At 41.4% G+C, this 72,089-nt stretch overlaps 3 protein-coding genes across 5 annotated transcripts in view; 2 read left to right on the plus strand and 1 right to left on the minus strand.

Moving 5' to 3' along the window:
• Positions 1-816: 816 nt before the first annotated feature.
• gpc2 (glypican 2) lies at positions 817-14,464 on the minus strand. The gene is made up of 11 exons (XM_052089125.1): positions 14,233-14,464; positions 13,738-13,896; positions 12,964-13,098; positions 12,374-12,549; positions 12,051-12,131; positions 7,943-8,108; positions 7,036-7,166; positions 5,958-6,101; positions 5,398-5,534; positions 5,147-5,319; positions 817-1,524 (listed from the first exon to the last, which is right to left on the minus strand). Exons 1-11 carry the CDS (start codon positions 14,387-14,389, stop codon positions 1,226-1,228), a joined length of 1,758 nt encoding a protein of 585 aa, XP_051945085.1. The 5' UTR covers positions 14,390-14,464; the 3' UTR covers positions 817-1,225.
• An 18,146-nt stretch (positions 14,465-32,610) lies between these two features.
• LOC127663201 (cohesin subunit SA-2) lies at positions 32,611-60,253 on the plus strand. Its single transcript, XM_052154705.1, has 32 exons — positions 32,611-32,642; positions 32,733-32,829; positions 35,579-35,716; positions 35,791-35,887; positions 35,963-36,039; positions 36,119-36,323; positions 36,449-36,600; positions 39,732-39,929; positions 40,371-40,469; positions 41,216-41,295; positions 41,435-41,542; positions 42,240-42,324; positions 42,555-42,657; positions 44,783-44,883; positions 45,622-45,714; positions 45,818-45,910; positions 46,202-46,402; positions 46,847-46,914; positions 48,038-48,125; positions 49,474-49,557; positions 50,892-50,959; positions 51,005-51,149; positions 51,326-51,479; positions 51,770-51,906; positions 51,990-52,091; positions 52,652-52,782; positions 52,873-52,974; positions 54,778-54,941; positions 55,189-55,276; positions 55,369-55,443; positions 59,721-59,808; positions 59,880-60,253. Exons 1-32 carry the CDS (start codon positions 32,611-32,613, stop codon positions 59,925-59,927), a joined length of 3,501 nt encoding a protein of 1,166 aa, XP_052010665.1. The 3' UTR covers positions 59,928-60,253.
• Positions 60,254-61,923: 1,670 nt separating this feature from the next.
• mcm7 (minichromosome maintenance complex component 7) overlaps positions 61,924-72,089 on the plus strand; it is a 46,833-nt gene continuing 36,667 nt past the window's right edge. The window contains exons 1-7 of one of the 3 annotated variants that reach the window (XM_052154388.1): positions 61,924-62,069; positions 70,253-70,332; positions 70,403-70,567; positions 70,789-70,913; positions 71,020-71,200; positions 71,284-71,421; positions 71,501-71,650. In XM_052154388.1, coding sequence (XP_052010348.1) covers positions 62,039-62,069; positions 70,253-70,332; positions 70,403-70,567; positions 70,789-70,913; positions 71,020-71,200; positions 71,284-71,421; positions 71,501-71,650 — 870 coding nt within the window. In that variant the 5' untranslated portion in view covers positions 61,924-62,038. Of the gene's footprint in view, positions 62,070-62,625; positions 62,922-70,252; positions 70,333-70,402; positions 70,568-70,788; positions 70,914-71,019; positions 71,201-71,283; positions 71,422-71,500; positions 71,651-72,089 lie in introns of those variants that run through there. The other 2 variants (XM_052154387.1, XM_052154389.1) reach the window with 2 other exon arrangements.

The raw sequence follows: 72,089 nt of genomic DNA on the forward strand, positions 1-72,089 counted from the left end.
GAGAGAGAGCATTCCCATCCAAGACCCAAAACCTTTTAATGTAAAATAACGCAGGAGAAACCAGTGACCACTCTGTCCAAATGTTCTACTTGACACATTGGTATACACATTTCCTTTTTTAACACTGGTCATGCACAACGATCCTGGTTGACCGAGGACTCGAGACAAGAACTTAAAGGACCTTTATCCCTCTCCGGGTTCTGGAACATTTGTTCGACAGCAGATAATGGGACTGAATGGGAGAGAGAGCGCTGATTCAGACAGTAAAGTGGGAGAAGATTTAAGAGTAGTCTGTGCAGAAGGTCTGTTCCTCTCTTACATTTACCCGACACAATCACATTAAATCCTCCAGTAATAGATTCATGTCAATATTCTAGTGCGGTGATTTTATTTGTACATTTTAATTTAGTTTTATTTTTAATTGGTCAGCTTTCAATAAATTTAGTTGATATTTTTTCCCAGTTTTTCTAGTTTTAGTGTAGTTTAATTGTATTTATCATGGCTAAATCGTTGATATAAATATGCTGAATGTTATTGTTCTTGTGTTGGGCATCTCTAATGAAGGTCAATGTTTTATCATAAGTTATGAAAGTATTTTAGTTTAGTTTCAGTTTTATTTCTGTTTCAGTTAATTAAATGTTTTTAGTTTTCATTAACAACACTGAACCCTAGGACAAATAATATTTAAAGACTGTATTTGATCTTTTTTATTATATTTTATGTATGTTTCCAAATAGCTACAGAAGAGCAAAACGTTTGTTAATATTTCCATATTTAGAATGAATAGAAAAGACGAATGAGTTCTGTTCACCGCTCTCTCCAGATTTATTTAATTAATAAAACTTAATGAATTGTTTTCTGAACAGATTACTTGAAATATCACTGGAACATTCTGTGTGCTCCTACATGTACAAATACACTGTATAAACGCCGTACACACCGTAAAAAAGCCATGAAGTTCTCAACATTCAATCATATAAATATCACATATAAATTAAAATAAGATTATGCATCAAATAATGAAATCATTCAGAATGAGTTGATTGCTAAAGATCAGCTGATCAAAAACACAATCGGCACAGTAATACTGTGTTAAAATAGCTTGCATTACAACTGTAAAGATCTTTATAAAAGAAGATCACTTGAGGTGCTGGACACAGTGAAGCGCTTTGACCTGTTGTGAAGTGTGCAGCTGCTGGTTTCTGGTTTGTTGTGGGTTTGAACTTTAACAAACGTTGAGAGATGAAGAGAGACAGAGAGAAACACAGAACAACATGAAGAGAGAGAACAACAGGAGGAGAGGAGGAGACAGTCGCTGAGCGTCCGAGCCCATTCGTCTATTTATCCTGTTCCTTTTATTGTTGGGCGTGTTACGTGGGCGGGGTCTGTCATGGGGGCGGGGCGTCTTATCAATATGGAGTGTGTTGTGAGGTGGCGAGAACGAGCCGTAACCCGGCCAATCGTCACTGAACCGCTCACCTGCTTCAGCACCAACACCAGAACCGCTGCCACCCTCGGCCTCACCTGCACACACACACACACACACACACACACACACACACGACTTCTATTGTTTTATACTATAACTATACTTATAATGATAAGTAATGAGCTCCATCAAAAATGAGTTACAAATCACAATGGACCATTTTTGGAAAAATGTCAAATTTGATCAGAAACTGACTGAAAACAAAAGTATCAGCTTTCAATTGAAGTCATTGTAATAAACGATATATATATATAAACTATATTGGCCATCTGGTCACCCTCTGGCTATTTCCATGCTAGATCAAGTGTTGGGAATGCCGGAGTTTATTTGGACACTCTACGATCATTGCAATATTCACCCAAAATACCCAGCATTAATTACAGACTCTCCAGTCAAGATGCTTGAATAAATGATCACATTCAACAAATCTCATGTTTTCAATGACTTCTTATTTAGTCTTATCATTTGGTTTCAGTTACTAACCTTGACAGATGTTATATTGGTATTTCAGTTCACTGTTGCCTACACAGTTACCCATGAGCCCCACAGATGCCCTCTCCTCCTGATATTATCCTGATGGGATGTCAGTCTTTTTAATACTGCATATATTGATACTCTGGACTCCAAAGAAGACTCAAAGCGAAAGACAAAGTCCAACCTTTCTTAACAGGTCCACTCGTACGTGCAGGTGCACACATGGATATAGAAATATCAGGCAATAAAGTTATGTCAAGGATGCTATAATATTTGAATGAATTGCTCATAATGCTCCTTACTTTTAGTGCAATATATGCTTTTCTGAATCCCATTGCCAGTTCTGTTAACAGTACTTCTGCCGTGAGCAATTCTTAAAAACAGTTTGTGGGTATAATTGAGAATATCAGGTCCACATTTCATTTTCTTTCTCTGATTTTACAGAGACAACATCCCTGTGTCACTTTCACAGCTTTCTGATCTTGTTTCTCATATGAAGTCCTCGATTGTCCCTCAGATGTGTTACGACTTTATAAAGACTTTATATAAAAGCTTTTCCTTTTGTCTATTAGCTATAACTCTTGCAGATTAAGCCGTCCCGAGGTCTTTATCAAAGTTGTTTTCTCTCAGCGTTCATCCTAACTCTTTTAATATCTTTGATATTGTCTGGATTCAGAGCATTGCATATTACAGCATCTGCTTTGTTGATATTTTCCTTTCCCTGTACTCAGGATCATGTCAGCGTGATCACACGAGAGTTCTGTACACTACGATCGGTGATATCATGGTGACTCATGGACCGCAGTCATCTATCAAATATCTGTCGGCTCCAGTGCGATTGCTTTCTCCTATGGCACACACAGAAGCACGTTGCGTCAGCAGCGGGGGAGACCAAGGTTCGATCCCGCGTCGTGACCAGGGAGTAATCACGATTGCATCATCAATGACAAGTGTGATTCGGACGTTGCCGTGGTAGACTTTATAAAACAGGCATTTCTCCACACTGTAATAATGCCTGTACAGCTGAAAACAACTCTCTGCACATCTCGCTTTTGGCGTCCCTATGTGGGCATTACACCCATAGTATGGAGTTCACATGTGCCCATATGCCCAACATCACTTACCGCTTTGGCTACGGGGATTTCAGTAAGTATACACCGATGTTAGCTAAAGAAAAGTCGGCCTACTCTTTATTTCTGGATTGAGTATTTCAATTCAGTTTTTAAAGAGTGTCTCCAAAAACATGATATTATTGCACTACATTTCCTCGGATTCTGATTTACATTTATTTATTTAGAACGGCAGAATTCCTGATCTACCAGCCTGTAGAAAAAGTTAACCGTTATTGTTATTCATCCAGTCAAAATTAGCATTGTAAAAATCAATAACTGTTGTAACTAATCAATGCTAGCAAAAGACCATGATATAAGCTAAATAATCCACGGCTATGTGCGTGATTAATAATGTAATGCACGACGTGGAGGTGAAGAATCATCTGACACAGAGTCTTATCTGTCTATCACACCTAGCTGTGGATTAACCCTTTCATTAATAGTTCAGGGTTTTAGGGTTTATGGCATTAATTCATCATGACAACAAAGTTGTGATTTTACACACATATTGTTTATGTCTTGTGTTTATACTTTTGAAACAGTATTTGAATGTGTACAGATTAAACCCCATTGACTTGCATTGGAAGTGTCTCACTGGAACACACATTTGTGCTTTTATTAAAGAAAAGGAGGAACGAGTCTAATTTCATTTTTGTGGAGATCAACATTATGACACAAATGCTGAACCCGGAATATTCCTTTAACGATGTGGTTGGTATTTAGAGACCTGTGTTAAAGGGGTTTGAGAACATTTTCTGTTATATTAGGTAATTGTCCCCATCTCATGCACCCATCCTGTATGGTGTTCCCCAGGGTTCAGTTCTAGGGCCTTTTTATTTTCCTTGAATATGCTTCCCCTTGGTCTTTCATAGTTAATCTGATGATACACACTTTTATCTGGCAGTAAAATCAGATAGTATTTGCTCGCTGGTAAATCTGTTAAACTACCTGGATGATATAAAATGCTGTCTGAAATGCTTAATGATGTAAAACTGAAGTAATTATTGTTGGTGCTCCTGCTTCCACCAAAGATATTGTAAGCAGTTTGTGTCTCTGTCTGCCGATCTACATAGTAATGTCAAAACTCTCTGTGCCATTTTGGATTCTTTGCACTTTGACAAGCAGATCAGTGCTGTCATAAAGGGCAGCTTGTGTTTTGTAAGATTATTGTAACTCTTTATATATGGGCCGTCCTCAAGCTTCTCAAAATCATTTGCAGATGGTTCAGAATGGGCGGCTAGATTCTAGACTGGGTTTAGAATGTGGGTTTGGGCCAGGGATGGGATGATATATCACATTTTGGTATACCGCAAACCCCCCAAAAATTACAAACTATATCGAGTCAACTTTATATTTCAAAATGTGAAACATTGTTTTGTTTTAAAATACTTGAGATGAAAAAACGGACCATTTCATGAAATCCCACCCACCACTTTCATTGAATAATGGGTCTTTTAATATCCTCTCTGTTCCTTACAGTCAGTTAAAAAAGTGAAAATAAGCATTAATTGTAATCACAAATGATATGGATGTGATAAAAAAGAGATTTCTCTCTCATTAATAAATGAACCCCAACCCCAGTGAGTCTGTGAGATTAAACTCTTAAAGGGACAGTACCATTATAGCACTTGTTATACAAATGAATGTAAACTCAATGTTATTACTTGTAAATTATACACATTATTTCAAACACTGACAGCTCATTCAATCATTTCTCCCTCAGGTAAGTCAAAGTTTGATATTGTGTCTGTGGGTGCGAGACATGCAGCTGTGGCTTTAACAGCAGATTCATGTTGAGCTTTCACTGACAGCATTAGCATAGCTAATCTTAGCATTTCTAAGGTAATGATGGTGAGATGTCAGCTGAATGTACTGAATGTGCTTCCTGCGATCGATCATGTAATTGTAGGTTGGCATGAAACAAGAAGATCAGCAGAGCTTGTTGTCATGTTCTGTAACACACTATCATGGTGCACTATCATTAATAAAGTTTATTTTTTAATTTATAGAGAAACACTTTCTCACACGCGCACACACACGCGCGCGCGCGCACACACACACACACACTTACTGTCTATGAAGTCAGCGTCTCGTCCGCTCTGTGCAAGTTTCAGTCTGTTTACAGTCACTCGCAGCTCCATGATTAACTGCCGTGTTTTTATATCTGGTCGAGAGACGTCCACCTCCAACTCTGGATTATTAACCTGATTCACTAAACCATCAGCCGTAACCGTCGGGAGGTATCTGCAACATACACACAAGTCTGAATTTAACTTGTCACACACACAAATGTTTCCATTAGTTAGAATGACGGTTGCACACCTGCCGCGCGTCTGTCCATTCCAGCAGCGATCTTCATTGGTGACGTCAGCAGCCATTTTGTCATCGTTACAGATGGTGTGTGGCAGAGCGACCCAGAACCCCCTCATGGGCCTCAACCGCTCCTGTAACTCCTCCACCTGATCACAGTGATCAATCACATATCAATTCACACAGCAGTACAAATATAACAAACACACACTAACCCTTAATATTACTAATCTACAAGCACATCAGTGAACGATCATATCGGTCAGTTACTTTGTACAAGAATGTGTGCACTTCTCAATATTCAAAGACTGTATGAAAGAGATCCATAACATTATCAGAGCCTTCACTCTTAAATGAACAGTTCACACAAAAATGAAAATCTGTCATCTTTTACTCACTCTCATACTGTTCCAAACCCATAGAACTTTTCCATTCGTGGAACACAACAGGAGACGTTGAAATGAAAAGACACAATGAAAGTGGATGGTGACTGAGAACAATATTTACACAAGAATGTCAAGGGTTTGGAACAACGTAAAGGTGAGTAAACGATATCCATCTCTGTGTCTCACCAGTCTATCCAGGTTGGTTCCTGCAGCGGTGGTTGGTTTCTCATGAGCACTGAAGCTTTTGAAAGCTCTTTTACTGTCTCCCTCTCTGAGCGAACGTTTGTTTCGGGCCGGAGCCGGTCGAGGATTACCACAACCCTGAAACATCTGAAACACACACACACACACAGAGTGATGCCAATATGATTTGCAGTTTGTGTGTTGATTAGTCATTATTCTTTGTGATGTGATTAAATTTATCTCTCATTAAAGCAACAAGAAGTGAGCAAACAACAGATCAAATGATAACTGTGCACCAATCCACACACTTCTGCTCTATTCTAACCCATTTTGCAGTGTAAATACTGTGAGTAGTGTGTGTTTACACTGGAAAAATCTAGAAGAGTACTATGAGTCCCCTGATGATGTACTTTTTAAACTGAAATATTAGTGTGTAATGTGGGACACTTTCTTCTGCAGAACACAAATGAAGATTTTTAGAAGAATATTTCAGCTCTGTAGGTTCATACAATGCAAGTGAATGGTGACCAGAAATTTGAAGCTACAAAAAGCACATAAATGCAGCATAAAAGTAATCCATAAGACTCTGGTGGTTTAATCCATGTCTTCAGAAGTGATGTGATAGCTATGGGTGAGAAACAGATCAATATTAAAGTCCTTTTATTCTATTAATCTTTAACTTTCACATTCTTCTTCTTTTGTCTTTTTGGCGATTTGCATTCTTCATGCATATCGCCACCTACTGGTCGGGCCTGGTCAAAGATGGAGATTTATAGAATAAAAGTACTTGAATATTGATCTGTTTCTCACCCACAGCTATCACATCACTTCTGAAGACATGGATTAAACCACATGGGTTACTTTTATGCTACCTTTTTGTGCTTTTTGGAGCTCACATGTGAGTGAGTAAATGATGCCCCTAAGGTATCATGATATCCTTACTGTGTAGTAGACATAATTACTAAATCACTCCTTTTTGACAATTGTGATTGTAAGAACCAGTATCACTCTACAGTACTGTGATATGTTTAGACACTTGGGTGTCATGCATGTTGGTGTGAGTGTGTTGTGTATATTGTACCTTTGCAGAGATGCTAATGCTGTTCTCTTGCATGTTCATGATGCCTTCTGACACTTTCACTGCGATTGAATCTGCAGCCAATTCAAAATTAAATGGCCCACCAAGTTTCTCCACCACCGCCATCAGAGCGTCTGCAGGTTATCAACATCATCATGTTTAAAGGGGCAGTACACCCATAAATGTAAATGATCATCATTTACTCACCCTCATGCCATCCCAGATGTGTGTGACTCTTTCTTCTGCAGAACAGATTTCTAGAAGAATATTTCAGCTCTGTAGGTCCATACAATGCAAGTGAATGGTGACCAGAACTTTGAAGCTCCAAAAAGCACATAAATGCAGCATAAAAGTAATCCATAAGACTCTGGTGGTTTAATCCATGTCTTCTGAAGTGATATGATAGGTGTGGGTGAGAAACAGATCAATATTTAAGTTCTCCTTTGCGATCATGATTTCAAGCTCGATGACTCTTCCTATAGCAACATCTAACACTCTGTGCATTCATCAAGCACTGGGAAATGTAACAGAGCTTGAAATAATGATAGCCAGTCAAGATTAATAGAATAAAAGGACTTGAATATTGATCTGTTTCTCACCCACACCTATCATATCACTTCTGACGACATGGATTAAACCACGGGAGTCGTATGTGCTTATGTGCACCTTTATGTGCTTTTTGGAGCATCAAAGTTCTGGTCACCATTCACTTGCATTCTATGGACCTACAGAGCTGAAATATTCTTCTAGAAATCTTCATTCGTGTTCTGCAGAAGAAAGTAAGTCACACACATTTGGGATGGCATGAGGGTGAGTAAATTATGAGATAATTTACATTTATGGGTGTACTGTCCCTTTAATGACCAAACGCTTCACATTCACACTTTAAGAGATAAGAGTTGCTCCTCACCGACAAAATTGTTCCATTCAGAGTCTAAGTCAGCCTGATTGGCCAGACAGCCCTTCATGACATTTAGGCACAGCGAATGACAAGGCTTGAGGGCGGGAACTCCACGACACAGCGGACAATACCACTGACGCATTAAAGCTCGAACACACTCCGATCCTACACTCAACTAGAGAGAGAGAGAGAGAGTTATACATTTCACATAGACACTATTTAAAGTAGTTTGAAATGAATGATATGTCCTCAGTCTCTGGTATGTGAGCTCCAAAGTGAATTATGAAGAATATCTTCAGTTCTGTTTTTCATTCATACAGGCTTGGGAAGTAACGGAATACTTGTAATGCCATTACATAGTCAGGATACAACAATTGTGTAACTGTAATCCATTAGTTACCTTAAAAAAAAGAATCAGATTCCAAGCAGGATTTTATCATTTATAAACAAAAGATCCTTCTGACATTAAGTGATGTGACCGCTGCTTGCTTTAGTGGTACAGATGGTCAGATGTGTGCTCAACATCTCTTCTGCTTCTCTCTCATGACTCCCGTGAGTCAGATGCGCCACTTCCTGTTGCAAAACCTGTCTCACATCATCAATCAGCTCTCGAGGCAAACTTTAAACCATTGGACAAAAGGCATTATTATTAAGGAAATTAGACTTTATTATTTAAAGGAGAGAAGGGAAACAGCATCACAGTTCAGTGTGAAGATGCCGTCCTTCTCAAAGGATCTGACGTATCATATAAAGAAGCATTTGGAGGTAAGAAACACAGAAATCACTGACTGGGTAAGTCCGTGGAATAGCTACTGTGATACGAACTGCACATCATTGACGGTACGGCAGAAGAATATGTTCCGTATTGAAGCATTACATTGAAATATATCATGTTTTTATTTTTGTTGAATCGATATTTTACATAAATAATAACACATATACACTGATCAGCCACAACATTAAAACATCTGCCTAATACTGTGTACAATCATCCATGTGATTATCTAATCAGCCAATCGTGTGGCAGCACTGCATACAATCATGCAGATACGGGTCAGGAGCTTCAGTTAATGTTCACATCAACCATCAGAAAAAAATGTGCTGTCAGTGATTTGGAGTGTGGCATGATTGTTGGTGTCAGACGGGCTGGTTTGAGTATTTCTGGGATTTTCACACACAACAGTCTCTAGAATTTACTCAGAATGATGTTAAAAACACAAACACATCCAGTGATGGTCAGTTCTGTGTATGAAACACATCCAGTGATGGTCAGTTCTGTGTATGAAACACATCCAGTGATGGTCAGTTCTGTGTATGAAACACATCCAGTGATGGTCAGTTCTGTGTATGAAACACTTCCAGTGAGGGGCAGTTCTGTGTATGAAACACATCCAGTGATGGTCAGTTCTGTGTATGAAACACATCCAGTGATGATCAGTTCTGTGTATGAAACACATCCAGTGATGATCAGTTCTGTGTATGAAACACATCCAGTGAGGGTCAGTTCTGTGTATGAAACACATCCAGTGATGGTCAGTTCTGTGTATGAAACACTTCCAGTGAGGGGCAGTTCTGTGTATGAAACACATCCAGTGAGGGTCAGTTCTGTGTATGAAACACATCCAGTGATGGTCAGTTCTGTGTATGAAACACATCCAGTGATGGTCAGTTCTGTGTATGAAACACATCCAGTGATGGTCAGTTCTGTGTATGAAACACATCCAGTGAGGGTCAGTTCTGTGTATGAAACACTTCCAGTGATGGTCAGTTCTGTGTATGAAACACATCCAGTGATGGTCAGTTCTGTGTATGAAACACATCCAGTGATGGTCAGTTCTGTGTATGAAACACATCCAGTGAGGGTCAGTTCTGTGTATGAAACACATCCAGTGATGGTCAGTTCTGTGTATGAAACACTTCCAGTGATGGTCAGTTCTGTGTATGAAACACATCCAGTGATGGTCAGTTCTGTGTATGAAACACATCCAGTGAGGGGCAGTTCTGTGTATGAAACACATCCAGTGATGGTCAGTTCTGTGTATGAAACACATCCAGTGAGGGTCAGTTCTGTGTATGAAACACTTCCAGTGAGGGTCAGTTCTGTGTATGAAACACTTCCAGTGATGGTCAGTTCTGTGTATGAAACACATCCAGTGAGGGGCAGTTCTGTGTATGAAACACATCCAGTGATGGTCAGTTCTGTGTATGAAACACATCCAGTGAGGGTCAGTTCTGTGTATGAAACACTTCCAGTGATGGTCAGTTCTGTGTATGAAACACTTCCAGTGAGGGTCAGTTCTGTGTATGAAACACATCCAGTGATGGTCAGTTCTGTGTATGAAACACATCCAGTGAGGGTCAGTTCTGTGTATGAAACACTTCCAGTGATGGTCAGTTCTGTGTATGAAACACTTCCAGTGATGGTCAGTTCTGTGTATGAAACACATCCAGTGATGGTCAGTTCTGTGTATGAAACACTTCCAGTGAGGGTCAGTTCTGTGTATGAAACACATCCAGTGATGGTCAGTTCTGTGTATGAAACACTTCCAGTGATGGTCAGTTCTGTGTATGAAACTCATCCAGTGATGGTCAGTTCTGTGTATGAAACTCATCCAGTGATGGTCAGTTCTGTGTATGAGACACATCCAGTGATGGTCAGTTCTGTGTATGAAACACATCCAGTGATGGTCAGTTCTGTGTATGAAACACATCCAGTGATGGTCAGTTCTGTGTATGAAACACATCCAGTGATGGTCAGTTCTGTGTATAAAACACATCCAGTGATGGTCAGTTCTGTGTATGAAACACATCCAGTGAGGGGCAGTTCTGTGTATGAAACACATCCAGTGATGGTCAGTTCTGTGTATAAAACACATCCAGTGATGGTCAGTTCTGTGTATGAAACACTTGTTGATGAGAGAGAGAGATCAACAGAGAATGGTCAGATTGGTTTGGACCAAGCGTGCCGCACAAGCCCTCAAAAGTGAAGCCAAAACGTCTCGATCGCCCCCCGGTGGCCGGTCCTAGTATAGGTCATAAGCCCCGCCTCCCCATGTTATTCAACGGGACGTAAGACCAACTAAACAATTAAATTACACTTCACATATCTTTTTTCCAAAGATAGTTTCTGTCATTTACTGTCGTTTCTATCACGTTGATGTCATTTCAAGTGTTTGTTTTCAAAATAAGTTTGTTTTTAGTTATTTGATGCTATAAAAACGCTGCTGTGACATCATGATTGACAGCTGTGATTGACAGGTTCTCTGAGTGAAGTAGTCACTGATGCACCAACGGACTTTTTTTCGGGATCTTCGGAGGACTGAGGAGATTGGAGCTTTAAATTTAATATCTAAATTTCTACAATTAATTATTTCACACCGTCATAAGTCAAAAGTGCAGGGGCGTGTGCTTGCGATTGATTCAGCGAGAGTGAGGGCGGGGCCTTGATTTCGCGGCTTTACTTCCTGCTCACTCCTGCACAGGTCTGGTCCCGAAATCGCAACTGCGCAGACTCAAGTCCCAAGATGTCAGCGCCATATCGGGACACTAGCGGCTTCAGTTCTCACCAATGGAAAAGAGCGACGGGGCGTCGTCCATCTTTTTTTACAGTCTATGGGCTGAACTGGTAAAGTCTACAGTAACTCAGATAACCACTCTGTATAATTGTGCTGAAGAATATAATCTCTGAATGCTGTACATGCGGGTTGGTGCTGTTTTGGTGGCACGAGGGGCACATACACAATATTAATGCATTTAAAAGCATCAGAAATTCTCACAATTGCGTAACAAAATGCATCCGTATATTATACCCTTCTTTATAAGCTCACAATACATTCAAAAGAAACACACTGTATACTCCACTTATATCTGGAGGAATGATATTTCCCTTCATCCTTTGAGATAAGAGTTCATTGTACTTTGTACAACTTAAAACTTCCTTTTTACTCCAGAAACAGTATGTATTGAACCTAAACTGCAAAACCTCTCGTTCTGAACCTCAGCATCTTTCTGATATCAGAGAAGAATACATGAACACACGAGTGACTACATTCACAAATGCCATCTGTTGGGTTATCAGAAACTCAACCCGTCCAGTCACTTCCTGTCATTTACTCACCTTTGTTGCTTTGTTCACAATGTCTCTGCCTGCAGCCAAACCTTGAACCAGAGCACGGGCTGCGATCAGTGCTCTCGACACCTGCAAATCAACAGAACACAATAATGTGATAATGTGTCCTTATTACACGTCTTGCTATAAAACAATGAAGAGAAACAATCAAAAATAAAGAGATTCTCTGAGGTTCAACCCTAACCCTAATTTTCATCTTCATACAATTTGATGAACAATCAACACTATCATCACATTAGTGGGTCACTAGTTAGAAGCAACTTGAAATTACTAACATACATATCAGCATGTGTGTGTGTGATAGTTGTTACCTGTATGTGCAGTTTAAGTGGTAAGTCTCCAAAAGGCTGCAGTTGTTCAGCATGTTTGCCAACACACTCTAGATAATCCTCAGAGAACTGATACTGAGGGTTAACCAGAGAAAACACACGCTCAACTAATCCTCCCCAGAAATCAGCCAGCACCTCCGCCAGACTCACTCTGCCCCCTACAGGCAGAGAGGAGAACAACACATCAGAGACAATCATGGCAACACACACACACACACACACACACACACACACACACACACACACACTCAAACAGACTCACTCTGCCCCCTACAGGCAGACAGGAGAACAACACATCAAAGACAATCATGGCAACACACACACACACACACACACACACACACACACACACACACACTCAAACAGACTCACTCTGCCCCCTACAGGCAGACAGGAGAACAACACATCAAAGACAATCATGGCAACACACACACACAGAATCACACACAGACACATACACACACACGGACACACACACACACACTCAGACTCACACACACACTCAGACTCACACACACACACGGACACACGCACACACTCAGACTCACACACACACACACACACTCACAGACCTGTGTAGTATTGTCGGAGGTCTGTGAAGAGCTGGTGGAAGAGTTGGGCATTCTGAGTGTACATGTGACCGTATGTCTGTGTGAACATCTCATTCATGGACTTCTCCGCCACATCCATCAACTCCCGGAAAAACTCTGACATCACAGTGTGCGAGGGCAAGCCAGAAGAAAGAGAGAGAGAAAAAAATAACATTTTACTTGCAAACCTTGAAACCATATACTGTTCCTTCATTATAACTTAATTATGCTGTTTCCTAAAATATCTCATTTTGACCCAATTCTAAGGCAGTAAGACAGTATGCAGAATCCCAGAATGCACTGTGATGAGCTTTGGTGAAAAATAAGTACAAGATGGCAGACAAAGTGAGAGCAATTTTGAGAATAAATACACTCTTAATCCATTTAATATGAAGAAGTATCTATAAAAAATATTTTTGGTGCAAACTGATAGTGGTGCAACAGTACTGTGTCCCACAAGTCCCTCTAAACTAGCATAACCATCATAAAACTGCCATATTGTAATCTGACTTTGATGTTCTCATGATCTACCTTTCTGTTATTAAACTGTTTAGCCTTTTGATCAATTATGCCACCTTTTTGCATCTATCATAATATTAAAAATTGGCTCAATTTACCCAAACACAGTTTCTCTTCCTTTGTCATAGCACAAGCAAATGTGTTGTTTTGTAACACTGCAGAACTGATTAGGAAAGACACTAATCACCATAACTCAACACATGCATGATCTGTTACACTGTGTCCGGTCGTCCTCACCGTCAAACCGGCGCTGTCTCTGGGTGAATGTGGTGAGCAGGAACTGACTGGTGTCCTGGACCGCAGACAGGAAGTCAGCTTCACTCTGATGTGTGAGTGTGTCCTCCATCAGACTGGAACAGCAGGTGTAATCCTGAGAGCAAACACGCAAGTGTTCACCTGCCAATGACAGCACATCTTACTGACAATCACAAAACACACCCCAACACAAAAACCAAGGACGAATGATTGTGTGAACGCTGTTCAACAGGTGAAATGCTGTTTCTCATAAACTGTGAATCATATCAACACAGCACATATACTTAAACAAAGCTCCACTTTCTGTGTCTGTATATTCTATTCTGTGCTAGACCACAGATCATGATCAGACAGACACACACACCTGGGAGGAGATCCCAGTGATTTCTAAAAACTTAAATGACTGCATTAATACGCGCGCGCGTGTGTGTGCTTTTTGTGTGTGTGTGTGTGTGTGTGTGTGCGTGCGTGTCTTACCGTTGATGTGTGTGTGTGGGGCGGTGTTCAGGGTGTGTTTCTCTCCGTACACCCGGCGTGACTCTACGCAGTTCCGCGCTCCGCCCGCTGGACCCCACAGCACGATCACGAACACACTCACACACAACAGCATCTTCAGCTTCATCAACATCATCATTTTAAATCATCCGTGTTGACACAATAAATCCGTGATCACAGACGAACAACACGAGACACATTCAACCCATCAATGGTTTGCTGCATCTGAGCGGAGAAGCGCCTGCCTTTGTCCCGGGATGACACACACACACATGCGCGCGCGCGCACACACACTCACGCGCGCACATACACACACACACACCTCCCTAAAGAGCGTATCTGAACAATAGACACGCACACACTCTCTCTTTGTCCGTCTGCTGTATTATAACAGCACGAGTCTATTTTATTCATTCGTTTCTATAGTCAGTTCAGTATAAATCTAAGAGTCTTAAGAATACAACATATATAAAGAGCTGTAAACGATCTGCTTACATGATTTATAATTTGATTTGCTTATGTTCTTCTGATGACAATCCTAAACGAGAAGACTGGTTCATCACAATGTACACAAAAGCACCTGCTACACAATGACAGACACTTACAACTTAATGACAAACATACTTAAACACTCCTTTCACCCAAACTCATTTTTATTATTGACATTATTAATCATTTCAGTTTAAGCATTAATATTTCATTTTGTTTTAGACTTCATCCTGAGAAGAGAGCTGAAGATGAATCATTACATCGCCAGTACTCTTTGTGTGTCTCTATGTGTCTGATGTGTGTGTCTGTTGTGTGTGTGTGTTGTGTCTCTATGTGTCTGGGGTGTGTGTCAGTTGTGCGTGTGTGTGTTGTGTCTCTATGTGTCTGGGGTGTGTGTGTCAGTTGTGTGTGCATGTGTGTGTTGTGTCTGTGTGTCTGTGGTGCGTATGTCTGTTGTGTGTGTATTGTGTCTCTGTTGTGTGTGTGTGTGTTGTGTCTCTATGCGTCTGGGGTGTGTGTCAGTTGTGCGTGTGTGTGTTGTGTCTCTGTGTGTCAGTTGTGTGTGTTGTGTCTGTGTGTCTGTGGTGCGTATGTCTGTTGTGTGTGTATTGTGTCTCTGTTGTGTGTGTGTGTGTTGTATAGGTTGTGTGTCAGTGTGTGATGTGCAGGTTGTGTGTGTCAGTGTGTGATGTGCAGGTTGCGTGTCAGTGTGTGATGTGCAGGTTGCGTGTCAGTGTGTGTTGTGTAGGTTGCGTGTCAGTGTGTGTTGTGTGCGTTGTGTGTTAGTGTGTAATTGTGTGAGTGTGTGTAGGTTGCGTGTCAGTGTGTGTTGTGTAGGTTGTGTGTTAGTGTGTAATTGTGTGAGTGTGTGTAGGTTGCGTGTCAGTGTGTGTTGTGTGCGTTGTGTGTTAGTGTGTAATTGTGTGTGTGTAGGTTGCGTGTCAGTGTGTGTTGTGCAGGTTGTGTGTCAGTGTGTGTTGTGTAGGTTGTGTGTTAGTGTGTGTAGGTTGCGTGTCAGTTTGTGTTGTGTAGGTTGCGTGTCAGTGTGTGTTGTGTGCGTTGTGTAGGTTGTGTGTCAGTGTGTGTTGTGCAGGTTGCGTGTCAGTGTGTGTTGTGTAGGTTGTGTGTTAGTGTGTAATTGTGAGTGTGTGTAGGTTGCGTGTCAGTGTGTGTTGTGTAGGTTGCGTGTCAGTGTGTGTTGTGTGCGTTGTGTGTCAGTGTGTAATTGTGTATAGGTTGTGTGTTGTGTATGTGTGTTGTGTAGGTTGTATGTCAGTGTGTGATGTGCAGGTTGTGTGTCAGTGTGTGATGTGCAGGTTGCGTGTCAGTGTGTGATGTGCAGGTTGCGTGTCAGTGTGTGTTGTGCAGGTTGCGTGTCAGTGTGTGTTGTGTGTTAGTGTGTAATTGTGTGTAGGTTGCGTGTCAGTGTGTGTTGTGTGCGTTGTGTGTCAGTGTGTAATTGTGTGAGTGTGTATAGGTTGTGTGTTGTGTATGTGAGTGTGTGTTGTGTAGGTTGTGTGTCAGTGTGTGATGTGCAGGTTGCGTGTCAGTGTGTGTTGTGTGCTGCGTATGTGAGTGTTTGCTGTGTAGGTTGTGTTGTGTGTAGAATGTAATTGTGTGTAGGTTGCGTGTCAGTGTGTGTTGTGTGCGTTGTGTGTCAGTGTGTAATTGTGTGAGTGTGTATAGGTTGTGTGTTGTGTATGTGAGTGTGTGTTGTGTAGGTTGCGTGTCAGTGTGTGATGTGCAGGTTGCGTGTCAGTGTGTGTTGTGCAGGTTGCGTGTCAGTGTGTGTTGTGTGTTAGTGTGTAATTGTGTGAGTGTGTATAGGTTGTGTGTTGTGTATGTGAGTGTGTGTTGTGTAGGTTGTGTGTCAGTGTGTGATGTGCAGGTTGCGTGTCAGTGTGTGTTGTGTGCTGCGTATGTGAGTGTTTGCTGTGTAGGTTGTGTTGTGTGTAGAATGTAATTGTGTGTAGGTTGCGTGTCAGTGTGTGTTGTGTGCGTTGTGTGTCAGTGTGTAATTGTGTGAGTGTGTATAGGTTGTGTGTTGTGTATGTGAGTGTGTGTTGTGTAGGTTGCGTGTCAGTGTGTGATGTGCAGGTTGCGTGTCAGTGTGTGTTGTGCAGGTTGCGTGTCAGTGTGTGTTGTGTGTTAGTGTGTAATTGTGTGAGTGTGTATAGGTTGTGTGTTGTGTATGTGAGTGTGTGTTGTGTAGGTTGTGTGTCAGTGTGTGATGTGCAGGTTGTGTGTGTGTGTGTGTTGTGTGTCAGTGTGTAATTGTGTGAGTGTGTATAGGTTGTGTGTTGTGTATGTGAGTGTGTGTTGTGTAGGTTGCGTGTCAGTGTGTGATGTGCAGGTTGCGTGTCAGTGTGTGTTGTGCAGGTTGCGTGTCAGTGTGTGTTGTGTGTTAGTGTGTAATTGTGTGTAGGTTGCGTGTCAGTGTGTGTTGTGTGCGTTGTGTGTCAGTGTGTAATTGTGTGAGTGTGTATAGGTTGTGTGTTGTGTATGTGAGTGTGTGTTGTGTAGGTTGTGTGTCAGTGTGTGATGTGCAGGTTGTGTGTGTGTGTGTGTTGTGTGTCAGTGCATGTATGGGAGTGTGTGACAGAGCAGATGTGTGTAAGTGTGTGTTGTGTAAGTTGTGTGTATGAGTGTGTGTCCGAGCAGTTGTGTGTAAGTGTGTGTTGTGTAAGTTGTGTGTAAGTGTGTGTTGTGTAAGTTGTGTGTAAGTGTGTGTGCGTCAGTGCATGTGTGTGTTGTGTGAGTGTGTGTTGTATAGGTTGTGTGTCAGTGTGTGTGTGAGTGTGTCAGTGCATGTATGGGAGTGTGTGACAGAGCAGATGTGTGTAAGTGTGTGTTGTGTAAGTTGTGTGTAAGTGTGTGAGTTGTGTGTAAGTGTGTGTCAATGTGTGTGTGTGTGTCAGTGCATGTGTGTGTTGTGTGTCAGTGTGTGTTGTGTGAGTGTTGTATAGGTTGTGTGTCAGTGTGTGTGTGTTGTGTGTCAGTGTGTGTGTGAGTGTGTCAGTGCATGTATGTGAGTGTGTGACAGATGTTGCTGATTTTCATGTATTGAAGTCAGTATTGATCTTCCCCAGCTGCTCAGTTAAAGCACTGAGGTCAGATTACTCCGAACACAATGTGTGAAGATCAGGTCAGAAATGAGGGGCCATTTTTCCACAGTCACTGAACAGACACGGCAAGACTACGACTTTTAACCATCAGCAGAAATCGGTGCCATCATTAACATGTTAACAATGATTTAACAATGAATAGCTGATGTCAACATTAATGCCCTGATATTATAGATATCCAGTAAATGATGTTTCTAAGTGTTTCCTTTCATCTTTATGAGTACAGCCCTGCGTTTACAACTTCTACTTGGGTATCAGCAAATATGCACATTTTGTAGTATAATTCTGTATTTATTCTCCCTATATAGGACATATTTTCTTAAAAGTATTAAAAGTTGTTTGTCAGTAGGCGAAGACTCCATATCATCCCTACTGATTTAGTTCAGCAAACAACTTGATAACTAAAAGTGAATATTTGTAGAACTATCAGTATTAAAGTGTCTAATAAACATCTTGTCATTGAGTATAACTCTACTGATGTCTAAATCAGCTGTTTAACTACTAATCCAGTTATTATTATGAGTTTTTAATTAGATTGAGATGGCACACTTTCATTTCTTATCATTTAAATACATTATTTGTCTAAAATGTTTAAAACGTAAAAGAAAAACACCTTTTCGAAATGAAAAAGGCACAGATTTCACGTAAATAGTGGTTAGGGTAGATATTCAGCACCTATCTTATAAATCAAATATCTGCTGGCATATATATAAATAATATTAACATATGATCAGTTTTGCTACCTTATATTGGGTTTAGAAGATCTATCTGTTATAACTCGAAGTTTTCGGAGATAAATTACCGATCATATCATCAGAAGTCATTAACAATTAACGCTCCACAGATAACAAACACATCGCTTCCACCTGTAACCGGTAACGGCTGCGCTTCCGTTATTCTTCCGTTTCACCGGTTTTAATTCAAGTTTCCCGCCTCAAACTGCTTTTAAAGCACTAAACTCAGGCTCACAGTCTGTCTCTCAAACTCTTTTAACTTTAACTCCACTTACCTTTCGAAGCAGCAACCGATTATGAACTTGAATTTCATTTTACGAGCATATTTTCATAAATCTAAATACAGATTTGAAGTTATAAAACTAACATGTAATCTTAATAACCCGTTGCTATGCGCCTACTAATCAGAAATAATCCAATCAGACTATACGTTGATCATCCATCATCCAATCAGACTTTACGCTGATCGGCCATCGTCCAATCACTTTTTAGACTGCCGCAGGCTTTGCACCAATAAGCAGCCAGTACATTTGTGGTGCGAGCGGTTGTTATTTTCCCGCTCTCACAGACAGTGCTCAATCCCCGCTGGCGCACACAACAGTTAATGATCAATAACTGATAATTACCTGAAGCGGCTCATTAACTGATGAAATCATTCTGAGGTGAGAGACTTTATTCAAATTGATGTTTAAGTTTACCTCAGTTTAATTCAAGAAAACAACGGTGTTTAATGTTTAAAACAGATGTGTATTTCTGATTGTTTGTTCTGATAGTTAAAGTGACTTGACTACTTTTGAACTTATTATTATTAGTATAATTCAGTATTATCGAGTTGACTGATTTACAGAAAATGAGGAAATATGAATACATTAATTAGTGTTCACGTGAAGTCTGATCTCATGCGCATTAATTAGTGTTCACCTGCAGTCTGATCTCATGCGCATTAATTAGTGTTCACCTGCAGTCTGATCTCATGGACATTAATTAGTGTTCACCTGCAGTCTGATCTCATGCGCATTAATTAGTGTTCACCTGCAGTCTGATCTCATGCGCATTAATTAGTGTTCACCTGCAGTCTGATCTCATGGACATTAATTAGTGTTCACCTGCAGTCTGATCTCATGCGCATTAATTAGTGTTCACCTGCAGTCTGATCTCATGCGCATTAATTAGTGTTCACCTGCAGTCTGATCTCATGCGCATTAATTAGTGTTCACCTGCAGTCTGATCTCATGCGCATTAATTAGTGTTCACCTGCAGTCTGATCTCATGCATAATTAGTGTTCAGTGCAGTCTGATCTCATGCATTAATTAGTGTTCACCTGCAGTCTGATCTCATGCGCATTAATTAGTGTTCACCTGCAGTCTGATCTCATGCGCATTAATTAGTGTTCACCTGCAGTCTGATCTCATGGGCATTAATTAGTGTTCACCTGCAGTCTGATCTCATGCGCATTAATTAGTGTTCACCTGCAGTCTGATCTCATGCGCATTAATTAGTGTTCACCTGCAGTCTGATCTCATGCACATTAATTAGTGTTCACCTGCAGTCTGATCTCATGCGCATTAATTAGTGTTCACCTGCAGTCTGATCTCATGCGCATTAATTAGTGTTCACCTGCAGTCTGATCTCATGCGCATTAATTAGTGTTCACCTGCAGTCTGATCTCATGGACATTAATTAGTGATCACCTGCAGTCTGATCTCATGCGCATTAATTAGTGTTCACCTGCAGTCTGATCTCATGCGCATTAATTAGTGTTCACCTGCAGTCTGATCTCATGGACATTAATTAGTGTTCGCCTGCAGTCTGATCTCATGCGCATTAATTAGTGTTCACCTGCAGTCTGATCTCATGCGCATTAATTAGTGTTCACCTGCAGTCTGATCTCATGCGCATTAATTAGTGTTCACCTGCAGTCTGATCTCATGCGCATTAATTAGTGTCCACCTACAGTCTGATCTCATGCGCATTAATTAGTGTCCACCTACAGTCTGATCTCATGCGCATTAATTAGTGTTCACCTACAGTCTGATCTCATGCGCATTAATTAGTGTTCACCTGCAGTCTGATCTCATGCGCATTAATTAGTGTTCACCTGCAGTCTGATCTCATGCGCATTAATTAGTGTTCACCTGGAGTCTGATCTCATGCACATTAATTAGTGTTCACCTGCAGTCTGATCTCATGCGCATTAATTAGTGTTCACCTGGAGTCTGATCTCATGCGCATTAATTAGTGTTCACCTGGAGTCTGATCTCATGCACATTAATTAGTGTTCAGTGCAGTCTGACCTCATGCGCATTAATTAGTGTTCAGTGCAGTCTGATCTCATGCGCATTATTTAGTGTTCAGTGCAGTCTGATCTCATGCGAAATAATTAGTGTTCGCCTGCAGTCTGATCTCATGCGCATTAATTAGTGTTCGCCTGCAGTCTGATCTCATGCGCATTAATTAGTGTTCGCCTGCAGTCTGATCTCATGCGCATTAATTAGTGTTCACCTGCAGTCTGATCTCATGCGCAATAATTAGTGTTCGCCTGCAGTCTGATCTCATGCGCATTAATTGGTGTTCAGTGCAGTCTGATCTCATGCGCAATAATTAGTGTTCGCCCATGCGCATTAATTAGTGTTCAGTGCAGTCTGATCTCATGCGCATTAATTAGTGTTCAGTGCAGTCTGATCTCATGCGAAATAATTAGTGTTCGCCTGCAGTCTGATCTCATGCGCATTAATTAGTGTTCGCCTGCAGTCTGATCTCATGCGCATTAATTAGTGTTCGCCTGCAGTCTGATCTCATGCGCATTAATTAGTGTTCACCTGCAGTCTGATCTCATGCGCATTAATTAGTGTTCACCTGCAGTCTGATCTCATGGACATTAATTAGTGTTCACCTGCAGTCTGATCTCATGCGCATTAATTAGTGTTCACCTGCAGTCTGATCTCATGCGCATTAATTAGTGTTCACCTGCAGTCTGATCTCATGCGCATTAATTAGTGTTCACCTGCAGTCTGATCTCATGCACATTAATTAGTATTCACCTGCAGTCTGATCTCATGCGCATTAATTAGTGTTCACCTGCAGTCTGATCTCATGCGCATTAATTAGTGTTCAGTGCAGTCTGATCTCATGCGCATTAATTAGTGTTCACCTGCAGTCTGATCTCATGCGCATTAATTAGTGTTCACCTGCAGTCTGATCTCATGCGCATTAATTAGTGTTCACCTGCAGTCTGATCTCATGGGCATTAATTAGTGATCACCTGCAGTCTGATCTCATGCGCATTAATTAGTGTTCACCTGCAGTCTGATCTCATGCACATTAATTAGTGTTCACCTGCAGTCTGATCTCATGCGCATTAATTAGTGTTCACCTGCAGTCTGATCTCATGCGCATTAATTAGTGTTCACCTGCAGTCTGATCTCATGCGCATTAATTAGTGTTCACCTGCAGTCTGATCTCATGTGCATTAATTAGTGTTCACCTGCAGTCTGATCTCATGCGCATTAATTAGTGTTCACCTGCAGTCTGATCTCATGGACATTAATTAGTGATCACCTGCAGTCTGATCTCATGCGCATTAATTAGTGTTCACCTGCAGTCTGATCTCATGCGCATTAATTAGTGTTCACCTGCAGTCTGATCTCATGGACATTAATTAGTGTTCACCTGCAGTCTGATCTCATGCGCATTAATTAGTGTTCACCTGCAGTCTGATCTCATGCGCATTAATTAGTGTTCACCTGCAGTCTGATCTCATGCGCATTAATTAGTGTTCACCTGCAGTCTGATCTCATGCGCATTAATTAGTGTCCACCTACAGTCTGATCTCATGCGCATTAATTAGTGTCCACCTACAGTCTGATCTCATGCGCATTAATTAGTGTTCACCTGCAGTCTGATCTCATGCGCATTAATTAGTGTTCACCTGCAGTCTGATCTCATGCGCATTAATTAGTGTTCACCTGCAGTCTGATCTCATGCGCATTAATTAGTGTTCACCTGGAGTCTGATCTCATGCGCATTAATTAGTGTTCACCTGCAGTCTGATCTCATGCGCATTAATTAGTGTTCAGTGCAGTCTGACCTCATGCGCATTAATTAGTGTTCAGTGCAGTCTGATCTCATGCGCATTATTTAGTGTTCAGTGCAGTCTGATCTCATGCGAAATAATTAGTGTTCGCCTGCAGTCTGATCTCATGCGCATTAATTAGTGTTCGCCTGCAGTCTGATCTCATGCGCATTAATTAGTGTTCGCCTGCAGTCTGATCTCATGCGCATTAATTAGTGTTCACCTGCAGTCTGATCTCATGCGCAATAATTAGTGTTCGCCTGCAGTCTGATCTCATGCGCATTAATTGGTGTTCAGTGCAGTCTGATCTCATGCGCAATAATTAGTGTTCGCCCATGCGCATTAATTAGTGTTCAGTGCAGTCTGATCTCATGCGCATTAATTAGTGTTCAGTGCAGTCTGATCTCATGCGAAATAATTAGTGTTCGCCTGCAGTCTGATCTCATGCGCATTAATTAGTGTTCGCCTGCAGTCTGATCTCATGCGCATTAATTAGTGTTCGCCTGCAGTCTGATCTCATGCGCATTAATTAGTGTTCACCTGCAGTCTGATCTCATGCACAATAATTAGTGTTCACCTGCAGTCTGATCTCATGCGCATTAATTGGTGTTCAGTGCAGTCTGATCTCATGCGCAATAATTAGTGTTCGCCTGCAGTCTGATCTCATGCACATTAATTAGTGTTCACCTGCAGTCTGGTCTCATGCGCATTAATTAGTGTTCACCTGCAGTCTGATCTCATGCGCATTTATTAGTGTTCACCTGCAGTCTGATCTCATGCGCAATAATTAGTGTTCACCTGCAGTCTGATCTCATGCGCATTAATTGGTGTTCAGTGCAGTCTGATCTCATGCGCAATAATTAGTGTTCACCTGCAGTCTGATCTCATGCGCATTAATTAGTGTTCACCTGCAGTCTGATCTCATGCGCATTAATTGGTGTTCAGTGCAGTCTGATCTCATGCGCAATAATTAGTGTTCGCCTGCAGTCTGATCTCATGCACATTAATTAGTGTTCGCCTGCAGTCTGATCTCATGTGCATTAATTAGTGTTCACCTGCAGTCTGATCTCATGCGCATTAATTAGTGTTCACCTGCAGTCTGATCTCATGCGCAATAATTAGTGTTCGCCTGCAGTCTGATCTCATGCGCATTAATTAGTGTTCACCTGCAGTCTGATCTCATGCGCATTAATTAGTGTTCACCTGCAGTCTGATCTCATGCGCATTAATTAGTGTTCACCTGCAGTCTGATCTCATGCGCATTAATTAGTGTTCAGTGCAGTCTGATCTCATGCGCATTAATTAGTGTTCACCTGCAGTCTGATCTCATGGACATTAATTAGTGTTCAGTGCAGTCTGATCTCATGCGCATTAATTAGTGTTCACCTGCAGTCTGATCTCATGCGCAATAATTAGTGTTCGCCTGCAGTCTGATCTCATGCGCATTAATTAGTGTTCACCTGCAGTCTGATCTCATGCGCATTAATTAGTGTTCACCTGCAGTCTGATTTCATGCGCATTAATTAGTGTTCACCTGCAGTCTGATCTCATGCGCATTAATTAGTGTTCACCTGCAGTCTGATCTCATGCGCATTAATTAGTGTTCACCTGCAGTCTGATCTCATGGACATTAATTAGTGTTCAGTGCAGTCTGATCTCATGCACATTAATTAGTGTTCACCTGCAGTCTGATCTCATGCGCATTAATTAGTGTTCACCTGCAGTGTGATCTCATGCGCATTAATTAGTGTTCAGTGCAGTCTGATCTCATGCGCATTAATTAGTGTTCACCTGCAGTGTGATCTCATGCGCATTAATTAGTGTTCAGTGCAGTCTGATCTCATGCACATTAATTAGTGTTCACCTGCAGTCTGATCTCATGCACATTAATTAGTGTTCAGTGCAGTCTGATCTCATGCGCATTAATTAGTGTTCACCCGTTTTCTGATCTCATGCGCATTAATTAGTGTTCAGTGCAGTCTGATCTCTTGCGCATTAATTAGTGTTCAGTGCAGTCTGATCTCATGCGCATTAATTAGTGTTCAGTGCAGTCTGATCTCATGCGCATTAATTAGTGTTCAGTGCAGTCTGATCTCATGCGCATTAATTAGTGTTCAGTGCAGTCTGATCTCATGCGCATTAATTACTGTTCACCTGCAGTCTGATCTCATGCGCATGAATTAGTGTTCACCTGCAGTCTGATCTCATGCGCATAAATTAGTGTTCACCTGCAGTCTGATCTCATGCGCATTAATTAGTGTTCAGTGCAGTCTGATCTCATGCGCATTAATTAGTGTTCAGTGCAGTCTGATCTCATGCGCATTAATTAGTGTTCAATTGCAGTCTGATCTCATGCGCATTAATTAGTGTTCGCCTGCAGTCTGATCTCATGCGCATTAATTAGTGTTCACCTTAGTCTGATCTCATGCGCATTAATTAGTGTTCACCTGCAGTCTGATCTCATGCGCATTAATTAGTGTTCAGTGCAGTCTGATCTCATGCGCAATAATTAGTGTTCACCTGCTGTCTGATCTCATGCGCATTAATTAGTGTTCACCTGCAGTCTGATCTCATGCGCATTAATTAGTGTTCGCCTGCAGTCTGATCTCATGCGCATTAATTAGTGTTCGCCTGCAGTCTGATCTCATGCGCATTAATTAGTGTTCACCTGCACTCTGATCTCATGCGCAATAATTAGTGTTCACCTGCTGTCTGATCTCATGCGCATTAATTAGTGTTCAGTGCAGTCTGATCTCATGCGCAATAATTAGTGTTCACCTGCTGTCTGATCTCCTGTTCACCTGCAGTCTGATCTCATGCGCATTAATTAGTGTTCACCTGCAGTCTGATCTCATGCGCATTAATTAGTGTTCACCTGCAGTCTGATCTCATGCGCATTAATTAGTGTTCGCCTGCAGTCTGATCTCATGCGCATTAATTAGTGTTCACCTGCAGTCTGATCTCATGCGCATTAATTAGTGTTCACCTGCAGTCTGATCTCATGCGCATTAATTAGTGTTCAGTGCAGTCTGATCTCATGCGCATTAATTAGTGTTCACCTGCAGTCTGATCTCATGCGCACTAATTAGTGTTCACCTGCAGTCTGATCTCATGCACATTAATTAGTGTTCACCTGCAGTCTGATCTCATGGACATTAATTAGTGTTCAGTGCAGTCTGATCTCATGCGCATTAATTAGTGTTCAGTGCAGTCTGATCTCATGCGCATTAATTAGTGTTCACCTGCAGTCTGATCTCATGCGCACTAATTAGTGTTCACCTGCAGTCTGATCTCATGCACATTAATTAGTGTTCACCTGCAGTCTGATCTCATGGACATTAATTAGTGTTCAGTGCAGTCTGATCTCATGCGCATTAATTAGTGTTCACCTGCAGTCTGATCTCATGCGCATTAATTAGTGTTCACCTGCAGTCTGATCTCATGCGCATTAATTAGTGTTCAGTGCAGTCTGATCTCATGCGCATTAATTAGTGTTCACCTGCAGTGTGATCTCATGCGCATTAATTAGTGTTCAGTGCAGTCTGATCTCATGCGCATTAATTAGTGTTCACCCGCTGTCTGATCTCATGCGCATTAATTAGTGTTCAGTGCAGTCTGATCTCATGCGCATTAATTAGTGTTCAGCGCAGTCTGATCTCATGCGCATTAATTAGTGTTCAGTGCAGTCTGATCTCATGCGCATTAATTAGTGTTCAGTGCAGTCTGATCTCATGCGCATTAATTAGTGTTCACCTGCAGTCTGATCTCATGCGCATGAATTAGTGTTCACCTGCAGTCTGATCTCATGTGCATTAATTAGTGTTCACCTGCAGTCTGATCTCATGCGCATTAATTAGTGTTCAGTGCAGTCTGATCTCATGCGCAATAATTAGTGTTCACCTGCTGTCTGATCTCCTGTTCACCTGCAGTCTGATCTCATGCGCATTAATTAGTGTTCACCTGCAGTCTGATCTCATGCGCATTAATTAGTGTTCACCTGCAGTCTGATCTCATGCGATTAATTAGTGTTCACCTGCAGTCTGATCTCATGCGCATTAATTAGTGTTCACCTGCAGTCTGATCTCATGCGCATTAATTAGTGTTCACCTGCAGTCTGATCTCATGCGCATTAATTAGTGTTCAGTGCAGTCTGATCTCATGCGCATTAATTAGTGTTCACCTGCAGTCTGATCTCATGCGCACTAATTAGTGTTCACCTGCAGTCTGATCTCATGCACATTAATTAGTGTTCACCTGCAGTCTGATCTCATGGACATTAATTAGTGTTCAGTGCAGTCTGATCTCATGCGCATTAATTAGTGTTCAGTGCAGTCTGATCTCATGCGCATTAATTAGTGTTCACCTGCAGTCTGATCTCATGCGCACTAATTAGTGTTCACCTGCAGTCTGATCTCATGCACATTAATTAGTGTTCACCTGCAGTCTGATCTCATGGACATTAATTAGTGTTCAGTGCAGTCTGATCTCATGCGCATTAATTAGTGTTCAGTGCAGTCTGATCTCATGCGCATTAATTAGTGTTCACCTGCAGTCTGATCTCATGGACATTAATTAGTGTTCAGTGCAGTCTGATCTCATGCGCATTAATTAGTGTTCACCTGCAGTCTGATCTCATGCGCATTAATTAGTGTTCACCTGCAGTGTGATCTCATGCGCATTAATTAGTGTTCAGTGCAGTCTGATCTCATGCGCATTAATTAGTGTTCACCTGCAGTGTGATCTCATGCGCATTAATTAGTGTTCAGTGCAGTCTGATCTCATGCGCATTAATTAGTGTTCACCGCTGTCTGATCTCATGCGCATTAATTAGTGTTCAGTGCAGTCTGATCTCATGCGCATTAATTAGTGTTCAGCGCAGTCTGATCTCATGCGCATTAATTAGTGTTCAGTGCAGTCTGATCTCATGCGCATTAATTAGTGTTCAGTGCAGTCTGATCTCATGCGCATTAATTAGTGTTCACCTGCAGTCTGATCTCATGCGCATGAATTAGTGTTCACCTGCAGTCTGATCTCATGTGCATTAATTAGTGTTCACCTGCAGTCTGATCTCATGCGCATTAATTAGTGTTCAGTGCAGTCTGATCTCATGCGCATTAATTAGTGTTCACCTGCAGTCTGATCTCATGCGCATTAATTAGTGTTCACCTGCAGTCTGATCTCATGCGCATTAATTAGTGTTCACCTGCAGTCTGATCTCATGCGCATTAATTAGTGTTCAGTGCAGTCTGATCTCATGCGCAATAATTAGTGTTCACCTGCACTCTGATCTCATGTGCATTAATTAGTGTTCAGTGCAGTCTGATCTCATGCGCAATAATTAGTGTTCACCTGCAGTCTGATCTAATGCGCATTAAGTAGTGTTCACCTGCAGTCTGATCTCATGCGCATTAATTAGTGTTCACCTGCAGTCTGATCTCGCGCGCATTAATTAGTGTTCACCTGCAGTCTGATCTCATGCGCATTAATTAGTGTTCGCCTGCAGTCTGATCTCATGCGCATTAATTAGTGTTCAGCCTGCAGTCTGATCTCATGCGCATTAATTAGTGTTCACCTGCACTCTGATCTCATGCGCAATAATTAGTGTTCACCTGCTGTCTGATCTCATGCGCATTAATTAGTGTTCACCTGCAGTCTGATTTCATGCGCATTAAGTAGTGTTCAGTGCAGTCTGATCTCATGCACATTAATTAGTGTTCGCCTGCAGTCTGATCCCATGCGCATTAATTAGTGTTCAGTGCAGTCTGATCTCATGCACATTAATTAGTGTTCACCTGCGGTCTGATCTCATGCGCATTAATTAGTGTTCACCTGCAGTCTGATCTCATGCGCATTAATTAGTGTTCACCTGCAGTCTGATCCCATGCGCATTAATTAGTGTTCAGTGCAGTCTGATCTCATGCACATTAATTAGTGTTCACCTGCAGTCTGATCTCATGCGCATTAATTAGTGTTCACCTGCAGTCTGATTTCATGCGCATTAAGTAGTGTTCAGTGCAGTCTGATCTCATGCGCATTAATTAGTGTTCGCCTGCAGTCTGATCCCATGCGCATTAATTAGTGTTCAATGCAGTCTGATCTCATGCACATTAATTAGTGTTCACCTGGAGTCTGATCTCATGCGCATTAATTAGTGTTCGCCTGCAGTCTGATCTCATGTGCATTAATTAGTGTTCACCTGCAGTCTGATCTCATGCGCATTAATTAGTGTTCACCTGCAGTCTGATCTCATGCGCAATAATTAGTGTTCGCCTGCAGTCTGATCTCATGCACATTAATTAGTGTTCGCCTGCAGTCTGATCTCATGTGCATTAATTAGTGTTCACCTGCAGTCTGATCTCATGCGCATTAATTAGTGTTCACCTGCAGTGTGATCTCATGCGCATTAATTAGTGTTCAGTGCAGTCTGATCTCATGCACATTAATTAGTGTTCACCTGCAGTCTGATCTCATGCACATTAATTAGTGTTCAGTGCAGTCTGATCTCATGCGCATTAATTAGTGTTCACCTGCTTTCTGATCTCATGCGCATTAATTAGTGTTCAGTGCAGTCTGATCTCTTGCGCATTAATTAGTGTTCAGTGCAGTCTGATCTCATGCGCATTAATTAGTGTTCAGTGCAGTCTGATCTCATGCGCATTAATTAGTGTTCAGTGCAGTCTGATCTCATGCGCATTAATTAGTGTTCAGTGCAGTCTGATCTCATGCGCATTAATTACTGTTCACCTGCAGTCTGATCTCATGCGCATGAATTAGTGTTCACCTGCAGTCTGATCTCATGCGCATAAATTAGTGTTCACCTGCAGTCTGATCTCATGCGCATTAATTAGTGTTCAGTGCAGTCTGATCTCATGCGCATTAATTAGTGTTCAGTGCAGTCTGATCTCATGCGCATTAATTAGTGTTCAATTGCAGTCTGATCTCATGCGCATTAATTAGTGTTCGCCTGCAGTCTGATCTCATGCGCATTAATTAGTGTTCACCTGTAGTCTGATCTCATGCGCATTAATTAGTGTTCACCTGCAGTCTGATCTCATGCGCATTAATTAGTGTTCAGTGCAGTCTGATCTCATGCGCAATAATTAGTGTTCACCTGCTGTCTGATCTCATGCGCATTAATTAGTGTTCACCTGCAGTCTGATCTCATGCGCATTAATTAGTGTTCGCCTGCAGTCTGATCTCATGCGCATTAATTAGTGTTCGCCTGCAGTCTGATCTCATGCGCATTAATTAGTGTTCACCTGCACTCTGATCTCATGCGCAATAATTAGTGTTCACCTGCTGTCTGATCTCATGCGCATTAATTAGTGTTCAGTGCAGTCTGATCTCATGCGCAATAATTAGTGTTCACCTGCTGTCTGATCTCCTGTTCACCTGCAGTCTGATCTCATGCGCATTAATTAGTGTTCACCTGCAGTCTGATCTCATGCGCATTAATTAGTGTTCACCTGCAGTCTGATCTCATGCGCATTAATTAGTGTTCACCTGCAGTCTGATCTCATGCGCATTAATTAGTGTTCACCTGCAGTCTGATCTCATGCGCATTAATTAGTGTTCAGTGCAGTCTGATCTCATGCGCATTAATTAGTGTTCACCTGCAGTCTGATCTCATGCGCACTAATTAGTGTTCACCTGCAGTCTGATCTCATGCACATTAATTAGTGTTCACCTGCAGTCTGATCTCATGGACATTAATTAGTGTTCAGTGCAGTCTGATCTCATGCGCATTAATTAGTGTTCAGTGCAGTCTGATCTCATGCGCATTAATTAGTGTTCACCTGCAGTCTGATCTCATGGACATTAATTAGTGTTCAGTGCAGTCTGATCTCATGCGCATTAATTAGTGTTCACCTGCAGTCTGATCTCATGCGCATTAATTAGTGTTCACCTGCAGTGTGATCTCATGCGCATTAATTAGTGTTCAGTGCAGTCTGATCTCATGCGCATTAATTAGTGTTCACCTGCAGTGTGATCTCATGCGCATTAATTAGTGTTCAGTGCAGTCTGATCTCATGCGCATTAATTAGTGTTCACCCGCTGTCTGATCTCATGCGCATTAATTAGTGTTCAGTGCAGTCTGATCTCATGCGCATTAATTAGTGTTCAGCGCAGTCTGATCTCATGCGCATTAATTAGTGTTCAGTGCAGTCTGATCTCATGCGCATTAATTAGTGTTCAGTGCAGTCTGATCTCATGCACATTAATTAGTGTTCACCTGCAGTCTGATCTCATGCGCATGAATTAGTGTTCACCTGCAGTCTGATCTCATGTGCATTAATTAGTGTTCACCTGCAGTCTGATCTCATGCGCATTAATTAGTGTTCAGTGCAGTCTGATCTCATGCGCATTAATTAGTGTTCACCTGCAGTCTGATCTCATGCGCATTAATTAGTGTTCACCTGCAGTCTGATCTCATGCGCATTAATTAGTGTTCACCTGCAGTCTGATCTCATGCGCATTAATTAGTGTTCAGTGCAGTCTGATCTCATGCGCAATAATTAGTGTTCACCTGCACTCTGATCTCATGTGCATTAATTAGTGTTCAGTGCAGTCTGATCTCATGCGCAATAATTAGTGTTCACCTGCAGTCTGATCTAATGCGCATTAAGTAGTGTTCACCTGCAGTCTGATCTCATGCGCATTAATTAGTGTTCACCTGCAGTCTGATCTCGTGCGCATTAATTAGTGTTCACCTGCAGTCTGATCTCATGCGCATTAATTAGTGTTCGCCTGCAGTCTGATCTCATGCGCATTAATTAGTGTTCGCCTGCAGTCTGATCTCATGCGCATTAATTAGTGTTCACCTGCACTCTGATCTCATGCGCAATAATTAGTGTTCACCTGCTGTCTGATCTCATGCGCATTAATTAGTGTTCACCTGCAGTCTGATTTCATGCGCATTAAGTAGTGTTCAGTGCAGTCTGATCTCATGCACATTAATTAGTGTTCGCCTGCAGTCTGATCCCATGCGCATTAATTAGTGTTCAGTGCAGTCTGATCTCATGCACATTAATTAGTGTTCACCTGCGGTCTGATCTCATGCGCATTAATTAGTGTTCACCTGCAGTCTGATCTCATGCGCATTAATTAGTGTTCACCTGCAGTCTGATCCCATGCGCATTAATTAGTGTTCAGTGCAGTCTGATCTCATGCACATTAATTAGTGTTCACCTGCAGTCTGATCTCATGCGCATTAATTAGTGTTCACCTGCAGTCTGATTTCATGCGCATTAAGTAGTGTTCAGTGCAGTCTGATCTCATGCGCATTAATTAGTGTTCGCCTGCAGTCTGATCCCATGCGCATTAATTAGTGTTCAATGCAGTCTGATCTCATGCACATTAATTAGTGTTCACCTGCAGTCTGATCTCATGCGCATTAATTAGTGTTCACCTGCAGTCTGATCTCATGGGCATTAATTAGTGTTCACCTGCAGTCTGATCTCATGGGCATTAATTAGTGTTCACCTGCAGTCTGATCTCATGGGCATTAATTAGTGTTCACCTGCAGTCTGATCTCGTGCGCATTAATTAGTGATCACCTGCAGTCTGATCTCATGCGCATTAATTAGTGTTCACCTGCAGTCTGATCTCATGCGCATTAATTAGTGATCACCTGCAGTCTGATCTCATGCGCATTAATTAGTGTTCACCTGCAGTCTGATCTCATGCGCATTAATTAGTGTTCACCTGCAGTCTGATCTCATGCACATTAATTAGTGTTCACTTGCAGTCTGATCTCATGTGCATTAATTAGTGTTCACCTGCAGTCTGATCTCATGCGCATTAATTAGTGATCACCTGCAGTCTGATCTCATGCGCATTAATTAGTGTTCACTTGCAGTCTGATCTCATGTGCATTAATCTTTTTGTTTACTTTGAGTTGCTGATCAATAAATTATGTGTTTGTTTATTTGAAGATCGATGGAGCACACAGACGCTTCTGAGCTGTACAGGTGAATACAGTGACCTTAAAAATTAGCCCCTCAGTGAGGATTAATGTCATCATGATAATGGTGTGTGTGTGTGTGTGTGTGTGTGTGTAGCTCTGAGGATGAGAGTGTCTCTTTGTCTGGAAGTGACTTTGAGTTCCAGTTGAAAACCTCCAAGAGAAAACTGTCCACAACAGGACAGGCAACAACGGTGTGTGTATACACTCACACTCTCACACACACACTCACACTCTCACACACACACTCACACTCTCACACACACACTCTCACACACACACTCACACTCTCACACACACACACTCTCACACACACAGTTGTGTTTCCATGTTTTATGGGGACTTTCCATAGACTTAATGGTTTTTATACTGTACAAACTTTATATTCTATCCCCTAAACCTAACCCTACCCCTAAACCTAACCCTCACAGAAAACTTTCTGCATTTTTACATTTTCAAAAAACATAATTTAGTATGATTTATAAGCTGTTTTCCTCATGGGGACCGACAAAATGTCCCCACAAGGTCAAACATTTCGGGTTTTACTATCCTTATGGGGACATTTGGTCCCCACAAAGTGATAAATACACGCTCACTCTCACTTTCACACACACACACACTCTCTCACACACACACACACCAGGGTACCCGCGGGTCTTAAAAACATTGAAAAAAGTCTAAAATTTGATAATCTCAAATAAAGGCCTTAATAGCCTTGAATTTGGTATACAAAGTCTTAAGGTGCGTACACACTGCCAGCGACATCGCGCGCGACAGCGACTCAATACCATTCATTTTCAATGCGAGCACAGCGACTTCCGGCGACACGAGCTGTCGCGACCGTTGGCGCTAGATGTGGGCGTGTCCAGCGACGCGACAAAGTTGAGAAAAGTTCAACTTTGGAGCGACTAACGGAAGCGACAGCCAATAGGAGAGAAGACGGGAGAGCTCACGTGATCCTTCTCTCTCTCTCTCTCTCTCTCTCTCTCTCTCTCTCTCCCTCTCTCAGCTCCTGCAGTAACGGAAAGATGGATGAAAAGCTAATTCTTGCTTTTAGAAATGTTCCAGTGCTCTATGATATGTCTCTTCCCACGTACAAGGACATTTTTAAGAAAAATACTGTGTGGAAAGGTGTATCTGAGATCGCTGGAATTTTATGGACCCAGACAGACCGGCATTTGCATTTTCGCCGCAGATAAACAGCCGCTATGGCAAACAGCACGCCTTGTTTCTCATTCATCTTTGATATAAAGCATTTTATGTACTGATTCCATTTATATTTAGTCTTTTCCCTCCAAAATGTTTGTTTTTAGTGGCAAGAAAAGAGATTCGCTGTCAACAGCAATGGAATGGCATCCGTGAATGTCATTTATAAACGTTACTAGGCAACCAGTAGTGGGACCGCCCACTAGCGACTTCACCGCCAGCCACTGGCGACCTGCAGCGATAAAGTCGCTGGCAGTGTGTACGCAGCTTTAGATTTCGTTACAAAGGTCTTATTTTTTTTTTTGCCTTTCCTAGGATTGTTCATACCGTAACAAAATTAACTGTTAATGTAGGCTAATTAAAAAATCATGCAGCGTAACGTTGAGTGCACCTCGCGCTCCACATCATAGCAGAAAGCGTGCGCACCCGTTACTATGGTTACTAGGCAAGTGAGGTACAGACCGTACAGACCAAGATAGTAGCTAGCCTAGTTTGTCTGTTAAAATGGAAAGTGTCGGTTTAATCCGCTGTGGCCAAGGAATCCGAATTACGTTTGGGTCAAGTCTGTGCCAGGAAATGACAATAACATATGATATAGTTAAGTAACATAACACGACCAAGTGAGCTGTTCTATAATATCACGATTGCAAATGTTACATTGAATGTATAGTTTAATAAACAAGTAGCCTAGTTAATATGTAGTCACTTACAATTTAGACGCATTATAGTTTTGTTCTATTTTACAGACGAAAATAGTTACAAAAGAAAAGCAACACTAAGCGCTGTCTTTTGTTATTGAATGATTCAGCATTTTGAACGAATTGGTTTAATGAACGACTCAATGATTCATTTATTAAGACGGTCACTTGCCGCCACCTTTTGGTTTATTGTTTAAAGGCATCATTGATTTTTTTTTATATTATTTGTTTAAACATTATAAAATTATTTATTACAATTGATTGATAACAGCCCTTATTATTAAAACTGAATTTGATCAAATGTAAGAATTTGACAGGAAAGAGAGTGCATATATATAGTAAGGTTTAAAAATTGTCCTTATAAAAGTAAATAACGCCCTGGTGTAAAAATCACAATTATGCAGATTTAAGTAGGCTATGTAAAAGCTGATGAGAATATTGCTTCAAAATAAATTTTTATTTATTTATGACAGACATTATTTAAAAAGTAGAAACATAATTATGTCATTAAAAATGTATTAACCTACAACATTATTATAAAAACTCCCTTATGTGTGATTTAAATGGAAGTAGCTTACAAATAAATAATTTTTAACCTTTAATATTAGAATGATGTACCATCTGGGGTTCCTTATGGTTTACAGCCTTAGTTGAGAGAGATTTTTTTCTTGTTATACCGTAGGCCCCAACTTAATTAATATGATGTCAAATTGTTTCGATTACTTTTTTATTTTTTACTTGAAGCAGATGTCTTGAATCTCCTGATTTAAAATCACTTATGTCATTTCTGAGCTAATTCACAATCATCAAGATATATATATATATATATATATAAAGTTAATAAGCTGAAAAATATAGAGATAATCAAAAACATTTGTCAGCTTGTTTTATGTGCAGCTTACATGAAGACTAGCATCCAGTTCCTCCACACAAATGATCATTTTATTGTTGATTGTGTTAATCAAGGAAAATAATTGTCAGTCACCATTTTGTCATGATCGTGCCACTCTAGCTGGTGTAATTGTGTCTCTCTCTACAGTTTTCTAAGAGGGTTCATCAGTCGGTCAGCGGTTCGAGCTGCAGTGAGCCACAGACACCAGAGAACACACGGCGCAACAGACACGTAGCTGCAGGTCATCTGTACGAGGCCGTGAGTTCGGGCCGCAGTGCTCTGCCGGTGAGACATGCACAGATGCTGATGAATAAAGGTGATGTCATATGTGCAGTCCTCTGATTGGCTGTTTCTCATAGACGGTGGTTGATGATTGGCTGGATGATTACAGAAGAGACAGAGAGGCGGGGCTTCTGGAGCTCATCAACTTTGTTGTTCAGTGCAGCGGCTGTAAAGGTGAAGTGAGAATCAAGCGTGCTGTGGTGTGACTAACATCACTGTGTGTTGCAGTAATATTGTGTTGTTGTGTAGGTGTTGTAAGCAGAGAAATGTTCAACCGTCTACAGAACGCTGATATAATCAGTCAACTGACAAACGAATTTAACGAGGTGAGGGGATCATGTTCAAATGATAAACACACTCACACATACACACTCACTCTCTCTCTCTCTGTGTGTGTGTGTGCAGGACTCTGTCAGTTATCCTCTGGTGTCGGCGGGGTCACAGTCACGTATCTTTCGTGAGAGTTTGTGTGAGTTTGTGTCTCTGTTGATACGCGGCTGTCGCAACAGTCTGCTGTACGATGATTTTCTCTTCGCATCGCTCATCGCGCTGCTCACGGGTCTAGCAGATTCACAGGTCCGTGCGTTCAGACACACCAGCACGCTCATCGGTGAGTTGAACTTGAGCATTGCTGAAGGATGCAGGTTCAAATCCTGTGAGAATTGACTCATGAACTGTCAGTGAAGCTCGGATACAATAACTGATCTGAACTAGTGTGTGTGTCTGTGTTTATAGCCATGCGATTGATGTCATCTATAGTGACAGTCGCTGCAGAAGTGAATGCTCAAGCCCTGATGACTCAGAGACGCTGTGACCTGGAGAAGAACAAACGAGCCGAACACCGAGCCATAGAGAGAGTAGAAGAACTAGAGAACACTTACAGACAGGTTACACACGCACAAATACATTGTGTGTGTGTGTGTGTGTGTGTGTGTGTGTGTGTGTGTGTACAGATGCACATGCACACACTCATGTTTATCAAGTTGTCTGTCTTATGGCTTCATTAGGATTTGGATTGTGTTTTTGCAAATCAATAAATAGCAAAAGTATATTCCATATTCACTCTAGCGCTGGGAGATAAAACGATATCGATATATATCGCAATAAAGAAAATCCACGATAAGCTTTTGATTAATTTTCGATATTTATTGCATGTCACTAAAACACAAGCAGTTTCGCTTTCTCAGGCTGTGTTTCCACTGGGGCGGACGAAATCCGCTCAAAGGCACTCACAGCGCTAGGAGAGAGTCGCTCCGCACCGCTGCCAATCCTACGATCCACCTTGCGAGCGTGACGCTCGGCTTTCATAGGAACGAATTGAAAACGCTCTCAGTTTCGTTCACAACGCGTCAGTGGTAACGTAGGGTCAGACTGGATAAACTTGCTAATGCTAGCTGCCTTGCTAACGATTAGGCTTCGTCGGACACCGGATTTATTCCATCCACTCCGCAAGACTTCATGACAGCGGTTGCGTCCTCTCATCATCTCTAGTGAAGTGACAGAACAACAGTGATGTGGACGACAGCTCTGATCTTTCTGCGCTGTAATCTTCAATATTGTTCTCTAGCACCAAACATGCATAATGTCTGCCCTGTCCCGCTCCGCACGCGTCGCCTCTTTTCCCTGCATGTGTGTAGACATGAAGCGCCGCATGAGTTAAGGTGTTTCAAAGCAGCTTTTACACCAAAACGTTTTTCCCTTCTAAATGTATCTTTATTAATCAGCATGTTACGAGCCTTTAATAATAAACCAATCCAATAAACTAATCGATTTCTGTTCTAATTTCGTGAATATTAATGAGATGTCTGGAATGGAAAAGGAAAGACTCAAATCACTAGTTGTTCGACGAGTCTCTCACTTTAATGAAAATATACAAATGTTTTGTAAATGTTCTCTCAGGACACCCCTGAACCCACATTCAGCATCAGTGCACAGTCACACGGGCGTCTGCGCCCCATACTTGAGTATCTGAATCTAAAGAAATATACAAAATATTTCATTTTAATGTAAAAATATCCCAACAAATACTGGACTGCTGTCACTCTGAACAAACAGATGATCTTTAAACATTCATGTTCAATTGATAAACGGTAAAAGATGGTAAAATTGGTGAAAGATCCCGCAGACCCCACTGGCTGTCTCTGGACCCCTGTGCAGTTAGTTGAGATTATTTTGACGGTTTAGAATAAATTTTTTCTTCTTTTCTTCTGTCAACTTTGAAATAAAAAAAGAAAGTGCAATGTGTATCGTGATAAATATCAATATCGAACAATATAAAAAAGATTATCGTGGTAACAATTTTGGCCATATGGCCCAGCCCTATTTCACCCCTAGGTTACAGACAAGTTCTGAACAGACATCAAAAAGAGAATATGCATAACCCAACACTAGTGATCGTAACAGAAGATGAAAATGACTAATCAAGTGTCAAGATGTCTCTAGCCCAATACATTGTTATAAATGATAATGTATTTTGATTTAATGATATCTTGGTTATCACCTTTAGGATTCGGTATTTCATGTTGTTGTTTTTTATAGTGGAAGTCACAGTTCATGAAAATATGAAACTAATTAATATTAAACCACTATCCTCAAATCCTTCAGTGATTTCCTGTCTGTAATAATCATCACATTTATAATAGAAACACTTGAACCCCATCAAATGTGTTATAGGCCTACACTATCTTTAAAATACCTTTTATGGTGCTGTAACCGATTTGAGCCGTTCTGGAACTTCCACTAGTATAGCCAGAGGTGAATTAGCCACGCCCCTTCTTTCCAGAACCCTGCACTCCAAGGACACGTGCAAACACACTAGAGACTCTTGTGCTGGAGCAGATGGGGTAAAAATCACTTACGGCACCTTTCATCTTTTTTTCTTCTTATTTTTTTATTTCGCTTTTTGGGGGAAAAGGTTTTCCAAAAACATTTGAATGTATATGTGTATATATTGTTATCCAGGGACTAAAAACGAATAATGTTTTTCATTTCAGTTTGTTCCGAGTAAAATCTGTATTTTTCCGTTCCGGTTCAGAAGATCCGCAGTCTCCTTTTCAAATGATTACCGGTTACAACAAAACACAAGAAGGGTTAATAACGTTCTCTTAAAGTGACAGTACTCTGTGTTAATGGTGGGTGAAATACCAACTGCAGTGTTGGCAGATCTCAAGAGAAACAAGCACAACATAAGCCAAAATAAACAATCAATGTTTTCCTGTTTCTATATCTGTGCATGTATATGTAATAATTATACATAATGTGCGACATCCACAAGAGCAATTCATCAAAAAAAGTGATGCAACAGTTTCTTCAGCATCAAAGCACATGTTTCAGTTTTACAGGCAGCATGAAGAGCTGTAGTCCCAGAAATATACTGCTATTAACCCTTTAGCATGTTTAACTGTGTGTTACCAGCATTTAAAAATAGTGTTTTCTCTCCAGAACAACTCAAAATCACTTTGTTCCTGTTTTCAGTTACATTCTGCAAAACAGTTGTTCGCTTTCAGATTTCGGTTCCTTGAACAGTTTTTAGTACCTGTTGTTAACATCCAATATTTTCAGAATTTGGTCATAGATTTTTTTGCTTACTGTTATATCACCCACCACCACTCACACGTGTATGTGTAACAGATATTAAAGACCACATGCATTGGTCTAACCTGAGCGGGTCTCTTCCTGTGTGGTTGTGTTTCATATTGAAACAGGAAGTTGAGGTGGGGCACATAAATGGGCACAGGTTTACATCACATCCATTAACTTGATTTGCTATTGCCACTCAGAGGGAGGTGGTACTAGACAGAGTGGCAATCTTATTCTACAGAACATTTGATTGGATAAACATTTGTATGTACCTGTGAGCGCAAGATGATGTCATCAATAATTTTGGTCCGGATTCCCAAAGAGAAAGACTAAAATTAATATGCAAATAATCTGTTTAAGTAGATTTTATGAGTGCACTAGCATGTAGATATTAGTCAGTAAAGCTAATAGACGTGTGTGTGTGTGCATGTGTGTGTAGCTGTTGGAGCATCAGGAGGACTTGCGCTCTCTAATGAACGGAGTCTTTAAGGGGGTTTTTGTTCATCGATACCGTGACAGAGTTCCAGAAATCCGTGCAGTGTGCATGGAGGAGATGGGGGTGTGGCTCCGAGAAAATCCCGCCTGTTTCCTCAACGACGAACATCTCAAATATGTAGGCTGGATGCTGCATGACAAGGTGTGATGTCACACGTTACTATGAATGTTATTGATTTTTGAAGCATACACATGATGAGCAACTCTTTTAATTGGTTAATTATTACTGTGAACATGATTTTATATATTCAGTATATTTATAACTGCCATTAATACTGAAGTAGATATTTCAGTTGAGACTTTATTGACATTAATATATATGTGTGGTATAATATCATATACTTCTGAGACACTGTACTGATACATGAACTGATATTAATATACACGAGACGGCCTATACAGTTCACGAGTACTGTCCTCTTGACCAATATTAATCGTTCTGATTTATTAACTGATATTAATACATTCCACTATTAAATATTGGGTTGTAAATTCAGAATCTGAGAACGTAAAGATGAAATGTTATTATTTGAAATGTTTCGTGAAAGTCCTGCAGAATGTGTGTGTTGTTTGTTCTCTTTAGCAGGCCGCTGTGCGTTTGCAGTGTGTGTTAACAATGCAGAAACTATATGAGGAGAAGGATTTTATTGGCCGATTAGAGCTCTTCACCAACCGCTTTAAGGTGAGATGCAACATTCATAAAGTGTGCTAAACCCTTTACTTACTGCATGTACGGTAAATAATACAACATTATATAAAATACTGTATAGAGACCTTCAGTTAGCATATTCAGATGAGTCTGTTTCTTATATGTTAATCTGTGGTTCAGTACCTGACACATCTAGACATAAATCATCTTCCACAGTCTATAAATATCAGCTTGTGTGGTCTGGCTGAACATTGTCAGGTTTTGGTTTGTCAGCCCCGTCTCTTATCTCTGATTGTGTGTTTCGGCACATATAACACACTGAACATGACTTTATGATATCTACAGAAATGGATCTGAACTAATGTCTTTGGTGAATCTATTTAAAAGATTTGAGTAAGTGGGAAGAATATTAAAACTCTGTAATCTCACTTAAAGGAATCGTTCACCCAAAAATGCAAATTCTCCCAGAGGTTAGGGTTAGGGGTCACTAGATGTGTTTTTGACACCATTTGGAGTAAATTCTAGAGACTGTTGTGTGTGAAATTCTCAGAAATGGTTGAGCCTACAAGGCCGTGTGTAATGCATTTATGTCCATTTTGAGATGAGAGGTCACCCCATTACCCCACTGCTTACCAGTCCCACTTTTTACCACTTTATCCAAAACCTCTAAACGTGACCTTTACATGACTGAGCTGATTTCCTCTTGAGTATCGTCTACATTGACATCAATCTACAGGATGAAGCTACAGATGATTATGTGCCTTTTTATTTGTGTTCAGCAACGGATCCTCAGCATGATTCTGGATAAAGACTCGGATGTTGCTGTAGAGACGGTGAAGCTGTTATTGTTCATTCAACAGTGAGTTTCCAAAAACTTCAGCAATTCATTAACGTGAAAGAGGTCGCCGTTTACTTCTGTATCAGTGTGAGACAGGATATCCAGTCCGAAACATCGTTTTTTTAATCACCGCTTGATGGGAATGTTGTTGTGTGTTCAGGAAGACGGATGATGGTCTGACTGAGGAGGAGTGTGCTGGCGTGTTTCCGCTGGTGTTTGCCACACACAGAGGACTCGCCTGTGCAGCCGGACACTTTCTCTACCACATGTATGTTCACTGCTTTATCATGACATGTGTTATTAGAGATGCACTGATTCTAATGGATAGTTCTTTATCAGGCAGACACGGGGATATTTGTACATTAATGTAATGTCATGGTTGCACATGCTGTGTGTGGCACTTCTGAGACCGGTTTGAAAACACGATGAACATTGTGTTATTTCAAATGTTTTAAAGTAATCCACCATAGCTGATATACAGGTACATGCGGCTTCTCTCTCCACACGCTTGTGTTTGAGGCAAACGATTGTTGCCCAAACATCCTGTGTTGTGTGTACAGAAGATGCTGGAAAAGGGATGGGAGTTATTGTCTGTTCTGTGTTGTTGTTGACTAAATGTGACAAAGAAATCAAACCAATGTTGAACGTTTTCAAGCTCAACGCAACAAACCCAGAACAATAAATCAATCCTAAAGCCGCATGAACTCCACGAATGTCCAGAAAAATATACATAAAATAACACCAATAAATCATGAATAACGTATCATACGTGTTCACTGTTACTTTTAATGATCAGCTACACCCTGGAAAAGGGTTGTGAAATGTCATTTTTAATTAGCGATATCAAATACAAACAGAATGATATAAGTATACAAACACAAAACTACTCGTATGTCTTCGGTACTATGTATCAGCCAATACCTAAAACTGAGTGTGTGTGTGCGCATGTGTGTGTGTGTGTGTAGGCTGTGCAGTGTGTTAGACGGGGAGTCAGACAAACACAGTGTTTCCTTCCTCAGTTTACTCGCACGCTTCTTCATTGAGAGCAAGGTGAACTGCACACATCACATGGTTTACACTTTATAGCGGTGTACACATTATACTTGATAAACCAATCAATTTAGCTCTCATTAGATGTTCATTGTAAGACAATACTTATTAAATGTTGGGATTAGTCAAAGCAAATTCTTAATGTTGGTTAATTAGTTAATCACCTACATCTGTAGTGCTCATAAAAACTGCAGATGATCCACCTGTGACTTTAAGTGTGTGTGTGTCAGTATCATGAACATGCAGCGTATCTGGTCGACAGTCTGTGGGATGTTGCCGGGGCGGAGCTAAAAGACTGGGAGGTGATGACATCACTGTTGCTGCTGGAAGGGGGTGAGTGAGACAGTATAGACTGCTGTGTGTTTCTGTGAACAGGTTTGTGTGTGCTTCTGAAACATTGAGGCCTTTAAGGACGTGTTTAAATCATGACAGTGCTGTGAATCAGCTGCTTGGAGGTGGAGGAGCTGTCTGAGATGTGTGAACAGCCAATCACAGTTTGTTTCATAACATCCCATCATGTTCTCACAATAACAGACTGGCGTGCAGTTATTAGTTGTTTAAAGTGCCTCGACCATTTCCTCTAATATTCACGTGATAAGATGCTGACGCTTTCAGATGCGGAGGCAACTGAGATTCGTCCTCCATCACCCGCTTGAGGCGAGTCACTACACCACCACGAGGAGTTAGAAAAAGTGGAGAATAAGAAAAGTGCAAACGTTGCCCATTAATGCAGCATTATACGTAGAATTAAGATTGAATTGTGATGTAGCGTTGCGTGTCGTATCGGTGTTAAACACAGTTTCAGTCAGTACTGCAGAAGCTAATGGTGCCATATATCCGTGTGCGGGACACACTGACACATCAGCATCATTATAAGATGATCCAATGCTTATATAATACAATCCTGAAGCCCGTCTAATGATCCCTTCTCAAATGTCTCCTGACTTCTGCACTCTGTTTGAGTGGTTTTGTGCTGATCAACTATCTGTCAACATCAGTTATCATGAACTAACAATGAACATTGTTTAATCTTTGTTAATGTTGGTTAATAAATACATTTTTCAGTGTTGCTTCACGTTAGTTCCTGGTGAATTAAGTTATGCTAACACATATATGAAACATTACTCAAGATGAATAAATACTGTAGAAGTTAGTTTAAATGTTAGTTCATGTTAACTAATGTTTACTGACGACTTGTCAGCCCCCACTTTACTTTAAACTGCTTTTGTGTGCTTAGCTGAACACATGTCTGAATATTAAAGCAGACCGAACACTTGAATATCTTCAGTGTTGTTCTCTTGGTGATCACTCCCGTGTTCCTCTGAATCATGGATGTTGCGTGAAGGTTAATCCAGCAGTGGATTGATGTAGTGTAAAATGGAAACGTTCAGGAGATTCAGCAATAATGTAAAAGTCTGGTGCGCTATATTTAATCATCACTATTAATGTCATTTACTGTGTGGTCTTGTGAGAATGTGCTGATAATGTGAACATACTGACTGTGGGTACGTGTACAATGTTATTATTTACTCATTTTCTATAAAGCTTTTTAACTATTTGTGTGAGAACAGATGACTAAAACAGGCGGAAACAGAAGAAGCGACTTTCAATCGAAAATGAAAAAACTTATTTTATGTTTTTACAAACTAATAATTTTTTTCATAAATGTTATGTTTTAAAAAAAGATATAGCATTTTTCTTTAGCACTTTTATGTGAATGTGATTTACTATCATATTAAATAGTGTGATATTAAATCATTTGTGTGATATCATGTGATTCTGCATCATTCTCATGAACCCTGTCAAGAAAATGTCCTGGTCATCAAAAACAGTAAATAAAATGACCCACACATTAATACTATTAAGATATTTTACATTGTGATGTTTTTTACAAAACTTCTCCTATTAGTGTAATACATCTGGACGTTGTTTTCAGTGATTATTTATTTATTGTTTTTTTTTTTTGTAAAAAACAAAAATATACTGTGGTACAATTATTTTCTAAAATGAAATCAGCCAATATATATATATATATATATATATATATATTATTATTATTATTTTTTATATAAAAAGAAGTACTAGCAGGATCAGTCTGAGTCACAATTCTTCACATGTGGTAATGAGAAATGTGTGAAACTGTCATGAAAATAATGTCACAATTTAAATATTAAATATGCTTAATTTCTATATATATATATATATATATATAGAATAGGACCAGGACAGTTTCTTGACAGATTGCTCGACCCCTTCTGAGGGCAGATTCTTTGCCTTGTTCAATGATGTGTTTTAATTAAACAGGGTTTTAAAATCTGCCAAATGAAGTTTTGCTATTTAAACACTTTGATAGTAATCGGGTTGTGTGAGGTTAGGGTATAGACAAGATCATCACCTCTGTTTAAAAACATGCTCACTAATATACTGAAACAAACGTGTGTGTGTGTGTGTGTTGTAGGTGTGGAGGAGGGGCTGGAGAGTGCTTTGATTGACATTATGATGTGTGCAGTGAGACAGGCTGCAGAGGCCACACCCCCCACCACCCGTTCCCAGAAGAAGGTGAGACACAGACAGATAGTCTGATGATATTTGTGTGGATCTCATAGACCCCATTTACTCCTGCTTTACTCCTGCTTTACTCCTGCTTTACTCCTGCTTTTAAGATGCGTCTCGGGTGATCCGATCACATGTGGTCAGATGAGGCACATCGCTGTTTACATCTGGTCCCTTAAATGTGTCTTGCGATTTTGAGACTTTCTTCAATCAGTCTGTGTGTTACTGTATGATAATAAAGTGCAACAAAGTCGGAAAAGACAAAGCTAATGCTAATAAAACCGGCGCACTGTTTCTCCAGATGCAGCTGAACTTCACTGTCAGCAGAAACACAACATTGAGCAGAATTACACATTATTTTAGTGGAGTACCTGAATTAACTGAGACGTGTGTGATCGTCATGATGACATCATCATCTCATGCTTGTGTATGTGTTTGCTGTTTCACATTTTCCGATCTAACGTTTTATTCCTTTTAAACCGCTTTTAACTGGCAAAGTTTACGGTCTCTTTAGCGCAGCAGTTGATTGACAGGTGAGAGGCGGTGCTTTACTGCTGTCTGGGACACATTGAGTTTTAACACCTCATGTGTGATGTGTTCACTAAATGTTTCGCACCCTGTTTACACCAGTATTTAACGCTGAGCACTCATGATGGGATCAGCTGAAATGCATCTTCACACCAGAGCGTCACTATATACAGTGTAGCGCCGTTCACTAGCTGCATGTGTTTGTGTGTGTGTTAGAATCTGACGATGAAGGAGAAGCGTCTTCAGGCACAAGAGAGGAAACGCATCACAAATCATTTCATCCCCGTGTTGCCACAGTTACTGGCTAAAGTGAGTTACTTTATTTCCGCTCTGTGATCAGCCTATGATCATATAATAACTCAATAATTGATATTGTATTGATCAGTCAGTGATGAAATCTCTCCGTCATCAGTTTTCAGCAGATGCTGTGAAGTTGAGCTGTTTGCTCAAAGCGCCACTGTATTTTCAGCTAGAAGTGTTCAGCACGTCAGGACGTCTGGAGAAAGTACCAGCAGATACACAACACTCAATATGATCTGTGTTTCATGCATTTATGTGCACAAATAAAAGAAAGTGTTTAGGGGCTGTCACCATTATAAATGTTTGTTTTTTGCTTTTATCACTCCACAGGAACGTTGTAGTGAAACATATTCTTTAGTTTTTGATTTAATATGAGCTCATTTCATTTATTACAATTAATTTTTTTGCTGCAGCAACAAAAAAAGTTTTCTTTATCCTGATATCCATTTGCTTGAATAATTAAATCTGTCTGTCTGTCTGTCTGTTTGTCTGTCAGTGTCTGGACCTGTTGTTGTCTCAGTTGTGTGATACTGTACTGAAGCACACTGAGGAGTGTGTGTTAGAGGCGTGTGTGCGTGTGTTGTGTGTGTTGTGTTGTGACTCTTACACTTTCTCTGGTCGTGTTGAAAGAGCCGTCAGTCAATTACTGGATTCTACAGTGGAGAAATTTACCACAAACCTCACTGAAATACTGCAGGTACACACACACACACACTCACTCTCTCTCTCACACACACACACACTCACTCTCTCACACACATACACTCACTCTCTCTCTCATCCACACACACACACTATCATATATACTCTCTCACACACGCACACACACACACACACACACACTCTCTTTCATAAGAAACACACACTATCATATATACTCTCTCACACATGTGCGCACACACACACACTATCTTATACACTCTCTCACACACACACACACACACACACTCTCTCTCTCATACACACACACACACTATCATATACACTCTCTCACACACACACACACACTATCATATACACACGCACACACACACACACACTATCATATACACAAACACGTAGGTTTGTTTGACTATATTAGTGAGGACATTCAGGAGTATAGTGCACACACTTTCAGCTCATGATGGGTTTGTGTGTGCAGGATTTAGCTGATGAAGATGATCTGTACAGAGCTGCTTCCTCTCTCAACATTATAGCTGTCTTCAGCAGGTGTGTGTGTGTAACTGTAGTAAGACTGTTGAAGCCATTACACTGTATATTTGTGTGTGTGTGTGTGTGTGTGTGTGTGTGTGTGTGTGTGTAACTATAGTAAGACTGTTGAAGCCATTACACTGTATATTTGTGTGTATGTGTGTAACTATAGTAAGACTGTTGAAGCCATTACACTGTATATTTGTGTGTGTGTGTAACTATAGTAATATTGTAAGACTGTTGAAGCATTACACTGTATATTTGTGTGTGTGTGTGTAACTATAGTAAGACTGTTGAAGCCATTACACTGTATTTTTGTGTGTGTGTAACTATAGTAAGACTGTTGAAGCCATTACACTGTATTTTTGTGTGTGTGTGTGTGTAACTATAGTAAGACTGTTGAAGCCATTACACTGTATTTTTGTGTGTGTGTAACTATAGTAAGACTGTTGAAGCCATTACACTGTATTTTTGTGTGTGTGTGTGTGTGTAACTATAGTAATATTGTAAGACTGTTGAAGCATTACACTGTATATTTGTGTGTGTGTGTGTGTGTGTGTAACTATAGTAATATTGTAAGACTGTTGAAGCATTACACTGTATATTTGTGTGTGTGTGTGTAACTATAGTAATATTGTAAGACTGTTGAAGCCATTACACTGTATTTTTGTGTGTGTGTGTGTGTGTAACTATAGTAATATTGTAAGACTGTTGAAGCCATTACACTGTATATTTGTGTGTGTGTGTGTGTGTGTAACTATAGTAATATTGTAAGACTGTTGAAGCCATTACACTGTATATTTGTGTGTGTGTGTGTGTAACTATAGTAATATTGTAAGACTGTTGAAGCATTACACTGTATATTTGTGTGTGTGTGTGTGTAACTATAGTAATATTGTAAGACTGTTGAAGCATTACACTGTATATTTGTGTGTGTGTGTGTAACTATAGTAATATTGTAAGACTGTTGAAGCCATTACACTGTATATTTGTGTGTGTGTGTGTGTGTGTGTAACTATAGTAATATTGTAAGACTGTTGAAGCCATTACACTGTATATTTTGTGTGTGTGTGTGTGTGTAACTATAGTAATATTGTAAGACTGTTGAAGCCATTACACTGTATGTTTGTGTGTGTGACAGTGCCAGAGATATGACTGGAAGGAATCTGTTTGAGTTCTGCTTCCAGCTGCTGAAGATGGGAGTCGAGTCAAGAGAAATCGATCAGAAGGTCCACACACACACACACCTCAGTTAAAGCTTTATTAGTGAAGAGCTCTGACAGACACAAGCGTTTGTATGCTAAGATGATATTTACTAACACAAACTTGTTAATGTTTTTAGATTTAAATCCAAACATAGAATAGAATATCTTTATTGTCATTGTATAAATATAGTTATTATTGCACAGGTACAAAGAAATTAGGTTTGTGACTCTCCTTACAATACTGTACAACAAGTGGATAGTACTCAGTGGATTGATTCAGAACAGTTATTGATCAGGGGAAAAACTGTTACTCAGTCTGGAGGTGCATAAATGGCCCTATAGTCCCTTCCAGAAGGAAGACGTTCAAATAGATGGTGGCATGGGTTTGTGTGGTCCAGATGTTGATGGCTTTCCTGAGGCAGCGCGATCTGAAGATGTCCTCTAGAGCTGGCAACTGAATCCAATAATCCTCTGTGTGCTGTGGGCGACTCGCTGGAGGGGTTTCCTGTCGGCTGCGGGGCAGATACCACACACAGATGCAGTATGTTAAGATGTGCAGCGGTAGAAAGTCTCCAGCATCTGTGGAGGCAGTCCAGCTTTCTTCAGCGTCCTCAGGAACGTTGCTGTGCTTTCTTGATCGAAGCAGTCGTGTTTGTGGACCATGTGAGATCATCTGAGACGTGTGTACCCAGAAACTGAGCACTCGCTCCACTCTGTGTCCATTAATGAAGACTGGAGCATATCCAACATTCTGTGACCTTCTGAAGTTAATCATTAGCTCCTTGGTCTTTACTGTATTACAGATTGTCCAAATTCTGCACCTCCGCTCTATAGGCCGATTCATTGTTGTTGATCAGTCCAGTCAGCGTTGTATTGTCTGCAAACGTAACAATGGTGTTAGTGGGGAATGCAGGAACACAGTCATGTGTGAACAGAGGATGGGACTCAGTACACATCCTCGTGCGGTACTCAGAGTTATTGTAGAGGATAGCTGGGGACGCTCTGACAGAAAGTTCAGGATCCAGTTGTATAGTGATGAGATAAGGCCTAGCTGATGAAGTTTAGAGATGATCTTATTAGGGATGATAGTATTAAAGGCAGATGATATGGCCGATTTTAAACCCTTTCAGAAATGATTGAGACTGAACTAAAAATGTCATAATTACTGTTAGGAAGTCTGATTCATTTCATTTAGATGCTTCCATTTTAATGAACTGAACAATGATTCAGTTTAATGCTCAACTATACAGCTGATAAATAATCAACAGTTTTAATACTTTATGAGTGAGTTTAGAATTGAAAGTGTGCATTCGTAACTCTCACACTCGTTATACCTTTGAAACTGTGTGTGTGTGTGTGTATGTGTGTGTAGCTGATGGTTCCAGCTCTTAAATGTGCAGTTTTCCATCTGTTTTGGGAAGGAAAGAAGATCACACAACACACTCAAACAAACAGGGTAAATACTGAATTCATGCTCACTTATTCACACTTTTATTTCATTTTTCTGTATTAAAATTACGAACTTTAGTACAAATTGTTTTGACAGTGATGGTGGTGTAGTGGGCTAAAGCACATAACTGGTAATCAGGAGGTTGCTGGTTCGATCCCCACAGCCACCACCATTGTGTCCTTGACTAAGGCACTTAACTCCAGGTTGCTCCGGGGGGATTGTCCCTGTAATAAGTGCTCTGTATAATACATTGGTACTCAGAAGGTTGCTGGTTTGATCCCCACAGTCACCACCATTGTGTCCTTGAGTAAGACACTTAACTCCAGGTTGCTCCGGGGGGATTGTCCCTGTAATAAGTGCACTGTATAATACATTGGTACTCAGAAGGTTGCTGGTTTGATCCCCACAGTCACCACCATTGTGTCCTTGAGTAAGACACTTAACTCCAGGTTGCTCCGGGGGGATTTTCCCTGTAATAAGTGCTCTGTAAGTCACTTCGGATGAAAGCGTAAATGTAAATTGCCAACACAGTGCAGAAAATAAATTATATTATTAAAGATTATTATGGAGTGGTGGTGGTGTAGTGGCTAAAGCACAGGGCTGTTAATCAGAAGGTCGTTGGTTCGAACCCCACAGTCACCACCATTGTGTCCTTGAGTAAGGCACTTAACTCCAGGTTGCTCCGGGGGGATTGTCCCTGTAATAAGTGCTCTGTATAATACATTGGTAATCAGGAGGTTGCTGGTTTTATCCCCACAGTCACCACCATTGTGTCCTTGAGTAAGACACTTAACTCCAGGTTGCTCCGGGGGGATTGTCCCTGTAATAAGTGCTCTGTATAATACATTGGTAATCAGGAGGTTGCTGGTTCGATCCCCACAGTCACCATCATTGTGTCCTTGAGTAAGACACTTAACTCCAGGTTGTTCCGGGGGGATTGTCCCTGTAATAAGTGCACTGTATAATACATTGGTAATCAGAAGGTTGCTGGTTTGATCCCCACAGTCACCACCATTGTGTCCTTGAGTAAGACACTTAACTCCAGGTTGTTCCGGGGGGATTGTCCCTGTAATAAGTGCACTGTATAATACATTGGTAATCAGAAGGTTGCTGGTTTGATCCCCACAGTCACCACCATTGTGTCCTTGAGTAAGACACTTAACTCCAGGTTGCTCCGGGGGGATTGTCCCTGTAATAAGTGCTCTGTAAGTCGCTTTGGATAAAAGCATCGGTCAAATGCGTAAATGTAAATGTAAGACAAACCCATGATAATAATAATAATAAGAAACAGAAATAATGTAATTGCTTGCTCCTTGGATAAGCTTGATATTGACTGACAGTTGCGTATGTACACGCATGGATGTGCTAGAAATACAGACGATGATAAATATGGTGTGAATAATGTCGTGTGAAATATGACAAATCTATCACATAAATGATACAAATGATAAAGTACAATCAGACGTTTTTATAACATTTCTATCATGTATTTGTGTCTTTGTCAGGCTGATTTGAAGCGTCTGATGAAGTTTCTTCACTCTTTGTGTGTTGTGTGTCAGAGCTGTCTGTCTGTACCTCAGAGTCACATCAGAAACCAGGTATATATCTCTGTCCTGTTCTGATACCGGCACCTGCTAAATACATGAACATATATGTCTGACTTTATGCCACTGCTTTAGATCTTCTGTCATCTGTATTTCACTGACTACAGATCAGTAGTTGAGTTCATGTTTGAGCTGCACATTGTGTAAATCATGTATTTGTGTGTGTGCAGGCGTTTGTGTGTTTGTGTGATGTGCTGCTGGTGTTTGGCCGTTTGTGTGAAGGAGACGGATCTCCACTGCAGTGTTTCAGTCCTGATGAGTCGCTCAAAGCAGAAATGGCCTCTTTCCTCATCGACTACGTCTTCACTGACGATGACCTCGCTGGTACACGCTTCTCTAGGGATATAAAAGTAGAAGTTAGGACATAACATTGACAAAATAACACTTGTGCTGTTTTTAAATGTGAATAAATTATAATTTGTCTCCTTATCAACCGTTTTTGAGTATGTCTTCTATAAGATTCTGCTTTCTGGGGGAAATGTTTCAGCAGTTTTGTTTGGTCAGAAACACGCACAAACAGTTTCTGTGCGTTTTAGCTCTTAACAACACGCTCTTGTCAGTTGTTTTGATAAGAACATTAACATAACATGTAATGTGTCATGATTGTGCTACAGGTGAGGAAGAGTGTGAGGAGATGAAGATGGCTGCTCTGCTACAGAAGAGGGGTCAGTTAGCTGGTTACTGTAAACTCATTATATATGGAGTTCTGGAGCTAACCGCTGCTACAGACATACTCAAATACTACAATAAGGTGCGTGTGTGTATGGAGTAATCGCTGAGAATACACCGTTACGTGTGTGTGTGTTGTGACACGAGGTTTGTATGTTTTTGTAGTTTTACAGGGATTATGGTGACATCATCAAAGAAACCCTCAGCAAATCCAAGATAATCAGTTCAGTGGGGAGTGCCAAGACTGTGTGTTTGTGTCTGCAGCAGGTGTGTGTAAATGGTCTGCACTTATATAGCGCCTTTTTAACCTTAGCGGTGTGTCCCATTCACCCATACACACACACACACCAATGATGGCAGAGCTGCATGTAAGGCGCTAGTCTGCCATTGGGAGCAATTTGGGGTTCAGTGTGTTACCCAAGGACACTTCGGCATGTGGGCCGGTAATCGAACCACCAACCCTGTGATTAGTGTCCGACCCGCTCTACCACCTGAGCCACAGCCGCCCCGTGTGTGTGTGTGTGTGTTCATTCAGTGGTTCTGTCATTTGCATCTTTTCATCATTTATAATGCAGAGTACTCACTCACTCGACGTTGTGTCAATATAGTGACACTAGGGTCGATCTTGAGAGCCACCTTCAGATCTTTCAGAAAAGGCCAATGAGAATTGGCGAGTAGAATTTGCATGCCACTCCCCCCGACATACGGGTATAAAAGGGAGGCTGGAACCCTAGTGTCACTTCATCGACACAACATCTCGTTCCCTCATCAGGGAACTGAGGTTACGACAGTAACTGAGACGACTATGTCTGTGTGTGTGTGTGTAGCTCTTCTCTGGGTTGAATCAAGACTGTCGTGATGAGGAAATGACAGAGATCAGACTTCTAGCAAAGAAACTGGCAATGAACTTCAGCATCAACCTGCGACTCATCCGCAAACCTCTGCTGGCATTACACCAGTCTGTATTGACCTCTCACGTGACATCTGTTGGTGTTGAACTGTGTCTATCTGTCAAATTGTCACTTTTTGGGTGTTTGTGTTTGTGTAGGGACGGCATTCGTTTTGCGAGTCAAGGGCTTCAGAATTTGACTTTTCTGGAGATTCTCAGTGAATTCAGCTTCAAACTTCTGCCACCAGAACGCAAACAGCTGTGAGTATCACACTTTCCATCATGAAGTTCACGTGTGTTCGACTGATTAAGACTTGATCAACGAGACACTGTTCCCTTTAAGCTGCCGCGCACTTCTAACATTTTTCCAGCGCAGAATTAATAAACATCTGCATACTGCTCGTAGGCTCAAAGGTGTGTGGGAAATCCTAGATATTTCTTGTATTAGAGATAAATGCATGTTCAAATAATGATCATTTTTCCAGTATGGAGCTGAAGCTTTGAGTGAAATCTTGTGTGAGAACAAGGTGGAAATTGAGTTGAGAAACAACACGTAAATATAACCACATTTCCCATGAGGCGTTATGTGAATGTAGAAATCCAGCTGCGCACCCAAACGGTTGTTCTTCATGGTCAATGCCCGTCCCACAACTGATTAACAGAAACAGATGTTTATGTGTTACGTGAATGGAAGTGGGTGCAACAGATCAGGTATTTGTCAAAATATGCAAGACGTTGAAGTGTAAATGCAGTAATGCAGTCTAATGGATCTGCTGCTGTCTCTATGATGTTAATATTGATCTAACAAAATTAAAAAGAAAGCCACTGATTGCTCTCGATTTGTTCATCTTTGTTCTTTACTTTATACTCCGGTCGGGCTGCAACATACAATTATTTTGCTAATCAACTAATCTAAAGATTATTAGAAAGACTATTTGGATTAATCATGAGCTCTTACAGATTATTCAGCTTGTGCTCCGGCTTATAAGGTTGAGAGATCTTCACAATAAATGTGATTAATAATTATAAGAGATCTTTTAAAAATACCTCTAAATGACATTCACTGAATTAAAGGGGGAAAATACTTTTTATTAAGTTTAATTCAGTGAACAAATTCAATACAAAAAATCCTCGTTATCAAGTGTTTTTGTCTTGTTTTCCATTTAAATATATCTAAAAATATAAGTGTATATTTTTCAGTTAGTTTTACTTCTGTGAGTGCAGTAAAGACTAAATCTATATAGATCTATTCTCTATTAGCACATGTAAATATCTCATCTGCTGCTTCTCTGGTCAATGCATCTTTTTAAAGGATAGATATTTACAATATTTTCTTCTGCAGTATAGCTGCTAAAGTAAATGTACATTGTTTTAAAGGAGTTTTAGATATTAATATTGAAAACAAGCCAAAACAAAAACAAATCGAACATCTTTTGTTGCCGTGTTTAATGGGGCGAAGACTCTCACCTATCTGTTCACTTCAATCCATCTTTCTCACTAAAAACAAACTCTCTTATTAATAAAGCTGCATACTGACAATGTTCTTCACAATAAGAAACACACAGTGACACATGTAATATGATTCAATACGTCTCGAGCAATCACGTTATAATCTAGCTGCATTAAGCGTGTGCGCTCGAGGGACAGAGTGTGCATCAGCCGGTGCAGATTCAATCTCTCTTACATCGGGACATTCACACAGTGCGTTTCAGAGTTTGTAGTTATTTACATGATCTGCTTCTGTATTTGATAAGGATGCATTAAAGATGCTTAACCATTTCCTTTAAAGACGCTCTGACACACAAGTTTGGCTTCAGTGGAGCAGTGGCTGTGTTTCACATCGAGAGTGCTTCTGTATTTAGTTTGTTTGTATAATTATACTTTGTGATGTACATCAGCTGTTTGGCATCTGGACTGAGTGAACTGCAGTGCTGTTCTCACACATCATCATTCCTATCATAAGATCTCATGTTGTGGTAAATGAGATCAAACGACTATTTAATATAAATATTTAAATATATTGCGTTTACTCTCCTCCAATCTCTCTCTCTCTGTCTGCTGTAGGTTGGTGTGTGTGCAGCAGGTGTGTGCTGGTGTTAGAGACAGTGAGTTTGTGAGGATGTATGAACGATCTCTAACTTCAGGATCCAGAAAAACTCCAGCAGAACCAACCACAGCATCATCATCATCACCTGAAACACCCCAGACCAAACGCAGACGCACAGACAGTCAGTAAACACACACACACACACACACACGGACAGCAGCCGGTGCACATTCACACTGAAGCAGTATTCTCAGTGTGTATTTTGCATGGAGACATAATAACGGTTTTCAGAAGGACATTCATTTATTGTCCGTGTGTGTGTGTGTGTTCGTGTGTGTGTGTCTGTGTGTGTGTGTCCGTGTGTGTGTGTGTGTGTGTGTGTGTGTGTGTGTGTGTGTGTGTGTGTGTGTGTGTGTGTGTGTGTGTAGGTTTGATCAGTCGTGTGGAAACTCCTGCGTCTACAGTTGCGACATCACACACACACCACTACGACACGGATGATGACTTCACAGAGGGGTACAACACACACACACACACACACACACACACTCTGCCATGACATGGATAACAATTTCATAGAGCGGTATAACACACACATCTGTCTGTAGGTCTGTGCTGAGGAAGGGCGAAACTCGTAGCAGACGGAGTCCATCTGCTCAGAGCATCCAATCACATCTCAGCACGTGAGTGTGTGTTTATTATTTTTATTCGTAGATTTGTTTGTGTCGATTTATCTATCTTTATAAGGAATTAACCAGGGTGGGAGGTGAATGCAAACATCTGTGAGCTAGAGCAGAGAAGGGACTTTGACCTGCCAATCAGATGTATGGGGTGTTATTTACAGTATTAGTTGAAACATTTATTATATAGATATTGCACATATCAAAATAAAGTCAACCTTGAACACTTTTACTTTCTTAATACTGTAACAGGTTTCCATGTGCGATTTATTGAACACCACTAACTCAAGGTACAGACAGGTGTGGGTCGAACAGTAATGGCAGAGCAGAAACATAGTGAGACAGGCAGCAAACATACGTCAACGGTAGATATCCTAGCAGAGTGAGGAAGGGAATGGTAAACAGTAATGTAGCTGGCGCAATGATAGCGAGTGATAGTGAGACTTAAATAGAGTAAATCAGGAACAGGTGAGCAACATTTACGGGGATTATGGGAAATGGAGTTCAAGGTGGAAAGTCAATATTCAGGTGATGATAGAGGAATCTTCACCGGTGTTTGTGGCAAATACACATTTTGGGCCCGATTTCAACAGTGCAAAGCGCAGCTCTATGCCATTAATCATACAGGAAAAGTCAGTGGGCATGGCCATAAAGGTTTTATATTTTCGTCGAAGGATGGGCCAAGTCTAGGCGCAAGTAAGTTTGGTGAACTTTCCCGTGCTAATGGGCTGGGTCAATGCAATTTATTTTGGAGTTTGTTCTCTAGCACCGTCTGCATCGGATTATATAATCCTTTCTCTGTCAAGCACCAGCAATATAAACAAACCGCACATTCAGAAGATGTTGGCAGAGTAAATGGACTGTATGCAATAGAAATATGAGCTGGCGTTCACTTATGCATTAACTGCATCCTATGACAGTGACGCTCCTTTTATATGCATGGATATCTTCACTTCTACCGGTCGATTTTGAAATATTAAAAACATTCGTTGAAACGTGAAAAAATTAAACCACATTCAAATTACAATTCAAACAAAAAGATAATATCAAAATAAATCATACAGAATCCAAACATTTTACTCCATCCAACTTCGTCCAGCAGCACCTTTTGCAGTGACTCAATTCCACAAATTCAATGAAAGAAAACTGATTTTACTGTACAACAAAGTGAGAGTAACAGAACGTGTTCAGGAGAAGGCCAAAATACAAACAAAGAGATTTCTCTTGAAAGGGAGGTAAATTACCTGTGAAACAAAACAGAAAACTTCCCTACCTCGCTTTGTCCAAAAAGTAGAGAAAAACACTGCACAACAGTTGGCACACGGCAAACAACAGTCCAGGTGGCACACGGCAAACAACTGTCCAGGTGGCACACGGCAAACAACTGTCCAGGTGGCACACGGCAAACAAAAGGCCAGGTGGCACACGGCAAACAACTGTCCAGGTGGCACACGGCAAACAAAAGGCCAGGTGGCACACGGCAAACAACAGTCCAGGTGGCACACGGCAAACAACTGTCCAGGTGGCACACGGCAAACAACTGTCCAGGTGGCACACGGCAAACAACTGGCCAGGTGGCACACGGCAAACAACTGGCCAGGTGGCACACGGCAAACAACTGTCCAGGTGGCACACGGCAAACAAAAGGCCAGGTGGCACACGGCAAACAACTGTCCAGGTGGCACACGGCAAACAAAAGGCCAGGTGGCACACGGCAAACAACTGTCCAGGTGGCACACGGCAAACAACTGGCCAGGTGGCACACGGCAAACAAAAGGCCAGGTGGCACACGGCAAACAACTGTCCAGGTGGCACACGGCAAACAACAGTCCAGGTGGCACACGGCAAACAACAGTCCAGGTGGCACACGGCAAACAAAAGGCCAGGTGGCACACGGCAAACAACAGTCCAGGTGGTACAAGGCAAACAACTGTCCAGGTGGCACACGGCAAACAACTGTCCAGGTGGCACACGGCAAACAAAAGGCCAGGTGGCACACGGCAAACAACCGTCCAGGTGGCACACGGCAAACAACCGTCCAGGTGGCACACGGCAAACAACAGTCCAGGTGGCACACGGCAAACAACAGTCCAGGTGGCAGACGGCAAACAACTGTCCAGGTGGCACATGGCAAACAACTGTCCAGGTGGCACATGGCAAACAAAATGCCAGGTGGCACACGGCAAACAACTGTCCAGGTGGCACACGGCAAACAACAGTCCAGGTGGCACACGGCAAACAAAAGGCCAGGTGGCACACGGCAAACAACTGTCCAGGTGGCACAAGGCAAACAACAGTCCAGGTGGCACACGGCAAACAACAGTCCAGGTGGCACACGGCAAACAAAAGGCCAGGTGGCACACGGCAAACAACAGTCCAGGTGGCACACGGCAAACAACTGTCCAGGTGGCACACGGCAAACAAAAGGCCAGGTGGCACATGGCAAACAACAGTCCAGGTGGCACACTGCAAACAAAAGGCCAGGTGGCACACGGCAAACAACTGTCCAGGTGGCACAGGGCAAACAAAATGCCAGGTGGCACATGGCAAACAACTGTCCAGGTGGCACACGGCAAACAAAAGGCAAGGTGGCACACGGCAAACAAAAGGCCAGGTGGCACACGGCAAACAACTGTCCAGGTGGCACATGGCAAACAACTGTCCAGGTGGCACATGGCAAACAAAAGGCCAGGTGGCACACGGCAAACAAAAGGCCAGGTGGCACACGGCAAACAAAAGGCCAGGTGGCACATGGCAAACAAAAGGCCAGGTGGCACACGGCAAACAAAAGGCCAGGTGGCACACGGCAAACAAAAGGCCAGGTGGCACACGGCAAACAACTGTCCAGGTGGCACACGGCAAACAACTGTCCAGGTGGCACACGGCAAACAAAAGGCCAGGTGGCACACGGCAAACAAAAGGCAAGGTGGCACACGGCAAACAACAGGCAAGGTGGCACACGGCAAACAACAGGCAAGGTGGCACACGGCAAACAACAGGCCAGGTGGCACACGGCAAACAACAGTCCAGGTGGCACACTGCAAACAAAAGGCCAGGTGGCACACGGCAAACAACTGTCCAGGTGGCACACGGCAAACAACAGTCCAGGTGGCACACGGCAAACAAAAGGCCAGGTGGCACACGGCAAACAACCGTCCAGGGGGCACACGGCAAACAACAGTCCAGGGGGCACACGGCAAACAACCGTCCAGGTGGCACACGGCAAACAACAGGCCAGGTGGCACACGGCAAACAACCGTCCAGGTGGCACACGGCAAACAACAGTCCAGGTGGCACATGGCAGCATTGTCTTGGGCAGGAGAAAGAAACACGCCCTTGGAGGCAAATCTCTCATGGTCTGTCCCTGAGTACGAGGTCTGTTGGAACTTTAACCTGGCACCCTCCAGATGGCATTGAGAAACGGGTGGTAGTTGTCACCTGTAAGAGGACAGCGGAAGGAGCAACAGGAATGATAGAAAACAGAAAAACCACACACAGACAATACGTCCACAGGTGCAATACAAAATAAAACAAAAGTACTTCCTGTGATGTAACCGTTTGTACATGACCTTTATTACCACTGGCTGGCAGAATCTCCAAACTGAAAATGCAGGAACTGTTTTGAGACTGCGCTGAAAACAGTACAATGACCTATTCTCAGGAAACTCATACAGTACACATACAGTTTGTGTGCACACACCCACAGATTGCACTAACACTCCCACTTGCACTGGCAGGAAAACTGCCTTAGAAATAGCACTCGCGAGAAAACTGGATAAGACATTGCGCATGGTACACGCAGCGCTTTGCTCGCTCATAGAGCCCTTTAGGTGAGTACTGAAATGGTCATTTAGAGCGTTCCCATATTAGACTAAACTCTATTATGAGAAACTTGATCAGCCCGTGTGCGTGAAGAGCGCTTGTGCTGCACACTTGAGTGGCATTATAGTAAAAACATCATGTTACTTCAACACAAGTATGTTGTTAAAGCAGTATTTCATGTCAAATGCCAATCTGATACATGTCGCTCGCCTCAGATTAAGCTATCTAACAGATTATGTACATTTACATACTTGCTTTTGGAAATCTGACAAACCATTTCATTACATTTGTGTTTCTAAACCCTAGAAGAGATCTTCAGTTGACTTCAATGTCAGTATATTTGAGCGTGCTCGCTTCCCAACAGACATCCCCACAGCTGTTCTGATTAGTGTGTGTGTGTGTGTGTGTGTGTGTGTGTGTGTGTGTGTGTGTGTGTGTGTGTGTGTGTGTGTGTTCAGGCTGTCTCTCATTGAAGATGGTTCAGATGAGGAAGATCCAGTGATTGAGGATTATGATGATGAAGACTCTGAGACTGGCATCACTCTGGTGAGTTGAGCCCACTGTAAGGTCATGACCTGATCAGCACAGCCATCATCATCTTTCTCTGTTCTCTTCAGCCATCCACTCGTGACTCTGGAAGCTTCCTGGAGGATCTGTTTGAATGAATGCAGGATGGGTGACACACTGAAGCACTTGGACACTATGGGATTTTAGTATATCTATTATTTGATGTTTGTAAAACCATTGTTATGTTTTGTTGTTTTTACCGCCCATGTTCCCGCAGCGGATTCTGATTGGTTCACACTAAAAGAGCACGTCAGGTGCATGAGAAACATTTGTTTACTTTCATGATGGTTCAATAAGACTGATGTTGTTTACAGTCTGTTACAATGACAGGTTTAATAGGAGCCCTGTTTCATGTATAATTAAGTGTCTTGAGTATTTACTGCTGAATTGTCTGTTGGATTCAGAGATGGATAAATAAATGTTAAAGGAGAACTAAGATCGGGAGACACATTTGCTTTGATCCTAGTTCTCAAGACTTTTCCTTTCATTGCCAGATATTTATTTTTTAAATAGTTTAATACATTTCTAGCCATTAATGTCTTACAGCTGAGCAGAACCAAAGTCTTTCTAGCATGTCAATCCACTGTTGGTCATGTTTGGGACGTTCTCAAGGGGTTATTTCCAGTCATGCCAGTGCAGCTCTTGTCTACTTAGATGGAGAAAGACTGAAATCTCTAAAACGGTTGGTCAAGATCGATCAAAGATCATATTTCAAATCAGCAGTAAAATCTGACAATACTGTTTTCATAAATGTTGATTTACCTCATTACGTTAAAAAACTAAATTTTCTCGGCTTTTATAGTAAATGCACACACGCGTTCTAGAGTTGATTGAGAGCCGATGTCTGAATCTTAAAGGTGATTGGCTATTCTTTTCTCCCCAATCTGGAACGCCAATTCTCAATGCGCTCTGAGTCCTCTTGGTGGCGTCGTGACTCGCCTCTATCCGGCTGGTGGAGGATGAATCTCAGTTGCCTCCGCGTCTGATACCGTCAATCCGCGCATCTTATCACGTGACTTGTTGAGCGTGTTACCGTGGAGACGTAGCGCGTGTGGAGGCTTCACGCTATTCTCCGCAGCATCCACACACAACTCACCACACGCCCCACCGAGAGCGAGAGTAGGTGACCCTCGAGATGACCTCTGACCTTGTTATCAAGACTCTGAGATTTGAGTCTTGGAGAAACTGCTGATTTTTATTGTCTTATTAATAATTAGGGAAAAATTTATAAAACATCTATCTTCATTTTTCACAATTTTTATACCTAAACACGTGACTTATTTTACAGGGATACCACAAATGAATGAAAGATTATAATTTTTAAGGACCAATAATTGACATTTATTGATATTTATGTAAAGTCCTGAAGCTTTACAGAATGTATGGAGGATATTTTCAGTATCTCACCCACATCTCTTCTCTGCCTGCAACATTCATGGTTTTTACAGTACTCTATTTCAGAAAGTCTGTAAGCATTAACAGCAAAGTCCAAATACATATGCAGAAATAGGGCATCTGAGATGAAATCAGTTTACATTCATATAATGTTTTAATAGCCACATTTCTGAAGGGCAGAATAAATAAATTGATGTTCGAATGTATCGAATGGTTTATAGACAGAAAAACTCAAATATAGATTAGGGTAATCAAGAAGGGGGAATTATTGGAGATGTCTTCATAAAACCTGATTGAGTCTCATCAATATTGGAGTCCAAGTTATCTTTGATTGTACTAGCAAATATACGGGCTAAGATTTTCATCCGTTATAGTCCACTGATCTTTAAATGCTGAATTGTATTTGGTTTTTATGGAATTGCAATTGGGAAAAGTATGTTGAGTTTTGTTTTTTATATATATATATGTGTGTGTATGTATGTATGTGTGTGTATATATATATATATAATTTATTTATTTATTTTATAATCAAACCTTCAGCAGCTATTCTTGTGACGTCATGGGTTTTACCGCCGTTTTAAAGCGCTTAGCTATTGGTCGAGACAGTCACATGATATATTACGTTAGGAAGATTTTCGCGCCACTGGAGAGCCCCGCCCTTACACGCTCTCAGACGCTCTTTCATTGGTGGACAGTGTGATCAGATTCGCGCCAGTTTTTGCAGCTGCGCTTGAGGCAGTGTCTCTGAAACACAAAGTTAAATTTATACAAACTTATCTTATAAACTTCACGATTTAACAGTTCTGTCAGACTCATGGCACCGAAGGATTATATAGCGGAGAAGGGTGAGTTGGAAACTTCTCTTCCATACTTAAGACTAATTTACTGATGGATTCTGTTGAAGTTCGCGGGGATTTATAGAGAAAACACTCAAACTGCGAGGAGAAATGTGCAGCATATATTACATATTTACTGTTGTATATTAGAGATCAATTACAGGTAACAACGTGTTTTATTTATGACATCTAAACTCGAAAAAAAATATTTTATACATACAACATTTGCCTGTGAGATGGCAGCGTGCTGAAATGAGTTTATTTGATATGTGTGAGGTAGTGTACTGCCTTTATTATATTTGTTGTGAGGTAGTGTGCTGCTTTATTATATTTGTTTTGTGTAGTTTAATCGAGTATAAAATGCTATCGCGCGTTACTGTTGTTCCTGTTCAGTGCGCGTGCACATCAAATGCCCGGATGGAGTCCCGAACAAAGAGTGGCGCGCACAGAAAGCACGTGGTGTTTTGAGCATGGACGCGCTTTTATATCAAAAGTTGTCGATTAAGGATTCCGAACCGAATCACTTGGATTGGCCCGTGCGAGAGCGGTTCTGACCGGACTATAAGAAGTCGATTTCTGTGTGGCCACATGAACAGAACCGACACCCCAACGGTTCCACTGATATTGAGCTCGGAGTCGCGGTTGGTGTCGGTCGACGGGACTATTTAACGGGCGGATGAGTCGCGGAAGGAGCGCGTGCTGTAGTCGGGCTCGAGAGCCATGTGCTACTTTGTTTACAAAAACAGCAGCGATCGAGTGGCGTTACACGCGCGTCAGTTTTATCGCGAAGGTGAATCTGCAGTAATATTGTTAACAGTAAGAGATCCAGATCGACACAATGGACTGGAGAGTCGCGATCCGGTTTGTAAACAGACACGGATTCAATGTTTTGTTTTTGCTCGTCTGAATGTATGGTTAACACACGTTAAATGTTTAAATATCCTCTTTATTTCGTGCGTTTTTGTTTGTATGACATGACAACATCAACACACTTGGTGTGACAGATGAGTTTTAGATTACATTATCGTATGGTTATACATTATGAACTGTTCTAAGGTGTACTGATCACGTGACTGGTGTTTGTCAATGGCGAACATGTTCATCTTGAGTGAAGCTTGTGCATTAGACACATCATTTCCGTTTAATTAGGGCCTGACAATCATACCTGAAGTCATGTGTTTGAATCCAGGGAGTGACTCCTGTCAGGACTCCTTAGCAACCAAATTGGGCCGGTTGCTAGGGAGGGTAGAGTTATATGGGGTAACCAAATTGGCCCGGTTGCTAGGGAGGGTAGAGTTATATGGGGTAACCAAATAGGCCCGGTTGCTAGGGAGGGTAGAGTCACATGGGGTAACCAAATTGGCCCAGTTGCTAGGGAGGGTAGAGTCACATGGGGTAACCAAATAGGCCTGGTTGCTAGGGAGGGTAGAGTCACATGGGGTAACCAAATTGGCCCAGTTGCTAGGGAGGGTAGAGTTATATGGGGGTAACCAAATAGGCCCGGTTGCTAGGGAGGGTAGAGTCACATGGGGTAACCAAATTGGCCCAGTTGCTAGGGAGGGTAGAGTCACATGGGGTAACCAAATAGGCCTGGTTGCTAGGAAGGGTAGAGTCACATGGGGTAACCTCCTCGTGGTCACTATAATGTGGGGCGAGCGGAGAACATCTCCATGGCAACGCTCAAGTCACATGATAAGATGCGCGGATTGACGGTCTCAGACGCGGAGGCAACTGAGATTCATCGTCCACCACCCGGATTCAGTCACTACACCACCACGAGGACTTGGAGCACTTTGGGAATTGGGGTGGGAAAAAATCCCTGCCTTTGTTGCACCCCCATTTCCACCTACAGTCACCAAAATTGGTACATGTATCGTTCTCATCAAGCCGGACAACTTTCATAATTGTAGTCATTAGGTCCGCCCAACAGGTTGTCAGATAATTTGGATAATTTTTTTTAACTTTGAAATACTCCTCCAAGGAGATTCATGAGACTGTCACCATCTTTAGACGACACATTAGCCGATACATTGTATGCTAAATTACAAACTGATTTTTGATATCAAACGGTGTTATGGTGAGGCATTAAACTAATGGTGATAAATGGGAAACAGGAAGGGTTTTATATATTCTTTGTGCCGTGTGTGATTTTTAGATCAAAGTTGAGATGTATGTTTAATCTTTGGGGGTAATCAAATGGGTGTCTATTTTGGGCCACGGTCACAGCGCCACCACCTGGCAGCAGGAAGTGTTGCTCTAACAACAGACTTTCAAATAGTTCTTATATTTATTCAAATTGCTTCAAAAATGTTTAGAATAATGGCCAATGCTAAATGCATGTGTTCACCTCATTGCTTTCCGAATGCCAGTTGTGCCCATCATCCCTGCTTGCAGCTTTTTCCTTTCCTCTGGTCTGTGTTCATGATGAAGTGTGTGATTGTGTTTCAGAGAAGTGTGTAATTGTGTTTCAGAGAAGTGTGTGATTGTGTTTCAGAGAAGTGTGTAATTGTGTTTCAGAGAAGTGTGTGATTGTGTTTCAGAGAAGTGTGTGATTGTGTTTCAGAGAAGTCTGTGATTGTGATGAAGTGTGTGATTGTGATTGTGATGAAGTGTGTGATTGTGTTTCAGAGAAGTGTGTGATTGTGATTGTGATGAAGTGTGTGATTGTGTTTCAGAGAAGTGTGTGATTGTGTTTCAGAGAAGTGTGTGATTGTGTTTCAGAGAAGTGTGTGATTGTGATGAAGTGTGTGATTGTGTTTCAGAGAAGTGTGTGATTGTGTTTCAGAGAAGTGTGTGATTGTGTTTCAGAGAAGTCTGTGATTGTGATGAAGTGTGTGATTGTGATTGTGATGAAGTGTGTGATTGTGTTTCAGAGAAGTGTGTGATTGTGATTGTGATGAAGTGTGTGATTGTGTTTGTGATGAAGTGTGTGATTGTGTTTCAGAGAAGTGTGTGATTGTGTTTGTGATGAAGTGTGTGATTGTGTTTGTGATGAAGTGTGTGATTGTGTTTGTGATGAAGTGTGTGATTGTGTTTCAGAGAAGTGTGTGATTGTGTTTGTGATGAAGTGTGTGATTGTGTTTGTGATGAAGTGTGTGATTGTGTTTGTGATGAAGTGTGTGATTGTGTTTCAGAGAAGTGTGTGATTGTGATTGTGATGAAGTGTGTGATTGTGTTTGTGATGAAGTGTGTGATTGTGTTTCAGAGAAGTGTGTGATTGTGTTTGTGATGAAGTGTGTGATTGTGTTTGTGATGAAGTGTGTGATTGTGTTTGTGATGAAGTGTGTGATTGTGATTGTGATGAAGTGTGTGATTGTGTTTCAGAGAAGTGTGTGATTGTGTTTCAGAGAAGTGTGTGATTGTGTTTCAGAGAAGTGTGTGATTGTGTTTCAGAGAAGTGTGTGATTGTGATTGTGATGAAGTGTGTGATTGTGATGAAGTGTGTGATTGTGTTTCAGAGAAGTGTGTGATTGTGATGAAGTGTGTGATTGTGTTTCAGAGAAGTGTGTGATTGTGATGAAGTGTGTGATTGTGTTCGTGATGAAGTGTGTGATTGTGTTTCAGAGAAGTGTGTGATTGTGTTTCAGAGAAGTGTGTGATTGTGTTTCAGAGAAGTGTGTGATTGTGTTTCAGAGAAGTGTGTGATTGTGTTTCAGAGAAGTGTGTGATTGTGTTTCAGAGAAGTGTGTGATTGTGATTGTGATGAAGTGTGTGATTGTGTTTCAGAGAAGTGTGTGATTGTGATGAAGTGTGTGATTGTGTTTCAGAGAAGTGTGTGATTGTGATGAAGTGTGTGATTGTGTTCGTGATGAAGTGTGTGATTGTGTTTCAGAGAAGTGTGTGATTGTGTTTCAGAGAAGTGTGTGATTGTGTTTCAGAGAAGTGTGTGATTGTGTTTCAGAGAAATGTGTGATTGTGTTTCAGAGAAGTCTGTGATTGTGATGAAGTGTGTGATTGTGATTGTGATGAAGTGTGTGATTGTGTTTCAGAGAAGTGTGTGATTGTGTTTCAGAGAAGTGTGTGATTGTGTTTCAGAGAAGTGTGTAATTGTGTTTCAGAGAAGTGTGTGATTGTGATGAAGTGTGTGATTGTGTTCGTGATGAAGTGTGTGATTGTGTTTCAGAGAAGTGTGTGATTGTGATGAAGTGTGTGATTGTGATGAAGTGTGTGATTGTGTTTCAGAGAAGTCTGTGATTGTGATGAAGTGTGTGATTGTGATTGTGATGAAGTGTGTGATTGTGTTTCAGAGAAGTGTGTGATTGTGTTTCAGAGAAGTGTGTGATTGTGATGAAGTGTGTGATTGTGTTCGTGATGAAGTGTGTGATTGTGTTTCAGAGAAGTGTGTGATTGTGTTTCAGAGAAGTGTGTGATTGTGATGAAGTGTGTGATTGTGTTTCAGAGAAGTGTGTGATTGTGTTTGTGATGAAGTGTGTGATTGTGTTTCAGAGAAGTGTGTGATTGTGTTTCAGAGAAGTGTGTGATTGTGTTCGTGATGAAGTGTGTGATTGTGTTTGTGATGAAGTGTGTGATTGTGTTTGTGATGAAGTGTGTGATTGTGTTTGTAATGAAGTGTGTGATTGTGTTTCAGAGAAGTGTGTGATTGTGATTGTGTTTCAGAGAAGTGTGTGATTGTGTTTCAGAGAAGTGTGTGATTGTGTTTCAGAGAAGTGTGTGATTGTGATGAAGTGTGTGATTGTGTTTCAGAGAAGTGTGTGATTGTGTTTCAGAGAAGTGTGTGATTGTGTTTCAGAGAAGTGTGTGATTGTGATGAAGTGTGTGATTGTGTTTCAGAGAAGTGTGTGATTGTGATGAAGTGTGTGATTGTGTTTCAGAGAAGTGTGTGATTGTGTTTCAGAGAAGTGTGTGATTGTGTTTCAGAGAAGTGTGTGATTGTGATGAAGTGTGTGATTGTGATGAAGTGTGTGATTGTGATGAAGTGTGTGATTGTGATGAAGTGTGTGATTGTGTTTGTGATGAAGTGTGTGATTGTGTTTGTAATGAAGTGTGTGATTGTGTTTCAGAGAAGTGTGTGATTGTGATTGTGTTTCAGAGAAGTGTGTGATTGTGTTTCAGAGAAGTGTGTGATTGTGTTTCAGAGAAGTGTGTGATTGTGATGAAGTGTGTGATTGTGATGAAGTGTGTGATTGTGATGAAGTGTGTGATTGTGATGAAGTGTGTGATTGTGTTTGTGATGAAGTGTGTGATTGTGTTTGTAATGAAGTGTGTGATTGTGTTTGTGATGAAGTGTGTGATTGTGTTTCAGAGAAGTGTGTGATTGTGATTGTGTTTCAGAGAAGTGTGTGATTGTGTTTCAGAGAAGTGTGTGATTGTGTTTCAGAGAAGTGTGTGATTGTGATGAAGTGTGTGATTGTGATGAAGTGTGTGATTGTGATGAAGTGTGTGATTGTGTTTGTGATGAAGTGTGTGTTCGTGATGAAGTGTGTGTTCGTGATGAAGTGTGTGTTCGTGATGAAGTGTGTGTTCGTGATGAAGTGTGTGATTGTGATGAAGTGTGTGATTGTGATGAAGTGTGTGTTTGTGATGAAGTGTGTGATTGTGATTGTGATGAAGTGTGTGTTTGTGATGAAGTGTGTGATTGTGTTTCAGAGAAGTGTGTGATTGTGTTTCAGAGAAGTGTGTGTTTGTGATGAAGTGTGTGATTGTGATTGTGATGAAGTGTGTGATTGTGATGAAGTGTGTGTTCGTGATGAAGTGTGTGTTCGTGATGAAGTGTGTGATTGTGTTTCAGAGAAGTGTGTGTTTGTGATGAAGTGTGTGATTGTGATTGTGATGAAGTGTGTGTTCGTGATGAAGTGTGTGTTCGTGATGAAGTGTGTGATTGTGATGAAGTGTGTGTTCGTGATGAAGTGTGTGTGTTCGTGATGAAGTGTGTGTGTTCGTGATGAAGTGTGTGATTGTGTTTCAGAGAAGTGTGTGATTGTGTTTCAGAGAAGTGTGTGATTGTGATGAAGTGTGTGATTGTGATGAAGTGTGTGATTGTGATGAAGTGTGTGATTGTGTTTGTGATGAAGTGTGTGATTGTGTTTGTGATGAAGTGTGTGTTTGTGATGAAGTGTGTGTTTGTGATGAAGTGTGTGATTGTGTTTGTGATGAAGTGTGTGTTTGTGATGAAGTTTGTGATTGTGATGAAGTGTGTGATTGTGTTCGTGATGAAGTGTGTGATTGTGTTCGTGATGAAGTGTGTGATTGTGTTCGTGATGAAGTGTGTGATCGTGATGAAGTGTGTGATTGTGATGAAGTGTGTGATTGTGTTTCAGAGAAGTGTGTGATTGTGTTTCAGAGAAGTGTGTGATTGTGTTCGTGATGAAGTGTGTGATTGTGTTCGTGATGAAGTGTGTGATTGTGTTCGTGATGAAGTGTGTTATTGTGATGAAGTGTGTGATTGTGATGAAGTGTGTGATTGTGATGAAGTGTGTGATTGTGATGAAGTGTGTGATTGTGTTTGTAATGAAGTGTGTGATTGTGTTTGTAATGAAGTGTGCGATTGTGTTTGTGATGAAGTGTGCGATTGTGTTTGTGATGAAGTGTGTGTTCGTGATGAAGTGTGTGTTCGTGATGAAGTGTGTGATTGTGATGAAGTGTGTGATTGTGATGAAGTGTGTGATTGTGATGAAGTGTGTGATTGTGATGAAGTGTGCGATTGTGTTCGTGATGAAGTGTGTGATTGTGTTCGTGATGAAGTGTGTGATTGTGTTCGTGATGAAGTGTGTGATTGTGTTTGTGATGAAGTTTGTGTTTGTGATGAAGTGTGTGTTCGTGATGAAGTGTGTGTTCGTGATGAAGTGTGTGATTGTGATGAAGTGTGTGATTGTGATGAAGTGTGTGATTGTGATGAAGTGTGTGATTGTGATGAAGTGTGTGATTGTGATGAAGTGTGCGATTGTGTTCGTGATGAAGTGTGTGATTGTGTTCGTGATGAAGTGTGTGATTGTGTTTGTGATGAAGTGTGTGATTGTGTTTGTGATGAAGTGTGTGATTGTGTTCGTGATGAAGTGTGTGATTGTGTTCGTGATGAAGTGTGTGATCTGTGTTCGTGATGAAGTGTGTGATTGTGTTCGTGATGAAGTGTGTGATTGTGATGAAGTGTGCGATTGTGTTCGTGATGAAGTGTGTGATTGTAATGAAGTGTGCGATTGTGTTCGTGATGAAGTGTGTGATCTGTGTTCCTGATGAAGTGTGTGATTGTGTTCGTGATGAAGTGTGTGATTGTGTTCGTGATGAAGTGTGTGATTGTGTTCGTGATGAAGTGTGTGATCTGTGTTCCTGATGAAGTGTGTGATTGTGTTCGTGATGAAGTGTGTGATTGTGATGAAGTGTGTGATTGTGATGAAGTGTGTGATTGTGATGAAGTGTGTGATTGTGATGAAGTGTGTGATTGTGATGAAGTGTGTGATTGTGTTCGTGATGAAGTGTGTGATTGTGATGAAGTGTGTGATTGTGATTGTGATGAAGTGTGTGATTGTGATTGTGATGAAGTGTGTGATTGTGATGAAGTGTGTGATTGTGATGAAGTGTGTGATTGTGATGAAGTGTGTGATTGTGTTCGTGATGAAGTGTGTGATTGTGTTTGTAATGAAGTGTGCGATTGTGTTTGTAATGAAGTGTGTGATTGTGTTCGTGTGCGATTGTTCGTAATGAAGTGTGTGATTGTGTTTGTGATGAAGTGTGTGATCGTGATGAAGTGTGTGATTGTGTTCGTGATGAAGTGTGTGATTGTGTTCGTGATGAAGTGTGTGATTGTGTTCGTGATGTAGTGTGTGATTGTGTTTGTGATGAAGTGTGTGTTTGTGATGAAGTGTGTGATTGTGTTTGTGATGAAGTGTGTGATTGTGATGAAGTGTGTGATTGTGATGAAGTGTGTGATTGTGTTTGTGATGAAGTGTGTGATTGTGTTTGTGATGAAGTGTGCGATTGTGTTTGTGATGAAGTGTGTGATTGTGTTCGTGATGAAGTGTGTGATTGTGATGAAGTGTGTGATTGTGTTTGTGATGAAGTGTGTGATTGTGATGAAGTGTGTGATTGTGTTTGTGATGAAGTGTGTGATCTGTGTTCCTGATGAAGTGTGTGATTGTGATTGTGATGAAGTGTGTGTGATTGTGATGAAGTGTGTGATTGTGTTTGTAATGAAGTGTGTGATTGTGTTCATGATGAAGTGTGTGATTGTGTTTCAGAGAAATGCAAGCGCTTCCTGCAGGAGTTCTACAGCGAGGATGACTCTGGGAAGAAGCTGTTTAAATATGGTGCTCAGCTGGTGAGATTCTGCCTGTTTCTGCAGCTCATACATCACAGTCTCACTCTTGCTAACATACGTGTGTGTGCAGGTGTCGCTGGCGCACCGTGAGCAGGTGGCACTGGTGCTGGATCTAGATGATGTGGCAGAGGAAGACCCTGAGCTGGTGGAGAGTGTGTGTGAAAATGCCAAACGTTACACTGTGCTGTTCGCTGATGCTGTTCATGAGCTGCTGCCGGAATACAGAGAACGAGAGGTGTGTGTGTGTGTGTGACAAACCATCAATAGTGTGAAATCAGTCGTATGTAAATGTAAAGATGCCGTGAGGTTTGCGTGAGCATTATAGAACATCATTACCTCACTATGAGAACAATAGAAGTAAAAGAAAACTTTATTGAAACACACACGTGTTGTTGCAGTGATGTTTCATGGCCGTGTGTGTGGAAGCTTTGCAGTGATGTCAGATGTTTTTTGTAGGTGGTGGCAAAGGATGCGCTGGATGTTTATATCGAGCACCGGCTGATGATGGAGGCCAGAGGTCACGACCCCGCAGATACACGTGATTCCCGAAACCAGTACCCGTCTGAACTCATGCGCAGATTGTGAGTGAACAGACCTCTGCATAAACACAGTGGGCCTCATCCATGAAACATGTGAGATTGCTTGTCTTTGTATACTGTCATGAATCATGTGTCATGTGATTGGCAGTGAGGTGTATTTCCGGCCGCCGTCTACGCTGAAGCCGAAGGTGGTGCGTGATGTGAAAGCCGAAAGCATCGGTCAGCTGGTAAACGTCAGGGGCATCGTCACCAGAGCGACGGAGGTCAAACCCATGATGGCCGTCGCCACGTACACGTGTGATCAGTGTGGCGCCGAGACTTACCAGCCGGTACACGCGGGACTAATATGATGAGTCATTTAACACATTCACGCTTGCTTCTGTTAACATGAACACTGTTTGTTGTTTATCAGATCGCCTCTCCGAGCTTCACGCCCCTGATCATGTGCCCCAGTCAGGAGTGCGTCACCAACAAATCAGGAGGCCGACTGTACCTGCAGACACGAGGGTCAAAGTTCATCAAGTTCCAGGAGCTGCGTATTCAGGAGCATGTGAGTGTGATTGAGGTGTTGTGTTCGTCTGACCGCACGTGAGGAGGGAAATGTTCACCGTTGTCTTTGTTGATCTCAGAGCGATCAGGTGCCGGTCGGGAATATTCCTCGCAGTATGACGATTTATGCACGTGGAGAAAACACGCGTGTGACTCAGCCTGGAGATCACGTGGCCGTTTCTGGAATATTCCTGCCTCTTCTGCGCTCTGGATTCAGACAAGCTGTGCAGGTGACACTCACTCTCACACACACACACACACTCACTCTCTCTCACACACACACACACACACACACTCTCTCACACTGACACGCACGCTCGCACACACACACGCTCTCGCACACACACACACACGCCCTCTGAGCTGCTGCCGTTTCTGAATCTGAACTTTAGGGGTGTGCTCATTCTCAAACTCTCCACTCGGTTTATGTTGTATAATGGTTTCACGCAGGATGTGTTTAAGATGATTGTGTGTGCTGTGGTGCGAGCGGTTCAGACGAGTGAGTGTATCGAGCACGTCGTGTAAAAACATTCAAAGACTTTGCAGAAGTACGTATGGAGAATGCGCTCAACACGTGCATCTGATGCACACGCTGCATTACTGTCTGCTCGCTCCGCACGCACATGTGACCACCAACTGAAGGGAGTGCAATCATTATAAACTTTAGTG

Source organism: Xyrauchen texanus, chromosome 23, assembly GCF_025860055.1.
Source record: "Xyrauchen texanus isolate HMW12.3.18 chromosome 23, RBS_HiC_50CHRs, whole genome shotgun sequence".
NCBI lineage: Eukaryota > Metazoa > Chordata > Actinopteri > Cypriniformes > Catostomidae > Xyrauchen > Xyrauchen texanus.

Bases quoted from the DNA above. Each gene is read 5' to 3' on its own strand.
- gpc2 (XM_052089125.1), bottom strand. From the start codon at position 14,389: ATGATGATGTTGATGAAGCTGAAGATGCTGTTGTGTGTGAGTGTGTTC. The intron at 13,099-13,737 runs GTGAGGACGACC...CTGTGATGTCAG, and splicing joins GAGACAGCGCCGGTTTGACG to AGTTTTTCCGGGAGTTGATG. The intron at 12,550-12,963 runs GTCTGTGAGTGT...CTCTGCCTGTAG, and splicing joins CCTCCGACAATACTACACAG to GGGGCAGAGTGAGTCTGGCG.
- LOC127663201 (XM_052154705.1), top strand. From the start codon at position 32,611: ATGGAGCACACAGACGCTTCTGAGCTGTACAG. The intron at 40,470-41,215 runs GTGAGATGCAAC...ATTTGTGTTCAG, and splicing joins TCTTCACCAACCGCTTTAAG to CAACGGATCCTCAGCATGAT. The intron at 55,444-59,720 runs GTGAGTGTGTGT...GTGTGTGTTCAG, and splicing joins ATCCAATCACATCTCAGCAC to GCTGTCTCTCATTGAAGATG.